Consider the following 72,089-nt stretch of genomic DNA (forward strand, 5'->3'; position numbering starts at 1 on the left):
CTATATGCATTTCTGGGTTCGCCTATACGTGCTACATGCCCTGCCGTCTCAGACGTCTGGATATAATGTTCCTAATTATGTCGGGTGAAGAATACAATACGTGCAGTTCTGCGTTGTGTAACTTTCTCTAGTCTCCTATAACTTTATCCCTCTTATCCCCAAATATTTTTCCTAAGAACCTTATTCTCAAACACTCTTAATCTCTGTCCCTCTCTCAAAGTGAGAGTCCAAGTTTCACATCCATACAGAATTATTATATTCCGAAGAAAAATATAATGTAAGAATGTGGTTATGTAATTGATAACATGACAAATTGCATTGTTTCGAATTTCATAAAATATGAGAAAGTATGTGTAATTTGTCACTTTCTTGACACTAACTTTTTAATATACTTTGTGTTCGAATGCTATTAATAGTTTTTAATTGTTTTAAGTTGGTTATTTAACGACGCTGTATCATCTACGAGGTTATTTAGCGTCGATGAGATTGGTGATAGCGATATGGTATTTGGCGAGATGAGGCCGAGGATTCGCCATAGATTACTTGGCATTCACCTTACGGTTGGGGAAAACCTCGGAAAAAACCCAACCAGGTAATCAGCCCAAGCGGGGATCGAACCCGGGCCCGAGCGCAACTTCAGACCGGCAGGCAAGCGCCTTAACCGACTGAGCCACGCCGGTGGCTTTGCCATTAATATAAAAATTGTGATCGAAATGTTAAGTAGGCCTACATTCCATGTATCCGCAATTCTGCCATATTTTAGAATTACAAACTTATTAATACTAACACACTTAACAAATTTGCAACAAGTTCCAACGTGTACACAATATGTGTGTCAGATTCATCAGCAATGCCCGCAGATTCGACCATATTACACCCTCGTTCAAATATTTATCCTCGCTGCGACTCAATAACCGTAGAACTCTCTATTCTCTATCTCTTCTCTTTCAAGTTCTTCACACTTCTACTCCAAATTATCTAAACTTTCGATTTAACTACTTATCCTCAAACCACAATCTAAACGCGAGATCACAGAAGAGCCAAATCCTAGCAATTCCTCCTCACAGAACATCCCACTATTCATCCTCTTTTACTATCTCAGCGTCCATCATTTGAATTCTCTACCTCAGAAGATTAGGGACTGCTAGATAATTACCTTCAAGCGATTTCTTAACACTACCAACGTTTGGTCGTTCATCAGATTTACATTTTGACGCACAATTAAGCGAATGATTACAGCATCAGATTTCCACACAATAGACCGGTTCAAAACTTGGTCAGGACCAAATGGAGTATTCTCATTTCCTTTATCACCTTTCCACAATTTCTTCGAAGTTCACAATAATTCAATACATAAGATTACAAGTCCACCTTCATGGGATGACACGGCGAATGTTTCAAGGAGCCAGAAACAGAAGAAATTCTTAGAATTGGCGTCCACGTCTGAATCTTTAAGAATGGCACAACGAAGAGAGAAACAAGAACAGTAGACGGTTTTATCCGTCCCACATCCGTCACATTTGCAGCAAGTTGAAGGTTAGTGAACATAAAGGTCATAGATTCAGCATTATTTCTTGGTACAATTAAGGAAAGTGTTGTGCAATGGAACTTTTGCTCGAATAATAAAGATCACGTACATTTCGCAAACATAAACGAGACGAATCAGATTTCGTTGGTTTCGTAAATAAATGCTGCAAGAATGCTATACCATCAAATTTCATGACACTTTCTTGGATTGTTTTGCAACTAAACAAGAATGGACACGATATGTGCGAACTAAATGTCATAAATACTACAACAAGGAAAAGTGTTCGTACACAGGCCTACAGAGTTGTGCAATACGATAGCATCAGCAACTAGATTCTGATACTTTCTACATCCAGAGTAGGATATGATGATGCTCACCATAATTATCATCATCATCTTCCAGTAGTTCCAAATTCTCCACTTCCTCCTTGGACACCATAGGTCCCAATTTACTTTTTGATTCAGAATTTCTTTCGGAAATTTTACACCTTCAGTAAACTGTATATTCCTTTAGAATATTGCCGTTTCTTGTCTTATTAAATTTTGTACATCATTTTACTCCTCTTAAAAATTTCATTTCTGCAACTTGGATTTCATTTCTTGTCTGTTTATTTGTTTGCCCGCAATTATAATCCATATAAAGATGATAGTATTACTGAAGCCATATCAAATTTAAGCATTATATCTTTCTGTTTTATGCACAGTTCATTGTGTTATTTCACTAACTCATTGAAATTATACAGCTTATTGTCATTATCATTACAATAATTTTAAAATACAGTTCACACCCTAGGTAAACTAGTTGAAGTTAGATAAGTTATAAAGTGTTTGTAATTATTTTTGTTCTTAATGTGTGTTTTACAACAAATTTATGTTACAAAATAAGGAAAATTATTCAGTTAAAACTATTTTAAAACTGTGACATTTATTTTAAGCCGAAAAAATATACGAGATAATGGAAAAATGCTCGAACAGAACTGTTCATTATTTATTCCGCAGAATCTTCGGTCAATTGAACTACGATCTGTTCTTTGAGATATAACTAATGTTTAAAATAAAATGATTACGTAGGCACAATGTGCAAATTTGGGGTTCCAAAAATCCGCATGCAGTGGTAGAACACATGTTTGATAGTCCAAAAATGGGTGTTTGGTCTGGTCTCCTGCACAGTCGCATGTCGCACTGTTAGGCCATTTTTATGCGCTAAGCATAGTGTCACCGGTAACATTTACTTGGGTATGCTGGAGAACTTTGCCGTGCCACAGACAACAGTCATGCAGCCAATAATATTTTTTTCAGCAAGATGGCACCACACCTCACTGTAGTTGTTACGTCCGAAACTTCCTGAATGACACATTTCTCAATCGTTGGATAGGACATAACAGATCCAATTCCCTGGCCTGTGCGTTCCCCAACCTTACTCATTAGATTTCTTTTTACAGTAAGTCAAAGGCAGAGTGTACGCTACAGAAGTTAAAAACATAATAGAGTTAAAACATCGCATAAGCGATGCCATAAACTAGGCCTGGGCAATAATACCTCAATTGAGGTACTGCAGACTACTCCTTAACGCCCACTTCACATTTCCCGGCAGAGACAGTTATGTATCTGACTGATAGGAGTAGACCTGAAGGCAAGCATTGCTGAATGACGGATTGTATAAGCATGCATCACAGATTTCGGCTCTCTCTGGTCGCCTAAAATCCACCACAGATACATAGTGCTTTACCATGTGTTCGTTTCTAAAGCGGTGAAGCGGAGAGGACATGGACAGGGTATCTCCCCTTAATGCCCAGGGCTGCCATGAACTATGCATTCTGAACGCCATATAGCTTGAAATTGACTACAGATTAGACATTCTCTATGTCACCAAAAGCGTTCATTTTCACGTGTATTGAATTGAAATGAAAACTCTGTGAGTTTCACTATTATTTTCATGCGTAATTATGATTGTATATACTTTTTCCTCCAACTGTATGTTTCAAAACGTTGGTATCTCACGTGAACACCGTTACGTTTTGTGTTTATCATTCGTTATAGATAAAATTCTTCCTGTTATTAAATTCCTTTAAAGTGAAATATTTATGTGGGCAGCTATTAGAGAAAAATATCCGTAGCCATTTCTATAATACTGTATGCGAATTATGCTCTTTAGCGGGAGCACGTCGATGCAACCCCCAACATATATCATTGCTCCTTAGCGGTAGCAGGCCGATGCAATCCACAACACAGCATAAAGGATAAAAGTAAAATAACTCTTAATAATGTAACATGTATAATGCTCTTTAATTTATTTCATACACATCATAATCTGCAAACATCCAAACCCATACAATAACACAACCACCAACAACTTTAATTTTTCACGCAATTACAGGGATTCTACAAATCCCCTGCCATCTTTTTATTTTTACATTTATTGGTTAAACCTAGAATACTCACATGATTTGAGTATGTAATACGGTCACTACGAAAATGAAACTGAAGTCAGTCAGTGAAGAAATATTTGTAGGATAAAGACCATAGGGAAGACTACAATTGAGATACCAATAAACATTGAAAAATATATCTACATGCTATACCTGCGCTGATAACTGACGAAAGTTAGGCCTACGTATCGGAGAAGAATTCGACATAATTGTCCATATCTCCAGTCTATTGTAATACTGTATTATGTATCATAATAGACGTTTGTAATGCCCCATTTCGATTACTGTGATTCCTTGCTAACTAATGTAAGTTCACTCTTAGCTGAGAGATTGCAACGTGTTCATAATGTGTGCATACGATTCATCTGCAACACTCGTAAATTTGACCACGTAACGCCTTCCCTCCAGCTGCTTTCATGGGTGCGCATGAAGGAACATTCACTGCCTCTTCTATTTAGAATCGTAGGGTACATATTTATACTTCGCTATCGCGCTTTCAATTTCTTACAACTCTTCGAAACCGACATCAAGCACATCTTTTTATCCCTTATCAGAGAACTTCTTTATATTCATTCTCATACACTGTAGAAATACACTAGCCTCTGGAATTCGTTACCTAATGACTTCAGAAATTACAGGACATTACCACAATAATTCAAAAATAAATTGAAAATTTTTTTCTTATTCCATGGTTTTAAGATATTGCTAGATGTGTTGGTTTCTGTTTTTACTCTAGATTGAAATTTAAAACTTGTTTATGCTCGTAAATTAACTGGGCTAACTTATAATAGTATACTTCATCACTTATTTACAGTTTGTGTGACTGTAACCTTTACATATTTTAGCGTGGTTTCTTCATTTATAGCGATTTTTTTTTTCTATTTTTGTATTTGTACTTCTGGTGGTGTGCAAGAGAAGACCTGATGGCCTTAACTACACCAGACGTTTGAGATGGACAGGGTATGTAGCACGTATGGGCGAATCCAGAAATGCATATAGAGTGTTAGTTGGGAGCCCGGGGGGGAAAAGACCTTTGGGGAAACCGAGACGTAGATGGAAGGATAATATTAAAATGGATTTGAGGGAGGTGGCATATGATGATAGAGACTGGATTAATCTTGCACAGGATAGGGACCGATGGCGGGTTTATGTGAGGGCGGCAATGAACCTCCGGGTTCCTTAAAACCCATTAAGTAAGTGAAAACTCATAATAATACATTAACAAGAAAAGCAAATGAAGTCCGACCTCCAGCCGCATTACTCGTAATCATCACAAATCTTAATAATAATAATAATAATAATAATAATAATAATAATAATAATAATAATAATAATAATAATAATAATAATAATAATAATAATAATAACAGATTAGTAATAATTCGTGGCTCCACAGCCCTTGAAGGACCCAGACCGAACAACCAGCTGCTGGCCTCACGCTCACATCCGAAGCAGAGGTGTATGATCATCCAACCAGAATGGGGGTATCGTGTGGATAGCACGATGATCCCCCAGCCATTATAGCTGGTTTTCACAACCAGAATTCGCTACCTATCGTAGTTTCCCAAGTGCATCACGATGCTGGGTGGGCAGTGGTCCCATACACTAGTCGAAATTTCATGAGAAAATTTCTTCCCCCATGAGGACTCGAACCAGCGCGCATTCAGTAACGCGAGTCCTAGGCAGGATGCCTTAGACCACGACGCTATGGCGCGGAACTCATCATAAATCTAACAAGATACAATGGAGATCAAGCATTTTCCTTAAACCATCAGCTGTTTAGAGCTAGGTCTAGCAGCAACTTATGGTAGATAAATTGGAATGAAGAACATTTTCTTGAAATACTTTCTTTTTCTTACCATTATTTTTACATGATTTTATATTTTCGTTATCCTAACCTCTAAACTGGCCACTTGCATCTTACGAGTAGGCCTACATAGAAGAATTTCTGCGATTTGTCGTTCAAATTCAGTATTATCCTTCAACAGATAAAATAAATGAAGAAAGCTATTCTCGTCCGAACACACTGAGAGTTTTATTATTTATTAGCATTAAGTAAACAAGCAAAAAATTAATGGCGTTATAAATAAGGCGAATGAAGTCATATTCCATAGTGAAATGGTCAGTGTCGTAGATTGTGAATAAATTTCAGAGTTGATCATTTCATAAGGAAAGGTTGCAGGGGGGGCCTTGGGGAAAGAATGCGGATAGATAACTGTATATTTATTGGACGTTTCGCCTGGAAGAGAACTCATTAAACTGGTCTTCAGCCTCAGTGACGTACGATTCCAGAAAGATGAACCATAGACCAACCCAGCACGTGAATCAGTGGCATTACACTAAATGGCAAGTTCCCAAGGCGTGCCACTATGCCATCTTCACGGTCAGCCGCAAATCCAGATTCCTGCATCCTGATTCCATTTCATGCTTTTTTAACTAATTACAAACAAAAACATTTGCATGATTGATTTCGGGTACATTGCAAAAGATCAGACAAAATGTACACATAAAAAATGTTTCTTCTTGTTTTATCGTCGTCGATGGTTAAGTGGTTACCATACTTGAAATTGATCTGATGTTTGGCGACAAAGCGTTAACAATTTTTAGCGAGAGACAAAATTAATCTAACAAATTTAACACTTCACTGCCTATCATCCTATTATGAGGTGTAATAGGAGCTAGATTTCGCTTTACGAGGATGTAGCTACATCTCTAAAATAAAATTTGGTAGTGCCAGATTAGTACTATTCAAGAGTTGATAGTATTCCTTCCGTTTTACTCATTTTTCCGAAAAGAAAAGTTATTTTATTATCCATAATAACACTTCTAATGGATATGTATGTGATATTTTTTCATGGTATTGTATTAAATTCCAGTAACATTATGCATGTATACTAAGCAATTAATGCAATACTGTATGTGTTATTTACATGTCACTGTGTTAGTCTTTAGTAACATTGTGTAGTATATAAAACAATGACTACAATAAATTTAATCTCTATAAATTTCAATTTACCGCAGTTTTGAATTCAGACTAAGAGTCCGGAATTGAAGTTTAATTTTCTCCCTACTATTTTATTTTTAGTAAACTACCGGAGTTTCTAAATAAAGCAATGAAAAATAGTAGTAGTAGTAGTAGTAGGGTTTAAGAAGGGCGCGTCAGCTACTATGGCTATTTGCGCCCTTATCTAAAATTCTTAATATTACAAATACATAAATAATATAATAATCAGAGTGGTAAAAGAACTAAAAAGCGTTGTCACGATAAAACGAGGCACACAAATGCAATATACATAAGGTGATTTCTACAGAATCATAAAAGTGAGCAATTCTACCACACTAGGTGGTATTCAAGACGAACAAATAAAACAATAAAACGAAGGCCACGAGAGATAACTTGTGAATTAAATTTTAAAACCATAAAATTTTATAAAATATTCGGGTGTATAAAGTCCGAAATGTCAACAATGTAAAATCAAATATAAAACAACAAATGTAACCTCCGGATGTAAAGGGTCCGGAGGATAAGTAAAACGGATCAATAAAAAACTAAATCACCTTATCCAAACCTGTATTTGATAAAAATCTCAGAATTGCATTTGTACAATTAAACTCATTTCCAAGAGCGTCACGTAATGTCGGCCGAATTCCATATTGCCTCCGTGCATGGTCATATTTCCTGCAACGCAATAAAAAGTGTTCCACCGTAAGTGGAACATGGCACATATCGCACTCCGGCTGAGGTTCGCCACGTAGGAGATGGCCGTGTGTCAGATGACAATGGCCAATCCTCAACCGGGTGAGTAAAACCTCCTCGTGTCGCGACGCTCTTGTAGACGAATCCCAAACTCGAACAGTATTCTTTATATTTCGTAATTTGTTTCCCTCTTGTGCAGACCATTCTCCTTCCCATTGTCACCATATTTTATATTTCAAGTAGTTTCGAATGTCCTGCCACCTCTCGCGCCAATATAACAGAGAGCCATTCAGTGCGCCAGCCCTGGCTGCAGCATCCGCGGCCTCATTTCCTGGAATCCCTACATGGCCAGGAATCCACACTACTCCAATCTCATAATCAGAGCAAAGGAGAGTATGGAACAGCTGCTGAGTTCTTAAGACAAGCAGATCAGCAATGAAAAAGTAATATTATAAAATTGCGATTTACATTTGAAGTGGATGAGTTTATTCCACCGTAGAGTTTCTTATTTTATACAACTTAATGTAAATATCACAAGTTGATTACCCGGAATACTTGAAGCGTTTAATACTATTGCACTGTTAGGCCATTGCCTAGACGCAAGGACGCACGCCATCAGCCTCGCAACAATACAAGACCGTGATATTTTACAATCCCTTTTATAGTCTATACAAGCAAAATGATTCTAAACAAAGAGTTCTTTTAACCTTTAAATACACTCGTAAGTTTACAATTTAACACGGAAAATACATCAAGATTAAGAGAAAGGTAATTATTAGGCTCATTCTGAAGCTCGTATTATGTTTTAAGAGGTTTTAAGCAAATAAACTTCAAGTCATTCGGTGTTTAAAGTATTAGGTAAGACACTTTAAAGCCACCGACGTAGCTCTATCGACTAAGGCGATTGCCTGCAGAATCGAAGATGCGGGTTCGAGCCCCGTTTGGGCTGATTACTTGATGATTAGGTTTTTTCGAGGTTTTCCCCAACAATAAGGCAAATGTCAGGAAGTCTATGGCGAATCTTCGGCCTCATCTCGCCAAGTACCACCTCGCTATCAATCCCAACGACGCTAAATAATTTAGCAGTTGGTACAGCGACGTTAAATAACCAAGTAAAAAAGATATTTTAATGGTATGGTACTATTACTTCTTATTTCTGAGGTACAGTACATCTGAAGGCTTATTCAACTTCTTATCCCATAGGCAGAGCGTTCTTTTACCCGTTCTGCCATAGGTGTAGCGTACCACTAGCCGAACGGACAATGTAGCGGTATTCGATGCAGAACTGTTTCAAATTTCGGCGAATGTGGGCTGCAATAAATAGTTGGCAAGGGCGGTATTAGGGAAGGTTTTTGAATTACTCCATTTTCCTCTATCATCATTTCACGAATATTTCACTACCACATTATCACTGTCTTGTTAAATACGGTCCTCATCACAAGCAAACTAGCATATGAGTCTCGAAGTCTACCATCCTTTTAAGACGAAGCCTCCATGCTGTAAAACGTTACATCTTTGACTGATGAAACTACTGATAAGTTTTATGAACATAAACATCATAGTAATATAATATGTCAACTTGCAATAATAAAGTCTCGAAGTTGTAACTCGTTCTGGGAAGGATATCCTGCGTCTTATAAAAATATTCCAAACGAAAAGGTACAATTATTATATCCTGTTATTACGACGCTGTATCAACTACTAAGTTATTTAGCGTCAATGGAATTCATTATAGGGGATGGCATTTGGCGAGATGAGGCAAAGGATTCGCCATAAGATTCGCATTACAATTGGGGAAAACCTCGGAACAAAAACCCAACCAGGTAATCAGCCCAAGCGGGACTTGAACCACGCCCTAGTGCAGCTATGGCTCAGCAGGCAAACATGCTACGTCTTGAGCTGCGTCGGTGATTTGTCTCGTGTTAATATAAATTTAAAAATTGTATTTTAATTTAGCCACAATTTTAACATATTTTACATACTTAATTTCGCCTATAGAAAATGCAAGAATTTAAGTGTGGGTATCCGTCCAAGTATCTACAATCCTCTATTATCCGTATGATGAATAAACGTCCCTCAAAATTGGTTCATTAATATTATTTTGAATTATTATGCTAACCTGCACCACATAGCCATATGCTGCTTCTTTTTTGGGTGAGAATAGACTGTTAATATGTCATATCATTAACATTCATTCACTCCTTCATAGTGTTCTGCCCAAGGGGCAGGTCTTTCACTGCCTATCCAGCTTTCTCTAACCTTTCCTATTTTCTGCCTTCTTTTTAGTCTCCACATATGATCCATATAGCATATCTTAATGTCGTCTATCATCTGATAACTTCTTCTGCCTCGAACTCTTCTCACATTCACAATTCCTTCCAGTGCATCCGTCAGTAGGCAGTTTCTTCTCAGCCAGTGATCCAACCAGTTCCTTTTCCTCTTCCTGATCAGTTTCAGTACTACACATTCTTCACTCATTCTTTCCAATACAGCTTCTTATTCTCTCTCTTCACTTCATACTTTTCATTTTTCTCCATATCCACATTTCAAATCCTTCTATTCGCTTCTCTTCACTTCGTTGTAATGTCCATGTTTCTGCCCCGTACAATGCCACACTCCACCCAAAGCTCTTCACTAGCCTCTTCCTTAATTCTTTTTCCAGATGTCCGCAGAAGATGCTTCTTTTTCTATTAAAAGCTTCCTTGGCTATTGCTATCCTCCTTTTGATTTCCTGGCAGCAGCTAATGTTACTGCTTCTAGTACAACCTAAGTATTTGAAGCTGTCCACTTGCTCTACTGTCTCATTTACAATTCGAAAGTTTACCTTCTTTATTTTTCTCCCTATGATCATGGTCTTCGTCTTCTTTGCATTAGGAAGAGGGAAAGGAATTGGTTGGATCACTGGCTGAGAAGAAACTAGCTACTGACGGATGCACTGGAAAGAATGGTGAATTTGAGAAGAGTTCCAGGCAGAAGAATATATCAGATGAAAGACGACATCAAGATATGGTATATGGATCGCATGCAGAGACTAAGAAGAAGGCAGAAAATAGGAAAGATTGGAGAAAGCTTGGTTTGAAGTGAAAGATCTCCCTTGGGCAGAATACTATGAATAATAATAATAATAATAATAATAATAATAATAATAATAATAATAATAAAAATAATAAAACTTTTTTGAAAGTTTTGTTTCTCTATCTTGTTCTATTCCCTTTGAAATTGTGTAACAGTACAAGTAATGACAAATAGTGGATTCCAAGGTGATATGGTCAGCATAGCACACAGCTAACACTTTAGCCAATGCTCGACTAACACACGCGCAGCAGAGATAAAATACCTCTTTTCTAAACCGGATCTCCACAGGCTAATAGTCTCTTCAGCATAATTAATTTATTAAACATATAAAAAGGGAAAGGAACCATTAAATGACCAGACAAGAGATGCTTTTACATTTGCATATTAATGTTTAAAAAATAAGGTTTTATGCGCTACTAAATGTCTGAGAAGAAATAAAAAAGTAATTTACATAGAGAAGTAACATTAATATTTAAGTAATGTTAGTATAAATTAATTTTAAGATCAAATGAATGACTAGCTCTTCTCGTTTCTTTAACATTTTGACACCCTCGATTAGCCATATATAGAATGACATGCGGGAATGCTAGGAATAAATCATTTGTTGTCTTCGATCAGTAAGTAATACAGTCACCTTCCTAATAATTGTCCTTGTACCATGACTTGAATGAAAACTAGAGACGTGCAGCTATGCTATGCGCAACATCTGCCAATCTGTATGTTTTGGGACATATCGTCTGTATATCACAGCTGTGACCACCAAAGTACATGTACAATAAAGATTCCATCACCTTTTCCGTTAGGAATACATCATCAGCATAAATTTCAGCAGTTTCAAGGAACAGTCTGCAGCAGACTGTTCAAACCGCTAGGAATTACAATTAATCTTCAGTCTATCTGTTTTGTGAATGTCCCCCCCCCCCCCTCATTCTTTCGCTTCCAGTTTATCTGGCTATTTCTTCCTGTCCATCTCTCAGAGAGTATGTTTTATTACGTATGCTCAATACGAAGCAAATTAATTTTATTCCACTGCATTTTACCTGTTGACCTAAAAATAATGCATATGTAGTGAAAGAGCAGAATTTTTTTTTATAATAATGATGAAATTAAAAATCTTTAATCGTTTTTAATTTATTCGTTTAACATGTGGTCAATTCCTACAAGATCTGAAATTCTATTTAGATATTTTACTTAATCCTTCCTTTTGTCGCTTTGTTTCTGTCATAATATATAGTACTCAGTTTGACGATATGGTAAAAGCTACAATATTTTAAAATTTTAAAATTGTCTTTTAATTTCCTGTATATAATTCTGCTAAACAGCGAAACTGTAATTGAGAATTTAAAATGCAATAGGCCTACAAATCATATTTCTGACTGTAAAAACTACATAGTCAATTTTCTCTAATATTCAGTCACTAACTCCACTTCTGAATGAGAAAATACCCTAGTAATGAATTTTAATAAATGCTTTTCGCATGGCTTAGTTCATACGTATTATCTTCTTCGTGGCTATAATATTTCGTCTGGGTGCCTGTAATATTTAACTTACTATAACTAACAGCGACTGAGGCTTAACAATACAACTAGGCAACGTTGTTTAAGGGCGAATGGCTCGTGTTGTTCTGGGAGGCTAAAAGCTTCTAATGGTCATGGGAAATGGAGGTACAAATTCGAAGTGTGAACGTATTTGCGGATTTATCAGTATTAATGGACAAAAATGCGGCAGTGGGCAAAGTGCAAGTCACCAGCTTTCATAAAGTTATCAAAACAGAACTTTGCAGTACACCATGAGCATCTGATTAGAAAGAACCTCCACAAAATATCGCAAAAGTTAACTCCTGGTAAGTGAAAAACGTACTGCTTCAGCACTTCAAACCATTCAATTGTATCATTAATGTATCCTGATCTATAAAAGGCATATCGGATTATGTCTTTGAATCGCAGTGACTGCAATTGATTGTAAGGAAATGAATGCAGAGTGAAAGAATATCTCTGTTAATATCGGTATTTAATTCTAAAAATATTGAATGTGATGAATACAATTATGTACTATGACATAGAAAGAATCATATACAGAATATAAGTACAGATATTCAGACACTTTGTCGCGATTCAAGTAAGTTTACCGTGAAATTTTCAAATTTCTTTTAGTATGGTACATAGCCTATATTTATCTAAATTTATGAAGAGTTAGAAGCCTTTGCTTTGTTCAAAGTATGTATTTAGAAGTATTACATTTTAAGTATGTATATTATTTTGTGGTTGCCACATTTCGAAATGAGATTTGAGTGCAGATTTTCTCCAAGTATACATCTTTCCTCATTATTCCATTATCGCTCATTTACAATCTTAAAGAGGCTTTTGTTAAATAAATAACAATTAATGAATTAGATTTTCTAGGTTCTTCCATCAAAGCAGCTCTAATAACAAGTACAGAATACTTTAACTGCTTAAAAGATATCACTATGCTACCATAACCAACTTTTTAACAATCTTAAAATTATTTTCATTACAAAAATTATTATTCTTGAGTGAAATTCAAGTTTATTTAAAAATCTATAAATTATATGTAATAATAATAATAATAATAATTTATTTATTTAATCTGGCAGAGCTAAGGCCAATTGGCCTTCTCTTCCGCCCAGCCAGACTCTAATATGTATGCCTATGTCCATCAATTTAGCTTCAATTTTGTCAAGAATCCCTAACTGCATTTTCATGTAAATCTGATCCTTTACCTAGGTAACCAATGTCTGAATCCCTTGTCAAATAAAATATTCTTATGACCCTAAATCTGACAAAAATACCATTTGTTATGAAGTTTTCCTGTGACAATTGACTTTATTTTTATTCTGGTAACAAACTCTCTGTATCTTCTCGAGTAAACCGTCGGTACTTGAAAGAATGATATATCTAATTAATAAGTGACATAAATTCCTCAATTTTATTACGTAAAATATCTCTAAACGAGTCACATATCCCAGTAATTGTCGATAATCTTTAAATTACAAATTGTGCGAAATACCTCAATCCCATGTAATGTAAGATTTCTCTACGCTCGATTTCCAATACTTAGTACCTGCAACAACTCCACAATCATACATTGAGTGAAATATTTCTATAGAAAATTACGTATACTTTAGCAACAAATCTTTAACTTCGCAAAGTTTTAAATATCTATATGTTCCAGCCATACATAAAAAATGATCTAAAAACTCACTTTAATATCCTGTGACATCTATTGAGAAATATGCAGCCTATCGTGATATTTTACAGCATACCGGTACAGTGTAAAATAAATATTTTTATTTTTACTAATGGCGGGTGCTTGACTGTTCGTCATTCACCCATAAGAAGTCAGTTGTTTAAACCAATTTACAGACTGAGTCATTGCCCATGGTGCGATATAGGAGGCTGATCTATGCTACTCCCGCAATGAGATGATATGAAGGTGGAGATTTATTAGGATGCCACAGGGAAACCGGAGCTCCCGGAGAAAATCTGTCTTACATGGACCACGACCTAGCCCAACACAAGTCATAAATCGGGCTTACGTCGGGGATCGAATCCTTGTCCACAGGATAAGTCCAAAGCTCTAGTAACTACACCACCGTGGCGGCATAAAATAAATTTTGCAACGAGTTATTAATCTCAGCACTCGGTAATATCACATTTGTGAAAGAGAAATAATCATACCTCGCGGTATAATTTTCAAAATTACTCATATTGTGTAAAATATCTCTACACAAAGCTACATTAGGGCCTACTTAACTTTAGTAGTTAGCAATATATTGAGTTAAATGCCACTATATCGTGTTAAATGTCTTGGTGGTATTGTGATTACCATGCTGATCTTTGGATTCGAAGTCCGAGAGTTAAAATCCGGCCAAGGAAGATGAATTTTTAAGGACGATAAAATCCTTCCTCCGGAAGCGAATAAAAGCTGCGGCCCATATCACAAATTTTCGACGCTGGATAATCTCTGCAGTTGAAAATAAAGTACTATTACTACTACTACTATGCCTACTACTACTACTACTACTACTACTACTACTACTACTACTACCACCACTACTACCACTACTACCATCGTGTAAAATATTCCAGTATTTGATAACAATTGTTTTCTAAGCTCTATTCTATGTGACGTAACTATTGATGCATCGAACAAAAATGTAAGTTATGTAGGACTCAGCAGCAATTTTTCAGTCATGTTTTGTGTGAACTAAGTCTTACTAATGTATTCAACCCTCGAGTTCTTAAGAGCAAACGTAGTCCAACATTTTGTGGGATACCATTCAATTAGCAGCCCCGAAGGGCGTGCAAGTTTGCAGACAGTCATGTCAAGAAGGACACGCGTACTTCTCCATCTGACGGAGACACCGGACTGCAGTCGTCTTTGACTCATTTGACGGAATCAATTAACACATCGCAGCGTTACGTAACACGGTAGGCACTCGTCTGCCTGCGGGCTCTGGACATTAAACGGCCGTATTTCTCTGTGCAAAGATTCCAGCATGAGAAGGGGGGACTTCCACGAACCCCGCCTCCTCGGCGGGCGCCCGTGTTTGCGCACAACTGAGTGTTGACTCTGTAATCTTGCGTAGTGGGAGGGAAAATACGCACAAAAATTTAACTTATTACCTTGACCGTCCTCATATCCTGCAATGATGAGACATCCGGATAAACCCGAAGTTTATTTCTGGCGAGGAATTCGATTTGCCCCCACTCAGCCTCCGATTTATATGACCTGTCCGGCTGTCGCGGTGACCAACTCAGTTGTGTCTGCAGCATGGACCATCCAGGGTTCTACCGGCGCACGTTCTGCACCTTCGTCCTCACAGGTCAGTTGCTGTGTTCGGTTTTCCGTTTCGGTGAGAATTGGTGGCGACGAAATGGAAGTGGCAATGCTTTTAACAGGATTTACTTACATCATCTGTGATTTAAAACAACCGTTCTTGGAGGCAAGCCATGTTCCTCCTGATGTGTGGGAGGCATCACTATATACGTACCAGCAGTTTTCAATAGTATACATTTTCTAGTTACAAAAGAATGTGAAGTATTGGCGCGTGTTTTACTTCCTAGTGCAATTCAATTTTATGTACACATTACATTTTGATAAATGCGACTGGTGTAATAAAATGTGTTGAAATATTACGACACCGTCATCAATATCAATATCAGCAAGGTTTAGGCCAACGGCCTGTTCCACCGTCAGACAATTTGTGAGGTCAAAGAGGTCTTTCCAATGTTTCTTCGGTTTTCCTGTAGGTTTATGAAGCCGTACCCTGCAAGAGATATCCAATTTTTGGCACTTTTATTATGTGCCCATACTATTTCTCAATAACGGTAGTAATACACTCAATATTTAATTTCGTTTAAGGAAGATTAAAACTAAATTTGTCCATCTATTTTCATACAAACACAAAGTTAGAAAGCTGCAGTACATAAACCTTCGTTTGTTTATCGCAGATCAGAAGCACCAACATAAAAATTATTCTAACTGCAGTAGTGTCCTCAAGAAAACTGCAAATTACATTCATTCCATTTATCTTCAAACAAAATATATGCTAAGCTAAACTCTCAATGTAAATGTAATGACTCCAATTGTAATGGCAAGAAACTTAGTAAGATACATGATCACAAATTGCTGCTTATTTTTCACATATTATTTCTCCATCAGGAGTACCAACACAAACATTTTAAATGTATCTTCAATCTACATTAATTTCTTCCTAATCTAAGGCCACTGAGTTGTAGTCTACTGAATATTTCAATAGTTTAACACACAGATTTACGTACTTTTGGGCATAGCATGAAATTACCTCATGACTCTGTCATGTCTGTCCGTCTTTCAGGTGTTCGCAAAAAATAATCAATTATAACTTTCACGAACCCCAGGCATATTAAGTAACAGTTATATATTTATTGACAAAACAGAACTCTATTAATGTCTACTTTGCATATTTTAATTGCATTTTAATCAACAGTGTTTAATAAAATGAATTAATGAGCACATATAAACGAGGTAATGTATCAAAACTGTCCAGTATATATCCATGTATTAAATAATGCCAATATGGCGGATATGCACATCTTCTGACATCCATTTCTATTCAATATGAAATTGTGAAACTTAAGACGATTATTAGTAATTTAAAAATATAAAGTATGGTTTCATTTTTTTACAACTTAAAAGGAAATAAGTTGACAGGCAGCCATATTTCCATTCCGAGATATAGTTCAAACAATACCTTACTGTATGATTCAAATAGTTCATAAAATAAAATATAAAAAAAGTTTTGGAATAAACACGTAATGACAATATTGAAATTTAGGTTATATAGTACAAAATCTCTGCTATCTGACGTAATATGGGTTGAAAGTACGCAAGACGACTGTTCAGTGAGAATGACGTAACTTCCGTTAAGATTGTATTTCGTCACACTTGAAAAGTAATAAAACTGTCACATACCTATATTAAATTAGAATAACAAGTGAAATAACAAACTAACACAACATTAGAATTTCAATCTACCTCAATTCATAAAATAACTGTAATTGCCTACGATTGCATTATTAAAATAATAATGTGTGAATAAAACAATACCTAAAAGGACCACTTCTGTGGTGTAGGGATCAGCATGCTGGTCTCTTACGCAGAGGGCCCGAGTTCGATTCGCGGTCGGGTTGAATTTCCTGGTTGAGGTTTTTCAGGGTTTTCTCTCAACCGTAAGGCAAATTTCAAGAAATTCGAGCCACAACATCCCTGAATATCACCGGCTTCATTCATCACCAAAAATCGTACTCATAACAAATCAGTAATGTGTGGAACAATACGAAGAAAATTATAAATTAAAACTCGAAATGTACACAACTAGAATTTTACAATGTGTAATACGTCATTTTTATATGTATGTATGTATGTATGTATGTATGTATGTATGTATGTATATATATATATATATATATATATATATATATATATATATATATATATAAGTTCAGGCGTACGAACACATGTCGATATATGTAATCATAACCTCAATCTTATCTCCAGTTTTACTAGTTTGTTCCGAAGTTATGTAGCTGCAAACTATAAATTATATTTTTAATTTATCATTACTATTCATTTTTCATTCATTCAGTGTTCTGTCCAAGGGCAGGTTTCTCACTGCAAACCCAGCTTTCTCCAATCTTTCCTATTTCCTGTCTTCCTCTTTGTCTCTTCATGTGATCCATAGCCTATATCTCAATATCATCCCTCATCTGATATCTTCTTCTGCCACGAACTCTTCTCCCGTTCACCATTCCTACCAGTGTATCCTTCAGTAGGCTGTTTCTTCTCAGCCAGTGATCCAACTAATTCCTTTTCTCTTCCTGATCAGTTCCAGCATCATTCTTTTTTCACCCACTCTTTACAAAACAATTTCATTTCTTATTCTCTCTGTCCACTTCACACTTTTCATTCTTCTCCATATCCACATTTCAAATGCTTCTAGTCGTTTCTCTTCACTTTGTCGTAAAGTCTTTGTCCCTGTACCATACAATGTCACACTCCATACAAAACACTTCATTAGTCTCTTCCTTGGTTCTTTTTCAAGAGGTCCGCAGAAGATCCTTCTTCCTATTAAAAGCTTCCTTGGCCATTGCTATCCTTTTAACTTCCTGGCAGCATTTCATGTTACTGCATATAGTACACCCCAAGTATTTGAAGCTGCCCACTTGCTCTACTGCCTCATTTACAATTCGCAAGTTTACCTTCTTTATTTTTCTTCCTATGACCATGGTCTTCGTCTTATTTTCATTTATCTTCATCCCATATTGCTTACAGCTGTCATTTAGCTCCAGTAGCATATCCCTTACTATCATTTCTCTTTTGCAAATAACGCCATATATCAGCAAGTAGTATGCACTTTATTCTTCTTCCTCCTACTATCGCTCCTCCCATGTTCTGAAAATTGTTCTTCATTAAATCCTCCAAGTATAGGCTGGTTCACAATAAACCGGGAACGGAAACGACAACGAGAACGGAAATAATGTTAAAATATGTGTTTTTAAATGTGAGCATTCACAATAGTTAATTGTGAATGCTCCCATTTAAATACATTTATTTTAATATTATTTCTGTTTTCGTTTTCGTTGTCGTTTCCGTTCCCGGTTTACTGTGAACCAGCCTTATATGTTGAACAGGGTAGGTGATAAAGAGGATCCTTGACGTACTCCTCTCCCAATTCATTACCGTTATATTATTATTATTATTATTATTATTATTATTATTATTATTATTATTATTATTATTATTACTAATAGATCTATTATTATATTATTATTAATAGTTCTATTATTATTATTATTATTATTATTATTATTATTATTATTATTATTAATAGATCTATTATTATATTATTATTAATAGTTCTATTATTATTATTATTATTATTATTATTTTCATCTGGATATCAATGAGAAGGAAGATTATATTTTTTTAATGGTTAACTTGTAAATATTTATATAACATAATAGAGTTTTAATAAAATTATCTACAGTAGGCTACACTATGATTTTTTCATCTTGGAATATATTAGATTGGTGATAAGTTCGTAGCGTTTCTCTATACTTTTATTCATTTAATAGTACTATAGTAACTATAGTAATGCTAGAAAAACGCTACGAACTTATACACCAATCAATAAATTACTTAATGTTATATTAATTTAATTTAATCTACAAAAGGTTAAGATTATAATTCAATTTTCATGTATTTAATATTATCAGTATACTTCTATTTTTTGTGCCTTACAATTCGTGCCAATTCTTCTTCTTTGCTGAAACACAAACTAAGTCAGATTTCCTATTTTTCACCACGTCTTTGTATTTGTAAGCGAGGTTTTTGACGTAGGTCTACTTATTCATCTACACTTCCTTCCATTTCAATAAATATTTTGAAAATAACAGGTTTGAAACGAAATGTAGCCAGCAATGAATGAATGATGTCCACACTTTCCGCATGGAGCAGCTGTGGGCTGAAGTACTAGCATTATAATAAGTATAATGACGTCGAACATCAAGTTCACTTGCTGTTTAGGCTACCTACATTTGACTTTTTAAATGGAAATATAACTATTATTTTCTAATACGGAACCGGCACTTTACTTTATATGACCTAACTTCTTACTAGAGGAACTCAAGACGAAGTAAAGTTTAAGTGACGTTCTTGAATATGGTCCTAATTAATTTTTATAGTTCTTAAAAATCCTTTGTCGTCATCATGATAAGCATTTGACTACCGAGGAAGACACAAGAAATGACACTGAAGACAATTATAGCCTAGAAATCGGAGTAAATTCATCTCTTCACTCCATTAGGTCCTAATGGATTGGGGAAGCATCTACCTATCCAATATCGAATACGAAAATTCCAATTTTGGTCTATCGGAATCGGATGTTCCAAAACTATAAACCATCATTCTGGACGTGACAAAAAACAACCACTTGTGAATAGTAATTCCATCTCAATAAACTACTAGAAATCGTTACAACCTTTTGTGAAACAGCTCGCTGTATTTACTCAGAACTTTGCGCATCCGTATGAGGCAACGCAGTGTCTTTCAATACGTAACACGATCAACACCCCAAAGGCAGTGTACAGAGGTGTCAATCCACAAACAACTGTTTCCATCTGGGTCAGGGCCTTGTCTGGAGAAATTTAGTGCCCTGGGCGATAATCTCTAACGTCTGTCTCCTCCAACCAAGTCATCACATTATTAATATGCACAGTAAACTTTCCGACAATGTATTTCATTACAGTCACAGAGGTAAACCCCGTGCGGTGACGTCAAAAAGAGGAAAATATCTCTGTTATAGACACGTATTCATAGGAAGAGACAGATGTAGTGTGGAAAGATTAAGGAAAACGCGAGAATGAAGAATATGTAACGCTCATCATGAAGTAAAAGTTAATACTTGTGTTTAAACGAGTTATCACCTTTAACATATGATATTTTAATAATATACTATAAACATTTATTTTCCTTTGCGTCTGTGTGCGCATGTAGGTACACTTAACGGCAAAAAGAATGGGCCGACTCTTGGCCGATAGAAATGCTAAGTTATATCGCGCCGTTCACTCGTGTACAAAGGCATTGCTACGGTATCTCTTCGTCTGTCCGTATACAATGTAGTTACCCTTATGAACTGTGTGTGGCCCAGTGGTAAGATGTCTCACATTCATACCAAAGGTTGCGAGTTCGCCTTCCGGTACGGTAAGATTTTTTTTTTTTAATTTTAGTTTTCAAATAATTAATGTATTAGTTTAAATTTGAAATGGCATTTGTTCATAATCTTCATTATGCCTGCCTTGTAAAAATATTATTGCCCACACCTGTGGGCTATTAATAAGCGAGACCTGGCCTGTATAGCCTAAACAAAAATACTTGTTTCACATCCTACAAAATCGGGCGCATATCAAACATAAATAAATAATTAAATAAAAAAAATCTGTTAATATATTTAAAAAGGCCTGTGGTGGGGACTAGTATCTTGTCCACAAACCACCTGCGTCAACAAATGCCCTCATTCTGCGCGGCATGGAGTCCACAAGATTATGGAACAGGTCTAAATTCATGGCCACCTCCTCCCACGCATCTAGAACTCTGTCCCACAATTCGTCACCTGCCCGAACGGTTGGTTGTTCTGTCCAATTAGAGCGAAGGATCCGTTTGATTGCAGCCCACAAATTTTCAATCGGATTCATACCTGGTTATTTTGGAGGCCAGTCGACCAGGTCGATATCAGGCCTCTTTGTAAACCAGGGATCGTCAGCACAGAGCACGCTCGGGCCAGCGTATCTTACCCCTAGATACGAGATTGTACTATGGTGCACCCGTAGCTGCTGGCGAATATGCTCTATTCCTCTCTGGTTGCTGCACGACGGGGCATTTGATCTTGCTCCGCTTACCCTTTATCCATTTCAGCGAGTGCTGACGATCACTGTTGTAAACGATCTTTGAATCCGGTTGGCGATATGTACCGGATGATTATCCTGCTGGAATAAAAGTGTTCCTTCTGGATATCGTTCTCGGGCGGAAGGGATCATTACATTTCCCAAACTATGTTCGTAGACTTCTGTCGTATACCGACCACGGATGCATTTCAGAAGTCCTACCTCATCGTATAATATCCACCCCCAACACCCGACTCTCACGTGACCCGACTTGTTAAGTCGTCTCGTATCGGTGGCATCCATACGATAAACTGGGGCAGGACCATCGTTGTTACTGGAGACAATTATCTCGTCGGAGAAAATGACATTTCTCCAATAGAAGTCCTGTCGGAGAGTAGCATACGCTAGATGCTCTACGGCATGCTCCATCGTCAAATGTTCTCTCACAGCTCGACGACACCGTATGCCACGCTCTCTAAAACGTCTCCTCACGGTGTGTGAAGAACCTGGAAAGTTGGACGCCATCTTGAGTTGAGAGGCAGTTCTAAAGGGGTGGTTCTCAATTCTCTCAATAACATGGCGTCCTTTTCCCTTACAGAGATGCGCGGCCGACCAGGAATGGGACGATTCACAACTTCACCATTCTCGATAAACAATTTAGCTCACCGCTTAGCAGTTGACAATGGGACTCCAATCTCTCTGGCCGCCATCGACGTAGAATAACCTACGCGAACCAGGGCAATGACTTGTTGACGGAGTTGTTGTCTCTCTGCCATCTTCAAGCGTAATGACGGACAGAATGTTTTATTAACAGACAGAAGTATTTCTTGGTAGAGAGAGGGAGGTTTATTATTTATCAGAGTTTGGGTATATTCTAAGACATGTCGCCACATAAATATAGCTTTGCGAGACATATATGATGGTAAATTTGTAATTAGAAAGAAGATTGTGGGAGATTCGAACCTTCAGTTACTATTATTAACTCGTTCAATAAACCAATGCCGTACCGACTTACTCTACTAAGACTGTTAATATCGTTTCGGCATAGTACTTGGTCTTCCTGTTCATATTCGCTTCGGTTGATTTTGTATTTATCAATTTTATTATTATTTCACTCTTCAGAGGCTCTGATGTATCTAGAATTAACCCTCCATTCGATTTTATAACATATTTTAGATTGTTATACAAAATACAGCAAATTTAAATGGTTTAATTATGTATTACCTGGTGAACTACGGCTTTGACGAGAAGAGAATGCGCAATGTTATGTATCTGGAACTTAGAAATTGTCGACACCCCATTCTTTTCGTAGTTAAGTGAACATGTCGGTAATTATTTAATGACCCTGTCAAGTAACAGGGATTAATCTCAATCGATAAAATATTAATTACATCGGTAATAGTGTAGCAACTCCATCCCTTTCACTGCTACCTTCCCCACATTGCTCTTATAGCTATGCTTCCCCTCTAAGGAGCTCGAAAATAGAGACGTGTGGCGTCACAGCGCCAGCAGTTGGAAATGCCTGGTTTAGAACATTCGGATCACTGAAACTGTGGAAAGATTTACCTCCAACATGTATTAATTATGTATGTTTTTATGTTTGCACATTTTGTATATGTGGAGCGCTCAGAAAAGATGTCACTTTCACACAAGTTATATTCCTACATATTTGCGTTTGTGGAATCAGTCAACATATTATCTCATATCCACATTTGTTCTATAGTATATTAACAAATTGATATTTTAGGTTTATGACAATTATTGGTCCGTTGGTAACCCATTAAGTATATGTGAAATATTGTCCACTTGTTTTAGAGCTTCAGTCATTGGCTACTGCGATGATTCTAAAATGGTGATAGTTTCAGAAATTACTGAAAAGTTATGGTATGGTTAATCATATTATTACGCACGAACAAATCATAGCAGACTGACCTGGTTGCCTGGAGCTTGAGGTTCTGCTGCATGAGTGTTTTTGTGAGTTGACTGACAGTAAACTAACGTAATTCTACACGTTACGGGCTAGATTAGGCGCTAAACCTTCGGACTCTATAATATAACAGATAAGGAACTGAGTCTTTCTCTGTGTAATTTCTCTCTGTATGTATATCCGCCTATGGGGATCTTTAATTTCATCTCACCTCTTCTTCCTTTGTGAAATTCATTTTTACGTGAAAAAATATTACTTGTATTTGAGTTCTCTTAATGATTTTGTATATGTGACCCATCAGGAAAAAAAAAAAAAGAACGACCTCTCTCCTCTCAAAAGTTTTTTAATAGATCACATATACAAAATCCTTAAGATAACACAAAAAAAAAACAAATTAAATATTCTTTCTTGTAAGAATGAATTTCACATCAATCTTGTTCCTCTTTATAAACTACCCCAATAATTATGTGGTTGTTATATAATACCCTTGGTATACTTATTCGCATATCCTATTACAATGCGGCTCTAATGCATTTTATATTCATTATTGTACAATAATAAGTATTTTGGTCATGTAATAGACTAAGGACAAAAACCTATGTCAACTACGGACTGCAGTCAATGCTCGTGTAATTCTTGACTTCGACAAATAGAATTGATAAGGCGAAGACAAACTAATTCCTTTTCAACGTGTGAACTAATGAATTACTAGGTGTGAAGTAACTGTAGGTACCTGCTGACTAACAATATTAATGACTGAGTCATATTTCACCTTTCCATTATCCTTACTTTGTTTCTAGCTCACTTTTTACAGCATTTATTTTTTATTTCTATCCAGCTTCCTTTCATTCAGTTATTGATTTTTTTCTTTCTCTCTTTCATTAATGTCGTCATTTTTTCCTTTTTCATTTTCTATTTCTTTCTTCCTTATCTATTTCTTATTTTATTTCATTCATTCTTTCTTTTTTCCTCCCTCCTATTCTCTGAAGCCAGAAACAGTGAGATAGCAACCCATTTGCACACTAACAAGTTCAAAGCCTGTGACAATGCCATAAGATTAAATGGATAGATATCTTGAACAGTAAATGAAAGTAAAGCTTGTTCCCAAAGCAGCCCTCTAATTTTATATGTGATAAACTGAAGATGGTGTATTTAACACAATAGTATAACTTTATACAGTAAAAGACTAGAGGCTGGATTTCAAACACAACTCTGCTATAAAACGAAACTTAATTATCTGCTAACCGATATGGACCTGCCTGAATTTTTGTCTTTGCGGTATCTTCGGAGCTGAAGAGGGTAATTCGCTCATTTCATCTGTACAGTATGTTATCGGAGTTGTTGTTAAATAGACTTGCCTATAGCCTACGGCATGCATGCGCGAGCACGAAACGCAACAGCTTTCTAATACCGGAGATCTGAGTTCAGGTCTCGACGAGTTCAAAAGGATCTTTGGTGGAGAAAGACAGTTTTTACTATATGTAGGTTTTCGTAGAGCATTTTTATTTTTCCTGTCATCACTCCACAATTGTTTCATTAATTACCATCAGTTTCTGAGCAATAGAGCTTCAACGTGATGTGTTAAAAATGTTATGTTTTATTTAACGACGCTCGCAACTGCAGAGGTTATATCAGCGTCGCCGGATGTGCCGGAATTTTGTCCCGCAGGAGTTCTTTTACATGCCAGTAAATCTACTGACATGAGCCTGTCGCATTTAAGCACACTTAAATGCCATCGACCTGGCCCGGGATCGAACCCGCAACCTTGGGCATAGAAGGCCAGCGCTATACCAACGTGCCAACCAGGTCGACCCAACGTGATGTACTTCGGACAAGACGACAAAGTGAAAATAGTTTTGGCTCATTACTGCAAGAGATAGTTTTAAATCTAAGGTGCTTGAATTTAAAAAAAAAAAAATACACCGTTGAGGCTATACACCGGTACGACACATCCGCCAGTCCCAATGCTGCCAAATTAGTGGCTTATCCGCTAGTTCTACCGGATTTTAGATATGAATGTATCGGGTAAATCACGAAATGATGACGATAATTAGCAGTGTTGCCAATACAAGTTCAGAAAAAATCGTCAGGCAAGAATGAAATTTCCCTGAACTCTTATGCTATCAATGTAAAGAAATGTTTCTTTACACTGTGAAAAGTTAAATAACCGAACTCTAAATGTCAACTATTATTTCCGTGAAATAATACGTAGGCCTATCTAAAATACGGTAGAACTAGCGGAAAAGCCACTAATTTGGCAGCTTTGGAATTGGTGGGTATGTAGTAGCTACTAGTGTACAGCCTCAACGGTGTAGGCTTATTCTATGTTGAAAATTCAAGCACATTAATTGAAAAGTACTTATTTCCAACAACTTTTCCCTCGTTCCATGTTTCACTATCTGCACTAATAACGGAGTTTGTCTATGTCGTCGGACTTTTGAATCACTCTGTGTATATATATTTTAACACAAATGCGAAACAATAAGAAGAACAATACGCAAAGAAACATTAGGCTACTCAAATGTTACAAAGTTTTTGTAGTGCCTAACTGCCTGTATGACTATTATATGGATCCGAGAATTGGGTTCTGAATAAAGATTCACTGAGACTATTGGATGTAGCGAAAATCAAGTTTTTAAGATTTATAATAAACTAACTCGAATTGATAAAGGAACAAATGAAAATATATGGGAAGAAGTAAGAATACTAAATTTTAAACTTACTGATAAATTCGCAGAAATTGTTGTGACCACGTTTGTAGAATGGAAGATGATAGAATACCCCATACAGCATTGGATACCAGAGGACAATGAAGTTGAGGACAGCCTGTTACAAGATGGATCAAATAACTATAAATTTGAGCCAGAAAATTATTGATCTAAGCTTTGATGAATTATAATGATGATGAAAAAGAAAATTCACGAATTAAAAAATCCATAAATTACTCCGCACAATTTAATGTAAATAAAGTGACGCTAGTGCTGCCTCTGTTGACAGATTGCCTTCAGTAGCACAGTTTCGCGCACACCACTTACGTAGGTAGTCAAGTCCCTGGGATGACTGAGTGGCCTAGACCTTCGGCCTGCCATGCAAGAGGCCCGGATTCGAGTCTCAGTTAGGCCTGGAAATTTTAATTGAAAAATCCATAGTGATATGGTCGCAGTTGGGTTCTTTTCGGGTTGTCCGCGGTTTTCCACGTGAGGCATCAAAATCGTTCAGGCCGATCTCCATTCCATCATCATTCCCCAATCGCTGACTAGCGACGTATAGAAGAGGTTGGCTTAAGGACGAGAAGGGTTGTCTTTTCGAAACCTGGATACAGCGAACCTAGTGTAGTCAGCTGATGTAGGTTGGAAATGCGCATAGCTGGGAGTCAGCGTAAAAGTTCTCTCAGAAAAAAACACGGCACTAGGGTGTCCCTTCCCCATCAAGATATCATAAGACAACATTATCATACGCAAAGCATTGTAGGTACTTAACAAAGACAGCAGTTCTTTAGATATAGTATAGATGTACTGCTTACATAATTAATCTGATTAAAATTTTCATAAAATAACTTTTCAATATCTACAGTATTTGACGTAATATTATTAGGAACAAAATTTCGTTCATTTTTAGAAATGTTTCAATTTATTAGAATTTGCTGTAATTAAATGTTGTATAATTACAATGTTACTTCATGGAACTCCTCTGACACGAAAATGATTAATATGTTTTGCTGTACGTAAAGCAGCTGCACAAACGTTGATAATTAAGAACCGTGACGTACCAACACGACTTCAATTCTTTGAGCCGAGTGAAAAAGTCTATTCGCTTATTAATAAATGGAAGGAGAATAATTAAATCAAATGAAACTCTAGTCAAAAATACAAAAAGTCAAGGCCAGTAGCTTACAGACAGTTTTTAAAGTGTATGTTAATGGATTCAGACCCACAAAATAAATAAATAATTGGTTTTCAGTGAATTCCAACCTTTAATGGCGTCATTTTATTAAGAATATGAATAATAATGAAGCAACATTCCCAAGTATTTAGCGCCTATACGAAGGAAGGATGAATTAATCATATTTAAAATGTTTGTACTGTATTAGTCGAGTATATGATTTGTTTCTCTTACCTTGCACAATTTAAGAGATGATCTAAAGAACTGAACAAATATCTCTTGTCATCACTCGGTGTGGGACTTTAAATAATGCGTTATTTCACTCTTGGTTTGAAAACCTTGACATTATAATTTTCTACACACAGAGCCAGTTACGTAAGAACTGAAAGCCTGCTTTGCTTCGGTTCATCAGTATGTTACTTCTAATACGCGACTCACGTCTTCTTAATGTCCTCTGCTGCCCCATTTTGCATTCATGCAACGGAGAGAAAGTTCCCGCGCTTTATTCATGACTAATAACACCGACACTTTCGTTGTTCGAATAAAAGCACAAGAAACCAGTTTGGTAACGCATCGTGAGACCATGAGAATCGTCATGACAACAAAGTCTACTCTGTGCTTGTCAACAGTTGCAATGAAAACTAAATGAATAATTCATTCATTAGTGAGGAAATGTACACTGAATCACCACGCCATTAGGAAACCTACTAATGAGATCAAGAAAGCCATTCTCGGTGACATAGATAGGTTTTTCATCTACGACAGAAATTCGTGTCATGTAAAGCCAAAGGTCCCGTGTCATAGATTTATAACATGTAACAGAACAGACTGTAATTCTGGAAAAATTACAGGTAAACTATTTCTCATCTCACGAAGCTCCTTAAGGACAAATGTCCGTAAAAATAATAATCTCTATTTAGACTACACAACGTCTTGTGAAACTATAGATGCCTCTGATCTTCAAACCATAAAATAAAATTATAATCTGGGACGCAGTAAACCTCCAAAGGCTGAAACGTTGGCAATAAGGAAGGCTCTATTTTAAACTATTTAGATTTAGCAAGTAGATCGAAAGAGCTGTGATCTAATGTCGCTTTCAAAGTTTCTGAAAGTATTTGAAGGATGTAGTCTACAGTTTCTATGACCTAAATATCTTACATAAGTGTAATATTCCATATAAATTCTGCGACTGTAAGCAGATCTCGTTGATTTCGTAAATGGACAGATGTTCCTAATAAATGGTCGCTCAATATTATAAGCATTTATATAGCCTAATGATTGAGACGGCTACGACTTTAACAATTATTGTCTTCACGCAATTTCTGAATCGCCATGTTATAAACCTTCAGCATCATATAGTTTCACTAATGTAAGTTGGGTTAAAAGTCGCTTTCCCCAAACACATTCTTATATTTAATAATTATATTCAATTTACATTTGACTACATATTCATTTACAGATTTTGTTCAAAATGGAGGCCCTGTTTCTCGATACACAACGTGTTCTTATTGTGCTTCCACCAACGTTTTAGCACAAAAACACGTTGTCCTGTGGTTAATTTGCGATTCATTGCAAGAAACTAGCAGTTACTGCATAGAGACGCAACCCAACACAATAAAACAAAACAATAACAAGACATGACATCGGAAAAACAGTTGACGCACGAACATGGCTGTCAACTCATCACTTGTCTTATTACACCAGCTATTCGTTTATTCAAGTTATGACACCTGTATATGTGTACAAGTATGAAATCTGAGAACGAATATTGGGGAAAGCGACTTCTGATCTACCTTGTTTAGCCTATCCTAAATTTGGAGGTTATAACTTTACAACAAAAACATTCGTGAGTAACATTGTATGCGTTTATGTGTGTGATATGCTCATAATAATTTCATGCATATGCTAAGTAATAAGGGGAATTAGCAAACGTATATCTGTATATGTACAGCAGTGGCAAAAAAAACCGGATCGACCCTTGTAGCTGATTTCAGAGCCTTGTTCACTCCAGAGACGATAGACTGGTAACTAAGATTTTCGTGGTTCGAATGCTGCCTGGGAAGGAAACTTTTTTTTGTTCCTTATTCAAATTTATTTCCAATACTTTTCTATTGCAGCGATATTTTACTACCTAATTAACTTATTATTCCCAGAACATGAATTTTACCAGCAATCGAAAAGTATTGGGAATAAATTTGAATAAGAAACAAAAAAAGTTTCCTTTCCAGGCAGTATTCGAACCACGAAAGTCTTAGTTACCAGTCTATCGTGCTCTGGAGTGAACAAGGCTCTGAAATCAGCTATAAGGATCGGTCCGGTTTTTTTCCTCCTTTTTTGCCATTACTGTACACACTGGTGACAATTTAATAACACTTATTTCGCTTTTTTGGAAACCAATTAAAAGTAGGATCATAATTCTTCCTTCCACAAAAGACATTGGTAAGAGACATTTATAAGCAATATAATAGGCCTATGTTTGAATTTCCACACTTTTTGTAAATATGGTTTCAGTAGTAGTGGTGGTAGTAATATAAGAAATAGTAGGCCTAACAAGCAGAAAATAGTAGAACTAGTAGTAGTAATGGTGATAGTAGTGGTAGTAATAATGGTAGTACGAGTGGTGGTGGTAGCAGTAGTATTAGTAGTAGTAGTAGTAGTAGTAGTAGTAGTAGTAGTAGTAGTAGTAGTAGTAGTAGTAGTAGTAGTAGAAGTAGCAGTAATAATACACAAATATTAACTTATTATTTATCAAATCATTGCTTCAGTCAATCGTGCAGTACATCTAACAGCTAATAAGTCGGACACTGTAATCCGTAATTTAGCTACGAAACGACATTATACCACAGATAAGAACATAAGGCTGCAAAATAGCTGAAATATAAAAACTTTTCAATTGATGTCAGTCGAATTTGACAAGTTAAAACTGGGCTTGTGCCAACTGGATCCCTTGCTTAAATCCCACGAAGATTTGGTACAAATCCTGTCAAAACCACTGGGTCAAACAAAAATATTATAACTGAATATTTTGTATTACCTAAATTAGCTCAGTAGGAGAGTGTAGGAGAAGAGAATTGCACTCTTTGGATCTGCTCCAGAGAAAGCTGAGCCGGGGTGTAGTAATAGCATACTAATAATATACTAAATGTAATAATTATCTTCCTATCTTCCCATTTTCTACCGACTTACAATGCAATGCAGTATAGGGGAAGGTACATAACTACTGTATGAACTAACACTTCACAAGCACACATTGCGGGTCTCCCTAGCAGCGTGTTGAGCACGGCGCAGAGCCACCGCTGAAACAACACAGGACAACACAACAAACGACAAACATCCATGGATGGAAGATAAATCTCTTCCATTGTCCACGCCGGGAATATCGAACCACGGATCACATAGCTACAACGACGGGAAATAATTATAAAAATGAAAATAACAATATCTAAGTAAGCGTTTCTATTTATTTCCTCACGAATACACAATTTCATTTCTGTCATGTACACACTTTGGTTTGAGTGAAACGGTTTTATTATAAAACTATCAACAACATTAGCTTTATGCATATTACTGAGTAATCGTTTTGTCTAATCCGTATACTTAAAATTATGCCTATTATTTCATCTGCATATGCATTGGCGATGTTGGAAGTCTGTATTCAAGAATTAGTTATCCATTTCGTATTTTCATCTAAGCTAGTCCAGTATCTTAGGAATATCTCTGCGACATTTAATATACTTAATGTATTTACACTTACTATGTTTTCGTTTCGTTAGTCCATTTTAACGATAAATCCCGCTATTTTCTTGAATAACATACCCCAGGTTCCAATGAATCCTTCGAATACTGGATTTTTTATCTTTTCTGAACTTTCACGTCGAAAACATAGGTATCAATAAAGACCCAAGTGTAAGCTATCTTGTGTTACTACAGTACTTTTTCTTAACAATTTTCTCTGATGGCAGTATACAGTAGCTACATTCTGAACAACAGAAAAAAAATAATTGTTTATTTCATGTTCCTACGCCTACTCTTCAAACTTTTGAGAATGTTTACAAGTACTGATATTCAGGTTTGGTATTCACATCGCTAGTTCACTAAGTGATTATTTACCTCTGAACAAGGAGGCAGTCTAAACCCAGGGTCAAATCTCACAATAAATTCGTTGAAAACACTTATCATATGCACATTATGGAGGCTCAAGTTACAAACACTGAGAAGAAAGCTTAATACTCCTACGTGATGAGCGTATTTAGAAACTGAAAATAGTAAGCTAAGAACATCTTCAGGAATTTATTCTTCTTCTGAAAGATTGATGCATTTACAAGGTGCAATCCCTAGCAAAAGAACATGAAAATCTCAAGCTATATTGGGAGATAAATTTATCAAACCTATATGACTATGTCAGGTCAGTATGTATATCTATTAAAGGAAAATTAAATCATCCACATTCACCTCCTCTCAACACAGGAAATTGAAATTTCCCACAGTTTAACAGGCAGAAATTAATTTTTCGCGTGAGAATTATATAGCGAAATGAAATTACCACCCATGGTGATAATTTCATTTCGCTTTAATCTCATATTTGTAGTCATAACATAATTATTTCTCAACTTTCGGTCTCGAAATAATTAATTATCATGACAGAAAATTTTCGTTAAGCTCAAAGAAATTATTAGAAAACTATCAGTACTTCTGGTATTACCAAATACCTTACTATAATAATACCGGACAGCTATTATTATACTAGCAGCATTGGCGTGAGTGCGAAATATCGCGGACCTGACATCTAGCGGAGCGGGATGGAATTACGTCCACATATACAACTTTTAACATAGCGGGATTCTGACTATTGTTTAAAACGTGAGTTACTAATGTGGAGTAATATATGAAACACTTAAGAAATGTTGATTAATATTTCATGTAAAATTATTATTTTATATCAAAGCTGCATATTATGAGAAATATTGCATACTTCATATTACTTTCCGTAATTAATTGTTACATATTTCTTCTTTGGTTTAGTGAGACAAAATCAATTCTGATATTAGGAATGAATTTACAATAATGCTTTATATACGCACTGCTGACAACTGCAAAGATAAAACTGATAGTAATCTGATGCTTGTAATATTAGTAAAGGCATGCGGACAACAAAAAAAACTTAATATGATAAAACCTTAAAATTTCCGATACATTTTAACTTCTATTCATTTATTAGGTCCAGATAAAAAAGCCAATTTGTATTTTTCTATCAACACAAAGACGAAGGAATTAGGCCTACTAAAGAATGTTGTATGATCCCTCGGAAATCGAAAGTACGATTTGGAGCAATTTGTAATGCTGTAATTTTGTAGCAATTATAAACAGCACATATATACACCCTGACATTTTAACACATCACTAATTAATAAAACTATTAACTAGCCCAGTAACAATATACATTGCAGTTGATTTCAGCTTGTTTCACGAGTATCACCACACCGGCCGCCTAGGTAGCAGCACCAGCGTCGTTCGCACGTAAAATTGCTAGCTGTCCGGTATTATTATAGTAAGGTATTCGGTATTCGGTATTACTGTCGATAGTTCCAGTGAGAATTTAGGAAGAGAGAGTCTCAGAACTTTACTTGCCTATTCTATTACTTAGTTTTATGTTACCATGACAATATTAACCAGTATTTCTTTAAGAAGAGAAGCACCTCGCTTAGAATATCATCGTTTATTTTATGAATACCATTTATGTTCACCATATTCACCAACATTTTCTACCAAATTACTTCATATTCTTATGTAGGTCCATTGATTTTTAATTACTTTTCTTCCTCTTTTTTTGTGTACTATTGTCGTGCATTATAGGCGCAATGCTCGGTTCAAGTTCGTCGAAACGGCGAAGTTCGATATTCATCTATGTTCGCTCTGCAGAACGAGTCTGTCGTGTTTGTTCCACTTAATTATAAAAATATTCGTTGTTCTTCACTCATTTTTTTAACCCCTTAAGAATTTTCGCACATATCTTGCGATTAGTTTTTCATATGGAATAGGCGAAGTTTTTAATGTCTTGGTTGCCTTTCTCATGTTCGAACATTGCAAGACACTATTGTGTACTGTCACATAGGAGGTTTCATAAAATCAACGAAGATATACTACAAAGTAAACTCTTAACACGTCGTTGTCCTTGTCACTTGTGAATTTTAATTTCTCTCAAGTGTAGTACAGTACTTACATAATATAGCACAGTCTAGATGTGGTGTGTTTTAGGCTTATAAATGACATCTACAGTTTCCACATTCGCACGTGGCACTAACCGGAAAATTGTCAGAGCCGCTATCTTAGTAATTTCACTACAGATGATGATACGGTAATTCCAGAGACATTACAAAAGACACTGACGTCCTAGCGGAGATCGAATCCCCTATAGCATCATAACTTCTTCTTAACCATGATACACTGTAATTCTATTAATGTTGACACTAGAGAAATCTACTAGATGGTAATATACTGGCATCGTATTCTCTATCCGAAATTTGGATCTTAACGTTGGCACTAATAACGGATACTTAACGTAGTTTTCCGTAGTCTTTCGAGAAGTAGCAGGGAAATAATAATAATAATAATAATAATAATAATAATCATCATCATCATTATCATCATCATTATCACCATCATCATCATAAACAATAACATCTTTAAATATTAAACTTGCGGCCAGTTTTGTCCTCATTTCCATGAGAATCATGAACACTGAACATTAGAGTGAACCGTAAGTAATGTCATTAATTTGAAGAGTTTATATTCTTTCGGATAGGTCTATTTCAAACGAAAGAGTTTATCACAATTTCACTCGTTTTTGTTTCTTTTTCGAGATAAAAATTGTTTTATAAAACATTTCATAGTGCATTTTGTGAAAGTCATTACTTTAATTCCCAATATGCTCAGTCAATTTAAGAGAGCAATGTATTATGATAATAAATGATAGAAAAAAATTTAGTTTTAGCCTTCAAACGTACAGAAATTTAATCAGAATAAATGTAACTTTTCGTTCTGCAAATAAATTTTACAATGTTACATTTGTTCGGCTCAAATTTCTGCACATTTAAAGGACAAAATTCTTTCTATCATTTATTATCATAATACACTTCTCTCTTAAACTGACTGAGCGTATTGAAAATTTAATCAATGGCTTTCCCAAAACACGCAATGAAATGTTTCATATAAAACAATTTTTGTCTCGAAAAGGAAGCAAAAACGAGCAAAATTGTATTAATCTTTTTTGTTTGAAATATCTCAAAGAATAACCCCCTGAAATTAATGGCTTTACTTACGGTTCATTCTGTATAGCCTACATGTCAATAATGTTACATTTCATTTGAGAGACTTATTATGGCATATTTCAATCATCTTATGTAAAAATACAGTATTTATAAATATTTACGTTGAAAACATGGTAAACTAAGAGTTTTGGTGAGGAAGAAAACAGGCAATATATTAAGGAAAACATAACCGTGAAAAATTAAAACTAGACATCCACAATTAAAGAAAAATCTTGAACATGCAGTCACCAGTTATTATTATTATTATTATTATTATTATTATTATTATTATTATTATTATTATTATTAAATTATAGTTATTAGCCTAATCGTTACTAGAATCTAACATACAAGCTAGCCTATAAAATTACAAAAAACTCCGTAATGTTATCCCCTGTGATTCACAGGTTAAAACTCGGTAGATAAAAATGTAATTTAAGCGATAAACATTGTCAGCGTAGCTTCTTTAGAAAGGGGACGTAAATCCAGAATTCCTGTGTCGTAAATTTAACGTAAGATAATACAAGCAAAATTCCAGTCGAAATGTTCCTCGCCCACTACATTCTCTGCATTACAAAAAAATATATATATGTTAGTATGAAAATTTCCCCACAATATAAAATTATAATATGAATTATCGCAGTTCTTCACAACAGTTGATGAGTACCGTTTGTTAAAATAACCGTGCGTAATCGTTAATGAAATATGTCTTCAAGGTGAAAAGGTGAACTTTTTATCATCTTGGGAATAGTTGAAGCCTTCAGCGCGTATTATATAAATTATATCCAATTAGCGATCATTTCATTTGAGAAATCACCTCGAAAAGCTGACCACCTCGCAAAACTGACCAGCGGGGCAGTAAGTTTGACAGTGTAGTCAAGGCAGTCAGCCAAGTCATGCGTTAACAATCGCCTAGTACCACCTTCGTCACGGGAATCCTTGACGTATACTTCCTCTTTGTTTTATTTTGTTGTGGGCGACGAAGAAAATATTTGTGCATCTTATGCTTACATGTGCGGAAAATCCTACGACACGTCATTTAATGCCATTCAAAAAAGGACACACTTAATTTGAACTTAATGACGAAATAAGTGACGTTTGCTAATGACGTTATAACACACTGAATCTACGTACTAAGAACGATTAAATTATTCGAAACTTACTGACGTTCTCGCGGTATGGAAGTTAACTTAGGAGAAATAGTGTAATCGGAAAGGATAATGCACGCACGCACGCACATACACAATAAATACATACATACATACATACATACATACATACATACATACATACATACATACATACATACATACATACATACATACATACATACATACATACATACATACATACATACATACATACATAATGCCAATAACACCACTAGTCATGAGGCGCTATGTAGGCCTATACTAGTGTCTTGCAATGTTCGAAATGAGAAAGGCACCAAGATATTAAAAACTTTGTCTTATTCCATACGAAAAACTAATCGCAAGATATATGCTAAAATTCTTAAGGGCTTAAAACATGAGTAAAGGACAGCGAATATTTTTATAATTAAGTGGAACAAACACGACAGGCCTCGTTCTGCAGAGCGAACATCGATGAATCTCGACCTCAGAGCCGTAATTTGTTTTCGAAAAACCTGCATTGAACTGTATCCACACAATACGCCCTTAATCATTGCTTTGGTTATATTTTTTAGTAGGTTATTTTACGACGCTGTATCAATATCTCAAGTTATTTAGCGTTTGAATGATATGAAGGTGATAATGCCGGTGAAATGAGTCCGGGGTCCAGCACCGATAGTTACCCAGCATTTGCTCATATTGAGTTGAGGGAAAACCCCGGAAAAATCTCAACCAGGTAACTTGCTCCGATCGGGATTCGAACCCGAGCCACCTGGTTTCGCGGCCAGACAGCTAACCGTTACTCCACAGATGTGGACGCTTTAGTTATAGTTACAAATACTACTGCTGCATCTGCTGCTGCTATTACAACTGCAAATATTATTGCCATAAACGTAACCTTTTTACATCATTATTAAATATTAAATGCCTTAGCTCAGTCGGAAGAATGTCGGAATTTAGATGTTAGAAATACGCCTGAGCTACTCCAGTGGCTTACGCAATACTGTATCTACAGTATATTTCTCCTCCCGCGAATAGCTTTCACGAGTTTATTTTCCTGATGGATACAAAACGTAATATCCATCAGTATGAAAGTTGCTATTTGACGCAAAGACCAAATAGCAAAATGTAGGCATGCGCAAAATAACACGACGTTTTGATAGCCTATATTTTTTCTAAAGCCACATAAAATAAGAAGTTGAATAGTCTCCTCCCGCTAACCAGTAAAATTAACTTGTAAGACAGAAGTAGTTCTTTTTTTTTTTTTCTTCTTCGGCGTCTGCACAAATAGCAATAAAATCTCAAGGTTTTAACCTGAGACTAGGTAAACAAACATTCATTATACTAGATAGAACAGTCCTGCACAAGGTTTGCGCTCTCCGAGCCGGCTCAAAGCTCGAGAGCGGAATGCAGATATTACCTGCGCTCTGTATAGGGTGGACTGGAAGAAGGGGTGATCTCGTACAAAATGTACACAAAAGGAAGTACTAGTACGAGTGTTCATGAAATGAATTCCCGTTCAATGTTTGCAAAACTATCTTGGACTTATTAATTAATACAGAAATATTTATTTTACAGAAATTATATAAATTTTATACCTACTTAAATGTACAATATCATTTCGTTATATATTTATTTATCAGTAGTTGAAAACGAGGTTTTATGCTGTTGGCATCAGTAGCATACTGATCGTAATGAAACATCAGTTACAGATGTTCAATGCCTGCCTGCCTGCCTCTATTAATGTTGATTATAGAGAACAGTTGCTCACAAATATAAATGTTGAGCCAAACATAGCCATCATTTTCACAGCCAGCCTGCTAATGTTTAGTCTTGTAAAAGTCAACCAGGCTAGTAGTATTGTTATTAGGCCACATTGAAGATCAGTAAATCCGAGATGTAAATCGTTAAATGTTATGTTTTATTTAACGACGCTCGCAACTGCCAAGGTTATATCTTATATCAGCACACTTAAATGCAATCGACCTGGCCCGGAATTGAACCCGCAACCTCGGGCATAGAAGGCCAGCGCTATACCAACTGCGCCAACCAGGCCCACCTGTAACTTATATGATAACTTTAAACTTCTTTCCAATTAAGACAAGATTTTTAGTAGGTTATTTTACGATGCTTTATCAACAGCTTATGTTATTTAGCGTCTGAATGAGAAGAAGGCGACAATGCCGGTGAAATGAGTCCGGGGTCCAGCACCGATAGTTACTCGGCGTTTGCTCATACTGGGTTGAGGGAAAATCCCGGAAAAACCTCAACCAGGTAACTTGCCCCGACCGGGAATTGAACCCGGGCCACCTGGTTTCGCGGCTAGACGCGCTAACCGTTACTCCACAGGTGTGGACCTTAAGACAAGATCTTGGAACCTAGAATTAAATTCATTTTGAATTTCAATTAATATTTGCACATAATCGTTTAACATGGCTTCATCACGAGCAGTTTTTATCGTTCGAAAGTAAGCCATATTACCTTCCCGAAACTGACTTACGAAAAGTGTAAGTTTACGACTGAAATCCCGTAATTTATTCAACATATCAACACTGAGCTGGCCTGTTCCCTGAAGAGAGATATTTAAATTGTTGAAGATTAATATCTTTAGCATCTTTATATCTGGACTCGTAATGATGCATTATCTTATGTTTCTATCTGCCTTTCAAAATGTTGTGGCAGATAAAGCACTGAGTATTTACTCCAGCAGCTATGAAAAAATAAGCATTTTCCCATGCAACATTGAAAGAATTTGCCTGATCACCACTTTTCCGTCTTTTAGATTCTTCCTTACTGTACTGTAGCAGTAGGTAAGCAACGTGAAATAGTTACTGAGAATTCGCACTGCACTCCACTAGATAGCTGAATGGTCGTTTCCTTCTCCTCTACCTATAGCAAGTCTATGTCATTCTGACGTATCTTCCTCTCCGATTCGGCGAGCGGTAAACACAGCTCTTCCGCTCCGAAGGAGCGCGCGCGCTCGTTGAGCGCTGTTTGTGCAGGTATGAGATAGAAACTTAAATATCAAATTTAGGAAATCATGTGTGCATAAATGCAAAAATAGTCTTTTTAGGAATAAAATTGATCGATTCGTAAGAAAAATAACTTATTTTATGAGTAAAACAATAATTTAGTTGATATAGATTAAATTAAAATACTGCTAGAACAAGAGAAATGACAGCCAACCACTGCTCAACCATGTGAGTGCTGATTTTTGTTTGGATTGCGACATATTAAGCAACCAGCCACCTGCAACATCCACAGGGACTCCGATTTATGTCTTGATATGTATCAGAAGGAAAGCTAGCAGGGACAGAAACCTATAAAATGCGCGCATTTTTCATCCATGTGCGAAGTCTTGATCTGACTGGCATTTCAATGTACACTTCAAGTCTGTTGGGCAATTTTCCAATGACTGGAAGGCTAATTAATGTAGAAGAATTTAAAGAAGCATGGAATTCCTTATCATCACCAATATTATTAGCATTAACAACATCACTGACACAGCATTTATGACCTCGTGATCATTTTGAACATGTAAAAGCAAATAAGGAAGAAGCTTCCATGCATTTCAACCTTGATGACGATGATTTGTGACATTCCTTAAACTAATGTGAACAGTCATATTTTATTATAAGTTTCTTTATATTCGCAAATCATTCTAAACGAAAGCAGCATTATTTAATTGTTTATAATTAAATCTTAAGTAACCCGCAACATTGAACGTTTAGTAGCCCTAGGAAATATTTATGTCTCATATTCGCACAGAATTAAAAAGAAAGATTAGTTGGGAGTTCAACTGTTACAATTTTATTAAATAAAAATTCATTAAAATGTTGCTAAAATCAATTTTGAGTTCCGATATCTTATACTCCTCCGTTCAGAAAGTTTTATAAAATAGTTATCCTTCCCATAATATTAAATATTTCATTTCTTGTAACTCTCAAATTTGTGTCTCTAAACACATAACTTCATACTTAAATTTCCATTGAATGAAAAAATAAATACGAAACATTAATAAAAATGAAATTATTAGTAATATTTATATTATTATTATTACATTTACGTTTTATATTCTAAATAAATTACAATTTGCAGGAAATTCAATTTCACAAACATACGATAAGAAAATTTCATCTATAATAAAACAGAATCAATGACTATAATAAAACAGAATCAATGACTATAATAAAAAAGAATCAATGATGATGATGATGATGATGATGATAATAATAATAATAATAATAATAATAATAATAATAATAATAATAATAATAATAATAAAATTAATGAACAAATTCTCAAGTCTGATTGGTGTAATATATTACTAGTCAGCGATGTGTGCAAGGAAGGGTGAAGGAAACTGGCCACCCTACTCATAATCTCTTGGCTTAGTTGCCTCATGAGTGATGATTTATTAGTGTCACTTATGAGGTTTAAACCTGTATTCGGGCAGTTGCCTAAACAACAACGAACAACAAAGATAAAATAGTTTTCACATATACTGAAATATATTAAAGAAACATAGGGCCTACATGAATGATAAAATACAAAATTATAATATTACTCTAATGCTGTCATAAAGAAATATTTCGGTAATCATATTTTAAAATCCGCAATACAGTATCAAAAATTTCGTTAAAATATGGGAGCAAAATCTATATTACAAATAAAGTGTTGGTGGTGGTGGTGGTGGTGGTGGTGGTAACATACAGGTTTAAACCTAATAAGTGACACTAATAAACCATCACTCATGAGGCAACTAAGCCAAGAGATTATGGGTAGGGTGGCCAGTTTCCTTCTCTCTTCGTTGCACACATCGCTGACTGGTAACATATTACACCAATCAGACTTGAGAATTTCTTTATTATTATTATTATTATTATTATTATTATTATTATTATTATTATTATTATTATTATTATTACTTGTCAGCTTTCGTATTCCTACAAAAGAATTTAGAGTTCACAAAATTTTCTATACTAGAAATTCTAAATCTCTTTCTCCGGTCTCTAGATATATTAATTTCGATTCATTTAATGTATAACAGTGACTAATTTATTTATATTATATAAGCTGTAAATTTTTACAGTTATGTTCTTATGTTTCTTTATTAATTCAACTATATATATCAGTTAGCAGGCCTATTATAGTTTTAATTCACATGAATCATCTTAAACTTTATTATTGTTATATCTTAATGTATTTATTATTTGTTTTGCATTGTACTAATGTGCTGGACTATATTGGCCTACTACGGCTGTTGTCCAGCACACAAATATCAATAAATTACTATTATTATTATTATTATTATTATTATTATTATTATTATTATTATTATTATTATATCGGGTTGATGCAAAAGTTCGTAACGTTTTTTTCACTGTGACAAAAGTTTTATTTGAGATGAATAGAAGACAAAAATAAAATTAATCAGCAATAATATAGTTTCCTACATTATTTATGACTGTCAACGCAAGGATAGTTTCTCGATTCCGCGTCTGAACAATTCAGCTGGTTTGGAGTTAAAGAAGTAGTCAAGCCAAGTTCGTAAATCAAATTAATTATCAAAGGAGTTCCCTTGAAAATCGTTGGAGAGAGGACTGAAAAGGTGGAAATCTGAGGGCGCACGATTGGGAGAATATGGGAGATGACAATCACCTCTCATCCAAGCTTCTGGATAGCTGCTTTCGTCATGTTATCGGAGTAAGCAGCAATTGATGAAGTCTTCCCTACCGTTTGTCTTCAATTGCAGCCGCAAGGCATCTGAGTTGTTGACAATAAATGTCAGCAGTTATGGTTACATTCCTGAGAAACAAATTTGTAGTACACGACGCCTTCCTTATCCCACCAGATGCATAACATCATCTTCTGTGAACGGACACTAACTTTTGTAAGAGGTGTTGTGTGTTGAAACGACAGAACCATTTTCTTACAGTGCTTTCTCCGATGACATTCTCCCTGTACACGGCACAAATGTTGCAAGCCGCCTCCACTGCTTTAGTCCTTTATTAAACTCAAAAGAATACGTCGAAAGTCTTCGCTTTTTTCCGCTTGATACTCCATCTTTTTTAACACAAACTTTCTTGAAGTCTGCAAAATTCAAGGCGTATTTACAAGCACAACACTCCAAATAACAAGTGATAAATGGCAATCAACAAACAATCTCCTAACCAAAAGGGCTAACGCAGTGCTGTGATGACGAACAAAAACGAATTTAATGCATCAACCTAACACCTGCTTTTACTTGAAGCATAAATCAACAATACGATACTGATACGATCACAATTATTCCAGACGCAGTTAATATCACTATCAGCAAATACTTTAAACTAGCAAAGATATTTAAGAAGAAATGTGGAAAGCTGTCTCTATAATCAAGTCTCTCAAACCTCAACAAAAGGAATAGTTTCACACACCTTCATTCATTCATTCATTCATAGTGTTATGTCCAAGTGCAGATCTTTCACTGCAAACCCAGCATTCTCCACTCTTTCCTATTTTCTGCCTTCCTCTTAGTCTTCGCATGAACCATATATCTTAATGTCGTCTATCATCTGATATCTTCTTCTATGCCAAACTCTTCTCCCGTTCACCATTCCTTCCAGTGCATCCTTCAGAAGACAGTTTCTTCTCAACCAGTGACCCAGCCAATTCCTTTTCCTCTTCCTGATCAGTTTCAGCATTATTATTTCTTAACCCACTCTTTTCAACACGGCTTAGTTTCTTATTCTGTCTGTCCATTTCACACGCTCCATTCTTCCCCATATCCACATTTCAAATGCTTCTAGTCGTTTCTCTTTACTTCGTCGTAATGTCCATGTTTCTTTCCCTTATAATACTACACTCCCCACAAAGCACTTCACTAGTCTCTTCCTTAGTTCTTTTTCCAGAGGTCTGCAGAAGATGTTCCTTTTTCTATTCAAAAGCTTCCTTTGTGAACACCTTCACTATGCAAGTAAAATTATCATTATTATTATTATTATTATTATTATTATTATTATTATTATTATTATTATTATTTTGTCGTCATACATATTTTTCACTTTACAAATATCAAATGTTTTTGTACATGTAAACATACTTTATGATAGAAACTTCCTTATATGCAGAGTGTACTGTTCAGTATCTACAAGGCTTACGTGTTGTTGAAAACATGTTTGCACTAATACTTGAAGCAAATGCTAATTTGCACTGTACTCTGTACTACACGACGTTACTCCTTGGAGGTCAGTTCTTTGCCAGAAGCTCCCTCCATAGACCGTTCTTTTCACTTTAGATGTAAACTTTTTGATTACTCAGTGACTTAAATTATTTGCATTTTTAATATACGCAATAGGAAAGCTTCCACACTGCATGAAGACCATTTTCGTCAGCTCAAAACTCCTTGGGAGCATGACACGTCTATTTATTGTTGAAAAAATATTTCGTGCTTTCTTAAGCAGAGACCTGGTATCATGGCTACTCGCTGTTACGAAGTGTCATAATAGCACCCATAAAATGTTGAAGAAAAAAATCATTCTTATGATAAGACTTGATGAGAATATGGATGACTTGTGATAAAATTGTTTTTTTATTTCACTAACATATACTTCTTATTCATTTTAATAATTTGAAAGTATTTGTTTCTTTTATTGTTTTATTATAGATAAATCAGCATCTTATCTTTTTATTTGTCTCTGAAGTAGCTATAAAAGGCTGCCGGCATTAACGAAGAAGAGAAATATACAGTATACTTAAATCCGAATTCAAACTTTACCATTACCGAATATTTTTAATTGGTTATTTTACGATGCTTTATCGACTTTTATGGTTATCTAGCGTCTGAGTGAAATGGAGGTGATAATGCTAGTGAAATGAGTCCAGGGTCCAGCGCCGGAAGTTATCCAGCATTTGTCTTAATTGATTTAGGGAAAACCCTGGAAAGAACTTCAACCAGGTAACTTGTCCCAACCAGGATTTGAACCCGGGCCCCTTCGTATTACGGTCAGACATGCTAACCGTTACTCCACAGTGGCGGACTCACTACCGAATACAGAGCAATGCATTTTCAGACGCTCCTACTCTTAACCAGTTCATTTCTAATTTTATAACTCACCTTTTCGTAACGAAAGTTAGGAAGGAGAAGTGTTTAAAACCCGTCTAAATCCTTAATCCAGTGTTTCACTTTCACATTACGGGATGCTTTCTTTCCAATAAATGTCAACAGTTCAAGGACTGCCCAGCAAAGCACAGACATGACTAAAGTATGAGGTAAGCCCATCTCACATTTTAAATATACCAGCTTCGGCGAGATGATTAAAAATTTATGTTGTGCAAGACAGAAAAACAAGCAAGGCGAGGAAAGGGATGGCAACAAATAAATTAGCGGCTATAAAAGAAGATTGCGAAAATATATAAACCAGGTACACTAAACAGATTGTAAACGATGAGAGGTTGACATTGAAAACGCGCAAGTTTAAAGTGAAATATCTGTTACCTTGCCTAAATGTACGAGTTCAGGGATGACGTAATTCTCATGGATCAGCATGTTTACATATTAAATTAGCCGATCTGCCTTGAAGATGCTGTGATACTGGTCCACAGACCTTAAAAGGCATCTTGATGCCTTGACAATATACCCATCACGGTGATAGATTGATCTGAGAACCAAGTTCGAGTCAGATATTGCTAAATGGATCGCAGACCAGATGACGTCGAGTTCTACATAGGGGTTTCGAAACTGGCTCATGCGCATCGTAAATATAAAGCTTTTGTGCTTGAATGAGTATCATAAATAAATATTTACAACTGATTTAAATGAGGGAGAAACAATGGTGGATTCATTAGAAGAGGTGCAGGTTGGATTTTTTATATTGCTGGCAACGAAAAAATAAATCACAACGTTCCAAAGACTGGATCCATCTTCGTATTCAGGTGAAAAACGGAGTGAGAAGAATATTCTACTCCATGGTTCATTACAAACAACTATATCTGCTTGTCTGAGCTATTCTAAATATTCACAAAATGCAGGCTTATTCTCAGACAATATTTCTTTCTTTCTTTCTTCCCTTCTCTTTTTATCTCTCGCTTTCTTCCTTTCTTTCATTAATTAATTGTTCATTTTCTCACTCAGATATTTTTCTTCATTTCATTCATTTTGTTGTCTATTATTTCTTCATTTGTATAGTTGTTTTTCTCTACATTGTTTATTTGTGTCTTTGTATTTATTTCCTACTTTTCTGTATTTCTTTCATATGTCCCTTCTGTTTTTTTTTATTTCATTCCTTTCTTTTGTTGATTTCCCACTTTATACCTTTAATATTAAATGTTTATTTATTTCTATATTTTTCTCTCGCCTTCATATTTTCTTCCTTCCTTTCCTTCATATTTTTTTTTCCTCCTATATTCTGCGTGTATAGACTATGTGTCACGGTGACAACTTCCAACCGTTTTTCCTTAAGCTATATAGTTTTATTTTATACTGCAAAGGAAGTAAGATGCAAAAGAGACTATAGAAAGTAGGAATATGCAAGTGCCTCTAATGAAGCCAAGAAATGGTCTAGGTCCAAAAGGGAACAACAAAGATTTGATCTAAGAAAAGTCTAATTATCTTCCTTTTGTTATAACTCTTAAAACGGCCCCGAAATCCCACCACAGAACTATTGTAACAACAGAGGAATAAAGTCATTCACTTAGAACCTCTATTTTGATTCCAAAGATGTCTTCATGCATTTTTGCGTGTATCTACCATACAGAGGTTCTTAAGCTCACGTGCAGAGTGTGTCAGACGTTCCAGATATTTTGAAAATAATAATAATATTTAAAAGTGGGAAATTAAAAATATATATATATATATATATATATATATATATATATATATATAACAAAATGTTTAAGAAATAATAATAATAATTTATTTTAATAATGTTCAAATTCATTACTGGTAACATATCTGATCTACAATAGATATGTAATATAATTTTGTAAATTTTTGAAAATGGTTTATTAATCTCAAGCGGAAAAAAACACAAACGACAATTTAAAATAAATAATATCAAATGAGTCGTTAAAAGAAGTTGCTATATATGAGATATTATAATTTTAGTATTTTGAGTTTATAATTATTGTATTGAACAAATTGAAGTAAATCTATATTACATTCTGTAATATAATGAATCAGATTTTTTTTGTGAATTCCTAACCTAGTACCTACCTACAGTATTTTTATAGTTATCAATGAAAACAGACTAAATTTATTTCAATAGCTCCAGTGTAGGTCACCCAATTTAGCTTAAAAGAAACACTTAAGTAAAAATGTTATGGTGTCCTTTCTTGGATGTCAAAGCACTAAACTAAAAGAATTAGACCAGCACAAAATGTCAAAACCTATTATTATATAAATAATAATAATCTGTTACAGGTCCCACGTTTGCAGTCCTAGTCCTGTTCTTCGCTGGCGTCGACTGCTGGAGATGGGGATCTGTATCTTCCTGTCCACCAGGACCCGAACCAGTGTGTCCAGAGAATCCTGTGAACGACAGTTCTAACTACTTTCCACACCCGACAGATTGTCACTACTACGTCCACTGTGACGGTAGCAGAAGACCTATTTGCAGAAGATGTTCACCTACCACGTATTTCAATCCACACACCTTCAACTGTGTCTGGCCACTACAAGCCAGCTGCGAGCACAACGCAACAACTAGACAGGAGAGCCTGTTGCCCCCAATATGTGGGCCAGACAGAGAGTGCTACGAAGAAGGCGCAACTGAAAAGGACTACGTAAATTGCGCACGATACTACGTTTGCAGGAATGGAACGAAGGTAAGAGAAGAGTGTCCATCCGGACTAGCTTATATTGAAAAACTGGGCCAATGTGGTGATCCAGATGAAACAGACTGCGACCATGGAGAGATAGAACCAACAGTACGCTGCGAAGTCGAAGGAATGGCTGTCAAGATTGACTGCCGCACTTACACGATATGTCATGAAGGAACCACACAAATCTATAGCTGTAAATCAGACCAATACTTTGACGAAGTTTCTAAAACTTGTCTACAGGGCTCATGTCAACGCCCTAATTGCGAAGACAAAGAAGACCCCACGGACTGCAATTATTATTATAAGAACTGCGACCTGAGAACAAAGTGTCCGGAAAATAAACATTTCAACAAGAAGACAAAGCACTGTGAGAATCAATGTACTGCTGGATGTAAAAATCCAAGTGATATTCCTCAGTGTAGGGAATGTCAAGAAGAAGGTAAAATACTGAAATATGACTGCCACTCATATTCTATTTGTAGAGGAGGTAAAATTGTCTCCCAACTTTGTCGAAATGATCAATATTTCGATCCAATAACGGGTACATGCACAACAGGATCGTGTAATCCTACTCCTCCCCCTCCAACACCTCCACCTACTTGTGAAGACAGAGAAGATCCTAACGACTGCAACTTCTATTACACTAAATGTAACCAGAGGGTTAGATGTCTTAATGGTCAACATTTTAACAAGTTGACGAAAGTCTGTGAAAATCCATGTACTGCTGGTTGTCAGAATCCAAATGATATTCCTCAATGTAGGGAATGTCAAGAAGAAGGTAAAATACTGAAATATGACTGCCACTCGTATTCTATTTGTAGAGGAGGTAAAATTGTCTCCCAATTTTGTCGAAATGATCAATATTTTGACCCAATAACGGGTACATGTACAACAGGATCGTGTAATCCTACTCCTCCCCCTCCAACACCTCCACCTACTTGTGAAGACAGAGAAGATCCTAACGACTGCAACTTCTATTACACTAAATGCAACCAGAGAGTCAGATGTCTTAATGGTCAACATTTTAACAAGCTGACGAAAGTCTGTGAAAATCCGTGTACTGCTGGTTGTCAGAATCCAAATGATATTCCTCAATGTAGGGAATGTCAGGAAGAAGGTAAAATACTGAAATATGACTGCCACTCATATTCTATTTGTAGAGGAGGTAAAATTGTCTCCCAACTTTGTCGAAATGATCAATATTTCGATCCAATAACGGGTACATGCACAACAGGATCATGTAACCCTACTCCTCCCCCTCCAACTCCTCCACCTACTTGTGAAGACAGAGAAGATCCTAACGACTGCAACTTCTATTACACTAAATGCAACCAGAGAGTCAGATGTCTTAATGGTCAACATTTTAACAAGGTGACGAAAGTTTGTGAAAATCCGTGTAGTGCTGGCTGTCAGAATCCAAGTGATATTCCTCAATGTAGGCAATGTCTAGAAGAAGGTAAAATATTGAAATATGACTGTCACTCATATTCCATTTGTAGAGGGGGTAAAATTGTTTCTCAACTCTGTCGAAATGATCAATATTTCGATCCAATAACGGGTACTTGCACAATAGGATCGTGTAATCCTACTCCTCCCCCTCCAACACCTCCACCTACTTGTGAAGACAGAGAAGATCCTAACGACTGCAACTTCTATTACACTAAATGTAACCAGAGAGTCAGATGTCTTAATGGTCAACATTTTAACAAGTTGACGAAAGTCTGTGAAAATCCATGTACTGCTGGTTGTCAGAATCCAAATGATATTCCTCAATGTAGGGAATGTCAAGAAGAAGGTAAAATACTGAAATATGACTGCCACTCGTATTCTATTTGTAGAGGAGGTAAAATTATCTCCCAACTTTGTCGAAATGATCAATATTTCGATCCAATAACGGGTACATGCACAATAGGATCGTGTAATCCTACTCCTCCCCCTCCAACACCTCCACCTACTTGTGAAGACAGAGAAGATCCTAATGACTGCAACTTCTATTACACTAAATGTAACCAGAGAGTTAGATGTCTTAATGGTCAACATTTTAACAAGTTGACGAAAGTCTGTGAAAATCCATGTACTGCTGGTTGTCAGAATCCAAGTGATATTCCTCAGTGTAAGGAATGTCAAGAAGAAGGTAAAATACTGAAATATGACTGCCACTCATATTCTATTTGTAGAGGAGGTAAAATTGTTTCTCAACTCTGTCGAAATGATCAATATTTCGATCCAATAACGGGTACTTGCACAATAGGATCGTGTAATCCTACTCCTCCCCCTCCAACACCTCCACCTACTTGTGAAGATAGAGAAGATCCTAAAGATTGTAATTATTACTACAAAAATTGTGACCAAAGAGTGAAATGTCCGTTAGGACAACACTTCAATAGAGAAAGAAAACAATGTGAAAATCAGTGTACTGCGAACTGTTTAGATCCAAAGTCAATCCCAGGATGCCATCGTTGTGCACCAGAAGGAAAAACGTTTGAAGACCCATGTAGCTGTGAAATGTACTATAAATGCGAAAATGGAGTGAAGGTTCTTGCCATGTGCGAAAGTGGTCTTCACTATAACAATACAATCGGTGTATGCGATGTACCCTGTAGTGATACGTGTCCAAAGTTATTTGCGAGGAAACCTGAGTGTTGTGCTTCAACAAAAGGGAAGCCAGAACCCCAGTGTCCAACTACAGTGTACTCCATATTCCTGCCACATCCTAGTGACAGTCGCTGGTTCTACCAATGTCTCCAGGGAGTTCTGTACTGCAATAGATGTCCTCCTGGACATAGATGGAACATCGATGAAGATACATGTGATAATTCTTGCCAATGTCCGTGACACATTTAAATCTTTCGTTGTATGAATAAACCATCCTCGGTGATAAATGTTATGAAACTATACATCTTTGTATAGCCACAACATATTAATTTCCATACTATTACACGAAGAGAAAAATATTTGATATCTTAAAATGGTTTTCAAACTTACTTAAATAGGAAACCTATGGACGTGCTGCATATTTATTTTCTTCCTTGTGTAGAGTATGATGACATTCAGTTTGCTGCCTGTTATGAGAACTTATCAATATTCAGCACATTTTTATAAAATCGTATTCAGTTTCTCTCAGGAAGTTGGAAACTCGATGCATTAGGTTGAAGTTCTTTTATATGTATGTACAATATGTCTGTCTGATGGTCTAATTTCGCATTGAAATAGTGAATGAAAATTCTGAACTGCTACTGTTCATGTGTTAGCTTACATAAAAATTTACCTCGAAATGAATCTTATCGCAACTATATATAATATTGAAATAGGATTCACATTAATCTCACTGCCTATGTGTTATTTCCACTGCCAGATTGTGCTGCAGGATCTTCGAGCTTCATCATAAGTAATATTGTGATTTTAAGAAAATTAAGTTTAATGATGAACAAGTGCCTTTATTTTTCTATGGAAAAAGAAACAATTTAGTTCCTACAATTCCAGGACTTTTATCTTTCATCATACTGCCGCAATCGATAATTACAATCCTAACACTTTGATTTATCATTGCAATATCTCATACTATTGATAATATAATGTAAAGAAACGATAGGCCTAATAGTGAAATATGTATTTTAATGCATAACATGGGAGAATTGGCTTTACCAACAATACATTACAAAAATGACGTATACTTAATGTAAACATTTCTGAGACAAATTATTCATTTAGAAGAGCATTGAGCAAAACAATTCTGAAATCAACATCATATCGAGGGCATCATACCAGAAGGGCGTATTAACAAATTTTTTGTTATTGAAATATTTTTAAAAAATCTACATATTGACTATGTTTGAAAACAATCGTTTCAGAATTACAATGGACATGAGAAATAATCAAAGAAAGTACTTTATTATGTAGAGAAGAATAGGAAACATCATTCTGGAAGCAATTAACAAAAAATTACAAGTATGAGGGATATTCTGTGATCTCTCCAAAGCTTTCGATTGTATTAATCATAAAATTATACTACAAAAATTAGAATATTAGGGCATTAAAAGCATAGCATACCAGTGGTTTGAGTCATATCTCCTAAACAGAAAGCAAAAAGTTTAAATCAACGCAATCAGCAACTCTTTTAAATCTACTTCAACGTGGGGATCTATATTAGGGCCTCTTCTTTTCCTAATTTTTATAAATGACCTTGACCTCACAATAAAAGGAACAGGTTATCCTATATTACTTGCAGACGACACAAGTATCATAATTACAGACAACAACTTTGCCACATTCAAATATAAAATAGAAACAATTCTCCTTAAAATTTATGACTGGTTTACAACCAATAAACTAGCATTAAACATTAATAAAACTAACATAATTCAATTTAAAACCACTTCAAATTTAATCTCTGAAACATTAAGACACAACAATCAACAATATACCCCTACTATAAACATCAACAACCAAATTTCTTCTTCCCTTCGGCCTGGTTGGTGCAATTGGTATAGCACTGGCCTTCTATGCTTGCAGGTTCGATCCCAGGCCAGGTCGATGGCATTGAAGTGTGCTTAAGTCAGTAGATTTACTGGTATATAAAAGAACTCCTACGGACAAAATTCCAGCAAACCGGCGACACTGATATAACCTCGGCAGTTGTGAGCATCGTTAAGTAAAACATTTAACAAACATAACCAAATTTCTTGACTTGCATATTAACAATACATTAAATTGGAAAAATCATATTAAAGAAATAACCCCCAAACGTAGCTCAGCATGCTTCGCAATTAGGTCGTTACAACAATTTCTAAACAGCAATATCTTAAAGACAATATATTTTGTCTATTTTCATTCCATTATGTCCTACGGAATACCTAATATTTTGGAGAAATCCTGAAGATAGTAAAAATATATTCTTATTACAAAAAAAGATCAATTAGAATAATAATTGGAGCAAAGGCTAGAAATTGTGTAGATTATTTTTTAAAAATTAGAGATTCTGACCTTAACAAATCAGTACATATAATCTTTAATAAATTTCTTCTTATGTAATAAAGAAAATTTTCCAACTAATTCAGCCATACATAGTAGGCCCATAAATACCCGCAGAAAGAATGATTTTCATATGCCATCATCAAATTTATCATGCTATCAAAAGGGAGTACGTTACATGGCGATAAAAATTTTCAATAATCTTCCTGAAGACATTGAGCATCATAACCAAAACCCTGCATTATTTAAGGTAAAACTAAAAAATTATTTAATATCTCACACTTTTTATTCTGTAGATGAATTCTTGACATTTCACAGTACTGTGTAAATATTTTAATACTATTAAATGGTAAATATATTGCATTGTATAATATGTTATTGTTACCGGTATTAAGGTATTTTAATTCTGTACAGTACATATTTCATATTTGCATTTTTATATGTTAAACGTAAGAACTGGACATGTTCTTTATTCTATGCTATAAAGCAAATGTAAGAATATTATGGAATGAATAAATCTACCTACTTACCTACCTATCTATCTATATTTATATGACTTTAAAATAAACTTGCAGATTTATTGATACGCCCTTCTGGCATGATGCCCTCGATATGAAAACTAATTAAGTGTAGATTTTGATCAGGATTGTGGTTTTTAGTAAAATGGCTTCTGAAAATACTGCCAGAAACAATTGTACGATTAAAAATGTTACACATCTCATGGTATAGCTTGACCGCTGAGTGACGTCAGTGGATGTTAATATTAAGTAAGAACAGGCATTCCTATAATATAACAAATTACAAACATTGATGACATACTGGTACCTGATCTAATACACTGATATATTGTAGTTAGAGTGTATATATCATTGTACATACATACCACTCACTTCCAATCTAGTGGTAGATATCGCTCAAAATATACCATGAGTAGTATAACAGAGTGTGAACTGTATACATTCCATAATAATAGAAAATTGTAGATAATATTATTTTACTTTCACTACAATTTTACATCATTATGATTGATTGCAAAATGAATACAAAAGACATGTTATTATAAATAGTAGACCAAATTTACATTATTATAATGCATATTACTGCATGGAACCATAGTATCCTTATGAGTTATAACATAGTGGAAGTTTTCGAAACTTAAAAATAAAGTCTTTGACATAGCGGTAGTTTTCGAAACTTAAAAATAAAGTATTGAAAATGAACAGTAAAACTGGCTAGAGATATGTGCTACTGCTTTAAGACTAGGAATTCAATACATGGTTAGAATTAAAAATTATATGTATTGTGGTTCTCGGTTGGGAGAAACTTTCAGTTTTTCTTCTCCCTACTCTTTCCCACATTCATTTAAATTTCTAAAGCAAGTTCATTTGTTTCCATTTTTCTACTGTCCTTTAAAATTCTGGAATTTACATTCACACTCTGTTTAGAAGTGACTAATACAATGGAAAACATTCTACAGGCCTACATACAATTTTGTAACAACTTATTCTAAGTGTAAATATGCAGTAATTAAAATATTGAAATATATTATGTTATTGTTGTGATTTTTGTTACTAATTATTGTTTCAAGAGCCATACTTATGTTATTGAACATTATAGTAAGTTAATTCAATATTTCTCTTGCAATGTACTATACATTCAACAAAAAAATTATTTTGGCTCCTTCACCATCGGAAATATTCAAGTTTCTTAAAATTGTACACTCAACGTAGTTTGTCTTTTACACGCTGCCTTTAATTAAAATGTTAAAATGTAAATATTACTCTCACATATTTTGTTGTCTGTACGAATATGAGGAACATAAGAACAGCGACATCAAAAAAAATAATAATAAACTGTACAAAGTGTTATTTTTGCATACATTTTGTAATTTATTCCTACACGTCTCTTTAAAATGAACTACCTCTTGTCCTTTGCTACCCTTCCCCTATTTGTAACACTGAATAAATTGCAATGATATGAAGATTTTTTAAAATTAATAAAATTGTGCATATCTGTGAGTATCATTCTCAGATCATTTAACCTAACTTTGGAGTTATTGAAAAAGTCGATAAAAAGATAAAACAAACAATTAGAACAATCCATTTATCCTTTCGACATTACCTGCAATAGCGAAAACAAAACTTAAGTTTACTTTTCTTTGAAGTGTATACCTCTTAGAATTTGCTACATTAAAAAAAATTCTTTAATGTTGTTATTGTTGTTCCCTGATACGGAACAAATAGAGAAAAGAAACTTGAAGGATAAAACAGACTTATCAATACTATAAAAATTGAAACTGGAAACAATCAATACAAAATGCCAGCAAGAAGAATGGATCCATATTTACAATTACACTGATGGATTGCTACTCACTAAATAATCTAACTCAGGAGCAGGAATTTATAGTAAATTATAATCACCTTACATCAGTTAGGAAGAAACGTAACAGTCTTTGAGATCCACTACTGTGGAGTAACACTTAGCATAACTGATCATGAAACGAGCAGGCCACGGGTTCAAACCCTGGTCGAGACAAGTTACCTGGTTGAGGTTTTTTCCAAGGTTTCCCTCAACCCATTAGGAGCAAATGCTGGGTAACTTTCGGCGCTGGACTCATTTCATTGGCATTATCACCTTCATTTCATTCAGACTAAATAACCATCATAGTTAATAAAGCATCGTAAAATAAACAAAAAATAATCTTTTAAGGAGAACTAAAGCCATAAACACGTCACTGATACAACCTTTTTAATCATATCAAATATTTACATAAGACATTATTATTATTATTATTATTATTATTATTATTATTATTATTATTTTACAGTATATATTTAATGTTATAGGCCTACTATGTTCTAACAGAGCATATTCATGAAGAGGCCTATGTAACAAAATCTTTGAAATGTAATTTTTTCACAGCCATCCAATTTTTAACAAATTTTAATTTCTGTTTAATTTTGTATAATAAAAAATGCTTGTGTCATTATTACACTTACAGGATAATATATATGTATATGTATATTTATTTATTTATGACAGGTAAGACACTTTACTTTACATAACAAGAAAATCCATGGAAACAATCAATATACTGAAATAAGTCTATATGTAATTTTTTTCTAAAGTTCAAGGGGTGGAGGGCTTCAAACCAGGTACGCCCCTGTATAGATCTACTTGAATTTATGCTATTATTTTAGGCAGCAGACACTTACAAGTTATGACCACTACAACTGTTGATTTGTTAAAATGTTTATATCCAGAAATCCATGGAGCAAAAGCCAATGAAAGGCCAAGGTCAGCCAGCCAACTACTGGCCTCATGTCCACATGCCTCAATCATCCAGCCAATACAGGAGTAACATGTGGTCGTGAAACTGGATTTCAATCCTCAAATTCATCGCAATGCTGGGTATGCGCTGGTAGAGATTTCACTAGAAAATTTCTTCTTTCATGAGAACTCGAATCAGCGCTTGTATTGTTAGTCCACGGAATGACGTCTTATTGTTAGACCACGCAGCTATGGCATGGAACACATTTAAATATGAAGTTACAAAATATGTCTATGACCTTGCAGATAGGATTTTTAACAAAGACAAACTCCCATTTTCAGTCAATAATAGCAACTGATAAAAAAAAGATGAAGAAATGAAGGCTGATTTTAAATTTTTTACTGCTGAGTTCGTCATAATTGAAACTGATGATGGACAGAAGAAAGAAAGAAATCAGGGGTGCATGACTAATCATAATCAGCAAAGTACAAAATTTTAATTTTTATATTTATTAAGTTTTCAAATGAAAACATCTATCTACGTTTGATGATTTAACCACACTGAAGAACTCCATAGTAAGTTTGCTTCATTCCTAAACATATATAGATAAAATTCAATAGTTATAAAGTAGCTGCCAGGATCATAATAAATTATTACCTATTTAACACTTCAATAGTTCAACGCCAACCTCTTAGTAACCAAGAAATCATCTATGAGAAAGAGTGACGTGCAAAAGGACAAATGACTTCATTGCACAGCATTCTAACATTAAAGTCTATTTTAATCACTATTTTTTCTTGAGGAAACAATTTCTGGTAGATGAGATCCAATAAATATCGTACAATAAAAGTTATCTATGTTGAATCTTTCGTACACTACTTTTAACACTTGAATATAAATAATTGATTAAATAGCGATCTTACTCGTGTTAATTATGTAAGCATGTGCGGCTTACAGCTGTTTTGGTGCTATTCAACACCAAACTCAGAGCCTACAGATCAATTTCAGAACACTCACACACTATTTGACACAACTCTTCATCACACGAACACACCCACACAACAGGCAACGAAGTTGAGATAGCGCTGAGATCTAGTAGGCTCTGAGGATGGTGTCGAATAGCACCGAAACAGATGTAAGCCGCAAATGCTTACATAATTAACACGAGTAAGATCGCCATTTAATCAATTAATAAAAGTTAAGTAAAGATCATTAAGCACCATCATATTGAGAACATAATATGGTCTAAGTTATGAACATAGTTGGTGACATTCCACACAAAATTTAAAAATTCATATTGAAATCACAAGATTAACATTTCGTATCTTAAGAGCGTTATAAATAGAGTCCGGATTTATATGCATTTATAAAGCTTGAAATATGTATGCAAATATGCTCTATGAAATCTTAAAATATGCACTATAATATGCAATCAATCAATCTTCTTAATGTATCCAGCTGTTTGCTGACAACATAAAGTCAACTATAGTCCACTGCAGTCTATTCAGTTTTTGTTTTTTATGAGAAATGAGGGGTATTTTGATCAGTGTTCATTATAGAGCCTGTTGCTAGTGGCCAGACTTGGGGTGTAGCCATATATACTGCAGAGCTGTGTCTTCTGCAACAGGTACTGATGATTTTAATTTACTTCTTTTGTGGTTTTCATTCATTCATTCATTTATTTTATTCCATAGATCTTACATGAGCAATGAAGCTTTAAGATGTGGAACATGTCAACATTTTACAATATTACAATTACAATTTTTACAAATTTTTATAGTTTTACAATTTACTAATTTTCTACAATTTTTACAATGTTGTACAATTTTTTTTACATTTTGGCGAGATGTAGTGAGATGAAAAATAACATAAAGTCAACTATAGTCTACTGCAGTCTATTCAGTTTTTGTTTTTTATGAGAAATGAGGGGTATTTTGATCGGTGTTCATTATAGAGCCTGTTGCTAGTGGACAGTATGGATGGACAGTATAGAAGAACGTGTTCCAGATCTTCATCATGATTATTACAACACAGACAAGTAGGATTATCAGAAAGGTGAAATCAGTGTAGGTACAATTGTATGACAATGTGACCTGTTCTGGCTCTTGTTAAAAATGTTTCATCATGTTTGGGCAAGTTTTTGTACACTTCCAGATCATTTGGTTTCTTTTGTATGGATTGTAAAATTTTTCCTTTGTCAATTGTTGATCCATAGATTTATAAAATGAGACTTTACTGAAGCAAGGCACTGGATAGAGATATCACTTGAAGAGGTCTTGGTTGCAAATATGTTGCCTGTTTTGCAATATTACCAACTTTCTCGTTTCCAGGTATACCACAATGACTAGGTAGCCATTGAAATGTTATTTCCCTTTGGAGTTTTTTTAGTTTACTTAGCCTAGTTGTTTTTGAATTGGAATAATTCTATGTGCATATAGGTGTGGTATGTATTTGATTATATTAAATATAGCCCCCTTGGAATCGGTAAGTATGCAAATAGATTTTTCAGAAATTTGAGTAACACACTGAAGAGCAGCATCAATAGCTAACAATTCAGTGTCAACACTGGAGGAGGATGAACATGATATGAAGTAACTTTCTTGACATTTTGGAATATAATACCCTGCTCCAGAGATCCATCTGTATAAATTTGAGCAGTGGAGAACACTGAGCTTCCATATTCATTATTCAGAGAGACTGACTCACATGGAGATAAAATAAATGAGTTAAGCATAATGCCGCATTTCCACAGGGCGTGATCATTCTTCATTCATTAATCTTCGGAGAATTGCTGAATATGCCACTTTTTTTATTACAAAAAATATATACATCATAATACTTGTATTCCAGAATATGCTAATTTTATACTGAAATAGGAAAATATGCACCCAATGTAAATAAATCTTAAAATATGCAATCTTATGCGCTAACAAATATGTGTTAAGTTATTATTATTGTCATAAAAATAGAAGAAAACCATGTTGCATATATTAAATTACTTTGCATGCAATATGCATTTTGCATATAAATCCGGGCTCTAGTTATAATTTAAAAACCACTGTCTAAGCTCTACAGTATGAACAATTGACATTCCTGTCATGATACAGTATGTTTGTGGATGGATTGTTAGACTTGTAAAATGAGATAAACAGTACAGTCATAAGTTGCTACTCTTGCAGTGCTGCGGTACAAAATACCTAATGCATACTGCCACTTGTGAACAACAATGTAATAAATTCAGAAAGTAGCGGCTACCGAGTCAGCTATTGGAAACGTTTTCTTTCTATGCATAATAGATTTAAATTAGCAACATGTGAATAGGATAGCTGCAGTAATTTTCATATTAGTTCTGTAGAAAATTTTGCAACTGTTGCCAGCAATGTTATCACACAGTCAACGTTCTGTTAATTCTTTATATTTTTTCTACATATTTCAATGTTTTACATACGGTAAATGAAAATAAGTAATTTATGGCAAATATTAAATGTAAACCTACTAAAAAGAATCTGTGACACAACAGCCCATGAACAGCCAAGAACGACCAGCTGGCTGCTGGTCTCACGTCCACATGCTTCAGCAAAGGTGAATGATTATCTAACCAGAACAGAATTATCGTGTGGTTAGCATGATGATTCCCCAACTGGATTTCGCTATCTATTGTAGTTACCCAAATTCATCACGATCCTGAGTAAGACGAAATTTCATGAGAAAATTATTTCCCCATGAGGATTTGAACCAGCCTGCATTCCTTAACGCGAATCCTATCAGTATGATGGCTTAGACCACAATGCTACAGTGCAGAACAAAAAACGTATTATATAGACAAAAGTACCTGAACCATAATGCTAATAGCCCATAAAGGATCAAGGCCGACTAACCAGTTGCTACCCTCATGTCCACATGCCTCTGCAGAGGTGAACGATCATCGAACCAGAACATAAGTATTGTGTGATCAGCACGATGAGAACTGGATCAGTGCTCATTTCGTAACGAGAATCCTAGGCATGGTGCCTTAGTTCATGATATTGTGAGGGACAGACAAGCGTATAAGTGATGAGATTTTTATGGACTAAAAACAAGCAAAATATGCATCAAAATATTCCCTAAAAAGTGTAGAAATATGTACTAAATACTCTCTCACAGAAATCATAATATTCCATTAAATGTTCAAAATATTCCCTAAAAAGTGTAGAAATATGCACTAAACATTCCCTCAAAGAAATCATAATATTCCATTAAATGTTCATATTAATGTATTGTCTGCTTAAAGTCTTTTATATTAAAACAATACAATTGTAGCAGTCGAAATCCTATGAGTCACTTTTGTAAAAACACTGTGTGATAATGATTTTGTCCAAATTACTTGTTGAAAGTTTATAACATCTATCTGTGACAATAGTTTTAAGTGTTAGAAAATTGCATTCTACGTCACAAAATGTTATTGGACAGAATTTCAAAAAAGGAACAATCTTACCTGAAATTACAGTTTCTACATGCTTCCCAGTCAACATTGCAGAAACTTTTTCAAAATTATTTATTTGTGATTTGCTGTCTCATCTACACGAAAGCAGCAATACGGCAACTTCACTTGAAGTTTGTTGTGTGTTTCTCATGAGTGCCGTGAAGGGTAAGTACGAAATATGCAAATATATGTTTTTACTTCTAAAATATGCATTTTTATGTGCTCGGCCTAATAATTTTTGGCATAACACTGTTCCACATATGAAACTTATAAATATTTAATCTTATAGTTCTAAGTAAAGTCAAACAAAATATGTTTTTATGCAAAAGTCTCATCTCTAGTGATGATGTTAGAATTTTGTTGAATTTTCTGTAGTAGGAGAGTTGCCAACACTGTTTACAAGAATGGTGCTACTGGTTATTAGTGAAGTTTAGTACAAATTTTAAAACGAACACAATCTGCTTTCTGTCCCATTCTCTCTAACTTAATCACCACGTTTCGATTATTAGACCTAATCATCAGTCACCTTCTGCGACAGAATACCCATCTGTCCAGAGAGTGGCACACCACACTGGCTGATGAAAGTGTCCTCTGTAGGTCAAACTGCGGAAAAGGCATGAATGAATATCAGTGTTGGCAAACTGTGTGAAATTTCTATTATTGTGTGGAATGATTGGCTGTGTAGATTTTGTGTAGAATTCTCACAGTTAGCTAGGCCCACCAAATTGTTTAGTTAATTAAGAAGTAAGTTAAATGTACATATGAAAATACTGGCACAGTTGACCCTAGATCAGCCATGGGTGAATTATCTAAACCATGCTTAATCTGTAGAGGTAGCTTGGATTTTGTCATTTTGCTTGAAGGTTTTTGACCCTTTTTTATACTCTTTGTCCCAGGCTTTCAAAGTTCTGAGTGGCAAGAAAATACTGGACACCGCTTATAGACTCAGACAGCTGCCTGACAATGAATTTGAGGGGGATGGTGTCAGCAACTTTGAGAACCAATTTTTACTGCTATGGGTCATGTTGAGAGGGTGGGTGAGAAAGTAACAATAATGTCAGTCACTTGTCTGATTTTCCCTGTCTCTTTATTCTGCTCCATATATGAACCTGTAACATATGTATTTTCTATTATAGGCTACCTAAGATTAAATTACTTAATATACACCATATTTAAATAAATAATATTGAATACAAATAAATATAAATAATATTTTTTTTATTTTAGTAGGTTATTTTATACGACGCTTTATCAACATCTTAGGTTATTTAGCGTCTGAATGAGATGAAGGTGATAATGCCGGTGAAATGAGTCAGGGGTCCAACACTGAAAGTTACCCAGCATTTGCTCATATTGGGTTGAGGGAAAACCCCGGAAAAAACCTCAACCAGGTAACTTGCCCCGACCGGGAATCGAACCCGGGCCACCTGGTTCATCATCATCATCATCATCATCATCATCATCATTCATGCATTTAGCAACTTTGCCTGTGGCAGTCTATATCACTATCCTGCCTATCGTTTTTATGGAGATCCAATGTCTCTTCTACCAATCAGTCTGTAATACATACATAAGTTTAAATGCTATATAAACAACTTTTGTACAATGAAATATAGGCCTATTTCTAAAAGTGCTGTAGTGATAATAAAAATGTGGCTACCGGAGGGACACAACAAACAGTAGCATCAATGCAAACTACTTTGACTTGTATGTGGACACGAGGTATACTTTATCCCACTAATGGTCCCATACTGTCCAACATACAGTACCAGCATGTAACGTAAGTAAATTAAAAGTCCCATAAGACTAAAATACTAATCAGAAATATGGCAGGTGATAGAATTAGAGAGAAAAACGAAGAGAGAGAGGGGGGAAATGGAGAAGAAAGATACAAATCGCCTGTTAACCAACATTTTCATATAATTACTTCCCAGTACTCATAACCAGTAGGCCTACTCAAATCATAACTTGTTATAAATGTAAGGGAAAGCAAAGATACATTGTTTAGGTGTAAATTGGGCTATTTTCATTGATGTTGGTCGTTGGTGGAACAGGAATTCACAATGCCTTCAGGTGACCAAAAATTGGATGAGAAGAAGTCCCTACTCAGTGAGGTCATTATAAACGGCTAAATCTGTAACAATACCAAAGACTAGGAACTCCTTCTCAACTCATTTTTGTCCAGAGCCAGTATTCTAAACGTAATTTCCTTTTCCAGTAATTTCCTTTTCCATTTACAGCTATGAATAAAGTTCAATCTACAACTTTTTAAATTGTATATTACGATGTACCAAAGTACATATGATATATCAGTGCAGAAATTCTGCGTCAGCATATGATGATGGAAGAGTGGAACAGAGAAAAATTCTCTTCGGCACTGGGATTTGAACCTGGGTTTTCAGTTCTATGTGCTGAAGCTCTATCCACTAAGCCACACCGGATTCCCATCCCAATGTCGGATCGAATCCTCTCAGTTTAAGTTCCACCTCTTGGGTTCCCTCTAGTGGTCTACCCTCATGAACTGTGTCATAGATGTATTCATGCTATCGCGTTGGGACAATACTGGTTCAAGTTCATTTTCCAGATTACAGTCTTTTGTTATTGTTTAGTCAACTGTCCTAAGACAAGTCTGAACATCATAAGTGACACCACTCATGAGACAACTAAGCCAGAAGATAATGAGGTAGGTTGGCCAGTTCTTTTCCCACTCCATTGCATACATCGCTGACTAGTTAGGTGCATATTATACTAATCGATAGTCTTTTTCCGTTTTAAATATTATATTTACATTAGGACACAATCCAAATAGAAAGTCATGTAGAATTCGTCAACAACTCAAATACTACCGGTATTATTACAGATTCGTACATCGCAATGGAACGGTATTTGGCTATTGTGAAGGACGTATCACCCAAATATATGCTGCTTACTAGACGTTGTCCTGCTCGCCTTCCGTTGCCAACTTTACGAAACAATATTTTATTACATTTTTCACTTATCACCGCTAACAAATAATGTAAGTCTATTAATTAATTATTACATTGTGGGTGGAAAGAATGTTTTTTTTACATGTCTCGTGTATTTTCAATTTCGCGCAAAATGGTTGTTGTAACCTGTGAAATCTGAGATCGCTTTCCTGGCATTTGTGGACGGAAGAAAGGGAATTGGCTTGGTGCAGAGATATGTTAGGTTAGGTTAATTATGTTAGGTTAGGTTAGATATGTTGGGTTAGATTAGCATACCTTACACTCATTGAGTGTATGTTTTGTCTTCAGTAGGTATGTTTAGATAGCACTGTCCAGCATGTGCTTGCGCACTGTCATGTTCCTCCAGTTTTTTAAAAATACTTGTTTTTCACAGATTTTTAGGTTATTTGCATCACCAGTTTCATACAATAGGCCTATTTCAACATTTTCCAGTAAGTATATCTAGGTATATAATTTCATATTTTTACAATACTCGTTCTTCAAACTTCTATTCATGAATAAAAACACCACTTTTTTTTTATTTTTTCTCTCTCAAAATCGCTAGTTAGGGCCTGCACGTCATTCACAATCACCCGAAATTTTATAGACATATTATCAGGGAGAGTAACTGGAAAACACCAGACTCTGATTATAGGCTATATATTAAAATAAAGCTATCATCAATAATTTTATTCAATCTCTTGAATAAAATATTATGACCGTTCAGAACTCACCAATTAGTATAGGGTACTGGTACAATATGTAATTTGCCTTACCTCGTTAGTTCACATTTTTGTTTAACTTGGTCTACTCGAAAATGTCCAACTTGCAGGTATTCATGTCGTGTTCACAGCACAGCAACACTGTTAATTCAAACATATTCCTCACCTCATATAGGCCTATTATCAAGAGTTAAGTGATTGAGTTCATGTTAGGTTAGAACGAACTAGAATTTATTGTTTTAGTTTTTTAATCCCATTAGGATATTAAATTCGTTATACAATGGTTTTTTCAAAATATTGACTTGATGTGGCTTCTTCACCTTGTCAACAATATGGCTGCGTCGACTTTAGCGGTAATAAATAAATAATAATAAATTAATTTATAGAAAATTTCTATATTTTTTTTGGACAGTTAAAATCACATTCATTTCCTTACTGCTACACCCATTACTTCAACACCAACTTTCACACTCAAAACAACATTTTTCTCAATATTGCCATCACAAGTTCAATAACTTACGCACATACCGGTACTACACATAAAAGACCACTCAGATCCGCCTTAACTTGTATACATGGCCTACCGGTACTTTAATTTTTTACATGCTATTTACTACCGATTTTTTATTCGTGAATGTCTGAAATCAATGGTTCCTAGAACACAAAGCGAGAGCACAGTACAGCCACAGTCTAGTATATACAATCACGAAGCTCAGTACGTAGTAAATATGCATCCATAGGTAGTTGCTAACCTCTAGGATCGCTAATATCGCCTCATTACAGACAATGCAAAATTGTACTGGCACAGTCTATTGTTCCTAGCACCCTCACAACTCAAGCTTCGTGACTGTATATACTAGACTGTGGTACAGCAGTGGCCAGAGTGCAACCCGTGTGCAACCACAGGTGCAACAATAAGTGACATCACAACTCTTGGGTCTCATCCACGATTGGACTTCATTAATCCAATAGAAAGAAATTGTGGCAGTCTCATTTTTCCACTAATTAATAGTGTGTGTGTGTGGTTTTATAAATATTTTGTAACACTTCTAAAAGAAGAGATAATTATCATCGTCTTGAGGTACCAGAGTTAATAATATTAAGGCAGGTACGTGACGTACTACCTACTTTACTTTTATAAGAATGCATGGAAGCAAACTGTGAGAAGGTTAATTATTGTGCTGAGAAAACAAACAGAAAATTAATCTTAGAATACTATAAATTAAACATTCTATTGTTATCGAGACTTAAGGACTGTTTGACTATGTTATATTAATGTGATGAACTGATGATACATGATCCAAGACAATAAAGAAGGCTGACGTAGGCCCTGATAGAATAATAATTTCTTTACTGTAGTTCTAGATGTACAACTTTAATAAAATTATAATTGGGAACAACAACAATACAATGAAATATATAAACACATGACATAGTTACCTAATAACAAAAGACGGTCTTCACATAAGTAAGTTATTGTAGGTTATACTCAATACCCCTCCTCAACACTTGATATTTACTAGTCCTAATGCATTTATGAATCTTTCTAATGTAACCTTCTCAAATGGAGTCCGCCGAGTTATCTCTGTGGTAGTGCGTCTATCTCCAGTCTACCAACCCCAGGTTCGATTCCCAGCGGTGTCAGAGATTTCCATGTAAAATTTTTACCTCGGGACTAGGAGAGATGGTGGTGCACAACTTTTGATCTCTAAATTGTGCACCAATATGCCTGGGTTAAATCCAAAATCTCTCTGCAATGCATATGAAGAGAAGGCATATGTCACTGTTGATAGTGATTCGTCCGTCAGATGGGAATGTTAACCCCTTGATGCTATTCGACAGGCAGTGCCGGATTTAGGTCTTGGCAATCTAGGCAGTTGCCTAGGGCGGCAATTTTCAGGGGGAGACATTTTCTCTCATTTTTTTCTCTTTTTTTTTTTTCAATTTTCATTTTACAGTGAAATTTGTTTTTAAAACATTTGTTGGTAAATCTTTTCTGAAGTTTGTTCTTGAACACCTTTTGGAAGTCGGATATTGTTTTGTTATCACATTGTCGTGGTCATGGCGAGAGTAAAAGGAAAAGTGTGCAATTGTATAGTTATATTGTAATGCCAGTATCACATTATTGTACTATGAAACTGCTTATATTTAACTGCTTGTATAAACAAGAATGCATTGTTGAAAATCAAATTGGATGTGTGTTTATTATAATTATTATCGCTATGAACTCTCAGTTACATTTACAATAACATGTCGTCAACAATACTATTTAATCACTTTCCAACATGTGCACTATACAGGATTTTTCATAAATAAGGAATAATGCAAATAAAACTAAAATTAACTCATTTTTTTTAAATGCTCGGACACGTAAAATTTAATAATTTAAACGGAAAATTTTACAAAAAAGAAACAAAATTTCCAGCCATTATTGTACAGTGTGTAGCATCATCGACATTTTTAAATGGCAACATATTATATTTTTATTTTTTCTGAAAGATTAGTATCTTATTTAGTTATTTATTTAGTTTCGTTTGTTTCATACAAAACGTTTGGTTGCTTTAGGAACAGTTTCATTGTTGGCTTGTTTAACGTATTTTGTCCACAATTTACACAACTACTGCAACAAATGAAATTCTCATTATTTAATAAGGTGTTCAAAATGCTCCCCATTTACAATCTGGCAGTGGCTAAGCCGAAGCATGAGTTCTTGTTGAACATTTTCAGTCACTGCTGGTGGTATATCTCTGCATTCTTTCCTGGTCTTCATTTTTAACTCTTCCATAATAGCAGGCCTCGTAACAAAAAATCTCCATAAAAAGTAATCAAGTGGAGAGATCTCTGGTGATCTTGCAGGCCACTCTATAAATCCTCTTCTTCCAACCCATCTATTTGGAAAAACAATTTCCAGATATTCTCGAACATGGACAGCATAATGAGGGGAAGTGCCATCTTGTTGATACCAGATTGAATATTAGGGGAACGTCTGGATTTTCATGATTTAGATACAAGACAGCAAGGGATGGTATTAGAACTTCATGCAAGAATTCCAAATAGTGGTCACCTTTAAGTGTCTCGTAAAAGAAATAAGGACCTAAAATTCTTGTTCCCACAATTCGCGAGCTTAGTTTGACAAGGTTCTAACTGACAAAATCGGTGAAATTGAGATAATGTACTCATAAGTTTTCATTCAATCATATCTTTATAGGAAACTGACTTTTGTTGCTATCTGTTGACAAACAAAGAAATTAGTACTGTACCATAGTTCTATCTGCAATGAAATTGGTTATTTTTTTTAATTTGACAAGGTTGTAACTACAAAACCATACCTCATTCTTTTGTTCTGCAGTATTGGCAGTTTAAAAGCGCATTCCTGTTAGTGAAAAATTCTTCTTTGTCTATTCATTGTTGGATAGTCGTATAAATAATTGACTGTAGTGACTTCATTTATGTTATGTTAGATTGAATCTTATAATGCGGTCATGAGTGAAAATAAATCCGAGCAAGATATTTTCTCGAACAGTGATTCAGATGATTTCGTCCCACCTACTTCTACCGAGACCAACCAGTAGTGATGGAAATACTGTCGATGAAAATTCAGTAAAAAATTTTACTGTTAAATAATAAATGTAATTATTTCTATAACTACAGTGCACAGTGGGACGGATTGCGATTCTAGCCTGAACAAAATCTAATATTGATAAATTCCTTTCGAATCGTTGAAAATAGCAAAATGATGGTAAATTATTATGACATTTGATGAAATATTTGTATGAGAATTATTATTTTAGTATAGAATGCCTCTTTATTAAAAAGAATCGTACAGTAATAGAAATTGCATACAACTAATGCAAATAAAAAATTAAAGTAAACATAAATTTTTTATAGACTACTATGAAGAGAAAAGTAATATGTGTAGTAAATTTTATGACTAATGTTTAGAAATCTGAAGCATCTGTTGTATCTCCAGAAGTGTCGGATCCGCTAGCGCTACTGTCGTCCTCATCTTGGGGTTGCAGTTGAGCAGTGTTGTTATTGGCACTCGCAGCTGTTACTTGTAGCAGTTTAATTACCTCAAATTACGTTTTTGATTTTCTTGTATTTGGATGTCGATTGATCTGGGATATGATGGGATCAGAAGATACTAACAACATGTGTAGGACATCTAAGTTTCTCTCACGAGGACACTTCCTAGCGTGGTCTAACCTGTACTTTTGTAAATGTTTGTGTCTTGCCTCTTGAGCATCTTCAGATAACATCCCAATAGGAAGTATCGCATTTTCTGCAATTTTTCCTACATGTATCAGTATTTTATGCACGCTGGATGGCATGCAGTACCATGGATATAACTATTCTACATATAAATGGGCTGTATCATTGGTGTACTTCTCAAAGCCTCAATATACTGTATATTGAATATCCACATGAAATGGGGCATAAAATTACAGAAAATCTGTGAATGACGTCTTACTAATGCCCGTAATATTGGCTGTAATTTGTGGGTTTTCAAAATAAACCAACTTGCTATAATGCCATCATTTGATGTCCCAGGACCACCAGATTTCGGCTTGTCAATAAGAAGACCTAGTTGAGAGCGAAATCTAGAAATAATCCCCTGTTTTCTAGCTTCAAAAATATCTTTGTTGTTGCCTCTGACCTGCCAAGAACAATGGTTTTTTGGAAAAAAATCTTTTATACGGTGACACTGCATCCAACGTCTGTTAAAATTACTTCGAATAGGCCTATTTGTCAAAATATTATGAATGCACTTCCCACTATTAGAATCACATGTTTCAATACACAATTTGTTAAAAACATATCTATATAGTTCATCCAAGTCGCCACTTTTATTGGCAAGTATTGGAAATAGATCACGGCGCGAAATCACCGGTAGCGGTTCCAAGTCTGAAAAAAATTAACCACATGCAGAGCGGTCAGTAGGAGCAAATGAAACTAGGTTAGTCTTAAAGTGAATACTTAAACCTATATTCTGACATAAAAATAAATGTGACTCTGTGTGACTCTGCTATTATAAGTCAACGTTTACTTTGATAAATAGTTTTAAAAAATCGCATTTCCCGCCGTTAAGTTAACATGCCGTTTCTAAAATTCAGAGTTATTATGAACATAAAATTTATATAATAATTATCTACCAACCTTGTTCTTCATTTTCCATTTCAGAATCACAAAATGTTTCATTCCCAGATCACAGAAAACAAGCTTGCTTCTTACACTGTTTCAGCGTGGCTGAGCAATAAAACTGATTAAGGAGGGGAATCCTCGTCATCATCATTGTGTGACGTCCGTATGTTTAGTGTCAAAGCTTCTTTCTCATAGATAAGCATTCTGTGATTCATTAGCAACAACTTGAGATAGGAAACTCATAAAAATGAGAACATGTGAAAATTGATTTTGTTCCAGCTAGAATCGCAATCCGTCCCACTGTGCAGTGTGTCCAAAAAAATCAAACCAGTTAACAATTTATATTCGCAAGAATTAAATTTGTATGAGTGTCATAGTTATCCATTAGACGTTGTCACATACCACATTCCGGAATTAGTTTTCTTTTAGAGTAATCTTAATTATTAGCTCTTTTTATCATGTCACATAATATTATAATGGTGTTATTTAAAATTTTGTATACACAGAGATCTCAATAAATTATTTTTATTGCCATTTTCTGTTACTGTTATAAATGTGTTACATATTGGCTAACAGGAACATAAAACTCAGAAAGTCTGTGGGCCTATAAAGTAAGTAACTTCTAATTTGTTTTAAATATTAGAGGAAGAAAGTAAAAAAGTCTTCATGGCGTAAAAAAACTAAAATTTCCTACATTATGTGAATATCTATTCCTCAATCATCGAACATAAATATTTGTTGTGCGACAGCAAGAGCAGAATATAAAAGTAACATTACAATAAACAGTTTTAACACGGATGCTGATGAAAATGAAGTGGAAAAAAGCAGTACGGTTGGAATTGAAACTAATACAAATCGTGAACCACCTCAAAATACATGAAAGAAGAAGAATATACGGAAGGTTATGGCCAATCGAGTATCGTAGAAAAATAATATGCGAAGAAAGCAAATCAGAAAGGTAAGGTGTAGACTATGTGAATCGTAGAGGAGAGGAAAATCTGTTCCATAAGAAACTATAAATATACAAAAAATGTCAGGCAATGTAGTCAAGAAATACTCACAAAGAACAACTAGAGCTTCATAGAACCTATTAATTTCTGTAGTCTACTACTCCCCAATAGATCTGATAAGACTGTTAAAGCAGATAAACCGTCGTAACTCTTATCGGGTAATACAAATGAGAGCAGAAGATATCAAGGATTTTTCAGCAACTGTAAAGCTGCTAATTACAGCCTAAAAGACTGTTCCATTCTCCCAAGTAGCTACTGTGAGTTCACAAAAACATAGGCCTTATCATGAAATCAAATACAAATTAGCCCATGAGACAGATGAATTAAAAAAGTTGCTAATATCAATTTTAACGAACACAGAGGAGTGTTGGAGCCTGTCCCACAGGATCAATACGTATTTTGAATATCAAAGCAAAAATAAAATATGAGAAGATTGAACTATCAGATTTGAAAAAGGACATCAAAGCAGCTATCCCTTTCATGACTCTGCAAGACAAGTTACTACTGAGCAACCCACTTAGTATAGACTAAATACATTTTTGTTTGAAATAGTGTCACAATCCAATATTATTTTATAGTTGATACCATAATGTTCTTTTTTCAACATAGACTTATGGTGCTTTAATTTTTTTGGTCCCTATAATATGGAGTTTTAACTAACACATTTTTGAATAGCGATTATAAAGTTAGTTTGACAAGGTTCTATGTGCACTTACACCTTTGTAAATTTCCTGAAGCGTCAAATTTAAAGTGACAAGGTTCTAACTGCATTTTCGCTATCACAGATTCTACGATTTGAAAAGGAATTTTTCAAAGAGAACTCATTAAAAATACTTTCCATTGATATCTAAGAAGGTATATAAAATTATTTTGAAAAATATTCATAAATAAAAAAGTTATAGTATAATGAAACTTTAAACTCAATTTTCTCAGAATAATGGTTTTTGCAGATAGAACCTTGTCAAACTAAGCTAGCGAATTGCTGCCCTCACATTTACTTTGAGGATGCTGTGTGTGCGTTTCTCCATCCAGGGGAATTCTTGGTTGACCAATACCGGCAAATTTGTCTGTTTACTTCTCTGTTGAGACAGAATGAAGCTTCATAAAAAAATAACACATTTGATACAAAATCCGGATTTCTATCGCAGAGATCAGTCATACTGTCTCACAGAACTGTAACCTTGTATCAGAGTCATCTTTCATCAACTCCTGCACTGAATGGACTTTATAAGGATGATATTTATGTCGATGCAATATTCTCCAGGCAGTTGCTTTCGAGATATCAAATGCAGTTTCTGATTCTTTAAGAGAAGCATGTGGTTTCTCTTGAATTGAAAGTAAAACTTCTAATTGCACATCATTGTCTGTGGACATTCTTCCGGGTCTTTTTATATCTCTGACATGTCTGTGTTGATTGAATTTTTTAAAATATTTTACACACAGTTGCTTGTCAAATAGGTTACCAGTCTAGATGAGTTTCATTAAAAATTATGCATACTTTTTGCTGTGTACATCTTCCTGCGCCAAGAGAATTTCACTCCTTTCAGTTTCTGTTAAAAACGTTTTATTTTAGACTGATGTCACAGATAAAAGTTTTCTTCACACAAAATACGTTAAACAAGCCAACAATGAAACTGTTTCCATAGCAACCAAATGTTTTAAGTGAAACTAAATAAATAACTAGAATAAATAAGATACCAACCTTTCAGAAAAAAAGAAAAACTAATATGTTGCCATTTAAAAATGTTTCAATGATATCACAACCTGTATAAGATTGGCTGAAAATCTTGTTTCTCTTTTTTAAAAATTTTCCTTTCAAAGTACTAAATTTGACGTGTCCGAGCATTTTTAAAAAAATAAGTTAATTTTAGTGGTATTTGAATTATTCCTTACTTATGAAAAATCCTGTACTTATATGTAATTCGATAGGCCTATGAAAGGTTTATTCTGTAAAGTGTTGGAATTTATTTTTCATTTTACTTTATACTTCCTATCGAAGTAAGAAATACTCGTAATAATTATACCAACAACAAAACCAATGCTTAAAATTAAGCCACAGCTTGCCTTTCATAAATAAATTTTGTTTCAACAATAAATGAGTTTGAATATATTTCTTTGCATCGAGTCTGATGTGCTTCGTCAAATTGACTTTGATGACATCATCAATACTTTCTCTCCGAAGGAAATCTTTATAATTCACAAGTAAGATGGATGTATTTTGATTCCAGTAATTTATTGTTTTCTGAATTGTAACATTTCGTTTAAAACTAATTTAAAATAAACATGACCTGTATAATAGCTGCTCATAAACTGCTTGTGAGAGTTGGGGGGGAGGCAAATTTTAGTACTGCCTAAGGGCGGCACTATACCTAAATCCGGCCCTGTCAACAGGAGTAGACTATGTGCTGGCAACGGGTTTCACCATCTCCCTTTCTCACCTTCATCATTATCCTCACCCATTCCCTATACTACACTTACACATACACTCACCTTAGCCTAGTACTCGACATAATTCTTCACAGATACACATCATGCATAACGTGGCCTGATGAAGTGGTGTGCAACTTGAAAATGGGTCACAGTCCTGCTATCTATCCGCAGTATGCGGAACCTGAATCACGCAAGTAAAATTGGTAGGCATTAGACACACACATACACTTTCTCAAGTGGTTTAGACATTATGTCAACTACCACTGTTTCTATACTTCTATAAGCTATACTGTACCCAGTACATAATTGTCCACTTTTAATGACATTCCTATCAAAATGATAGGGCTATTTTGTGCCCACATGTTTGGTCCTTCCTCCTCCTTTTCTCATTC

General features: G+C 35.0%; 1 protein-coding gene across 1 annotated transcript; it reads left to right on the plus strand.

Moving 5' to 3' along the window:
- The first annotated feature begins 15,416 nt into the window (after positions 1 to 15,416).
- LOC138706025 (balbiani ring protein 3-like) lies at positions 15,417 to 50,999 on the plus strand. Its single transcript, XM_069834917.1, has 2 exons — positions 15,417 to 15,574; positions 46,323 to 50,999. The coding sequence occupies exons 1-2, from the start codon at positions 15,523 to 15,525 to the stop codon at positions 49,556 to 49,558; spliced, it is 3,288 nt and encodes a 1,095-aa protein (XP_069691018.1). The 5' UTR covers positions 15,417 to 15,522; the 3' UTR covers positions 49,559 to 50,999.
- The last annotated feature ends 21,090 nt before the right edge of the window (positions 51,000 to 72,089 follow it).

This window comes from Periplaneta americana, chromosome 9, assembly GCF_040183065.1.
Source record: "Periplaneta americana isolate PAMFEO1 chromosome 9, P.americana_PAMFEO1_priV1, whole genome shotgun sequence".
NCBI lineage: Eukaryota > Metazoa > Arthropoda > Insecta > Blattodea > Blattidae > Periplaneta > Periplaneta americana.

Excerpts from the sequence above, each read along its gene's own strand:
- LOC138706025 (XM_069834917.1), top strand. The coding sequence starts at position 15,523 with ATGGACCATCCAGGGTTCTACCGGCGCACGTTCTGCACCTTCGTCCTC. Across the intron at positions 15,575-46,322 it reads CTGCACCTTCGTCCTCACAG|GTCCCACGTTTGCAGTCCTA; the intron begins GTCAGTTGCTGT and ends AATCTGTTACAG.